We start from the raw sequence: 66342 nt of genomic DNA on the forward strand, positions 1-66342 counted from the left end.
CATGCGAAAACTCCTGAAGATGGCGAGCCGGCCTGATCGTGGCCACCTGCAGAGATCCTGCAGGTCTTTCGGGAGGACCTGGCCAGGGGACATTCAGAGGCCTCTCCGCCCCCCGGGAGCTCTGCCCCAGCCCGACACCACTGGGCTGTGACCCGTCCCTGGTCACTGCTCACCAGGACCGCAGATGGTATTCAGGGACGTGACTGCACGTAGGACACTGCTCCTCGGGACACAGGACGTTTACGGAACAAACACGGCATAGTCTATTAAAAATGTGTTATAGTATCAAATTGCGTCTGCCCGTATCAATTGTCAGTCTGCTGGGCTGCTATCCGCCCATAATCCTAGCACTCTGGGAAGCTGAGGCAGGAGGGTCACAAGTTCCAGCCCTGCTGGGACAACTTAGCAAAGTCAAAGGGCTCCGCACGCCCTGGGTTCAACCTCCAGGACTGCAAGAGAAACACTGATTATGTGAAGTGGGGGTGGTGTTCCCACCTTTCTCTTGGTGTTTCTGTGACGAGAAAGTAAGACCCTGGGTGAGAAGACTCAGGGCCCGGGCTGTTCCCAGACACCAAGACAAAAGGCTTCTGTGAAAAACATTTATTCTGAGAATCTAAAATCTGCACAAAGAATATTGAACTTCGGAAAAAGCCTACACAGAATTCGGTTCTTTTCTTCCCAAAACATTAACAATCATAAAAAAAAAAAAAAAAAAAAAAAAAAAACTTTAAAAATAGTATCGATCCAGTCTGTCTGCAGTTCTGTGATTTAAAACATCCCTGGGCCTGCTGAGGTACAAGCTGCAAACTTTGGTAAAGGTAGAAAACTGAACAAATCCTTTGAAAAAAAGTACCAAAAAGAAGAAAACACCCCAAAATAACACAACCAAATGCTAAGTTATACCTTTCCTGGTACATATACTACAAAAAAATTCATTTGAAAAAGCATTCCTTACCCCCATCCCAGAAACAAACAAAAAATCCTCTTGTGAGTTTCGACTGCTGAGCTGAAGGAAAAAAACAAACTTAAATGCTGGGAAAAAGCACTCCGCACTCTGCTCAGCACCAGGAAGAGACGGACGGCCCGGCTGGCGCGGCCCTAAGGTTCAGTGCTAGGGGCGGCCCCGTCCTGGGGCCAGGAAGGCACTTGGGCACTGGGACAGGCACCGGCCCGGCAGGGCTCCGCGCCCATCTCCCGCAGGCCCCACTGAGGCGAGGTAGATGCTGCCGCTCGGCGGGTCTCCCCGGACACCCCGGGGCCCCACCGGAAGGATGACTGGCTGTGCCACCGGGGAGTGGGGACCCCAGGCCGGCGGAGGCCCCGGCGGGCAGCTGGGTGCCTTCCTCACGATGGGCAGCGGGAGCTTCGGAGAACTCCTAGCCAGCAGCAGCAGCACCAAGGCCGAGGGCCCCGTGGCCCACTCCGTCTCAGCCAGAGAAATCGCAGCTTACACTTCAGAGCCGACCGAACCAAAGGCTCGCAGGCCACCTGCAGCCAGGACCCGGGACTCCTGCAAACGCACGTTACACAACGAAACCAAACACGGGAAGACAAGGCCGGGAGGGGGCGGAAGGAGCTGCGCGCTTCAGCGGGGCCCACAGGGCCCGTGGCCGGGACGCTCCATCACCGGCCGCTGCCGTAGCCGGGGAAGAGGTGGTTGAGGACGCGCTGCAGTGCCTTGTTCACCTGCATGGCGTAGCCTCGGCCCAGGTCGTAGCGGCAGGCCGGGCAGCTGAAGACCTGGGCACGGAAGGACCTGTCCAGGCAGTCCTGCGGGACAGGTGGACGGTCAGGCCGGTTCCCCCGCCCTGCCCCCTCCCCGCAGCCAGTGTGGCCCACCTCCAAGGCCCTTCCAGCCTGCTGCCTCTCCCCAGACACGGTGCCCACAGTGAGCAGGGGCTCAGTGAACACCCGTGGGACACGGGGCGGGACAAGGGGCCCAGAGCAGCCTGCAGCCGGCCCCGCTGGGTCCCCGCCCCGCCCCTTGCCCCGGAGCCCCAGCACCTGGAGGCAGCCATGCGCTCACCTTGCACACGTTGTGCTGGCACACGGTGGTGACGGGCTGGAACACCAGCTCCTGGCAGCAGATGCACTGGAAGGTCTCCTCCACCTTGCTCAGGAACGCCTGGAACTGCACCCCGCTCATCAGCTGTGCCACACGCCCCCACCCCGAGAGGGCCACTGGGTGCCCACCTCGTGAAGACGGGGTGAAACCCAGGTCCAAGCCAGCCGTGCTCAGGGGCCCCAATGAGCCCAACAGGGCCACAGAAAGGCCCCTTGCATATGGGCTCGAGACGGTGCCAAGGTGTGCAGGAAAGCCGGGTATGGTAGGACACGCCTGTCATCCCAGCACTCAGGAGGCTGAGGCAGGAGGAGCACTCAAGTTCAAGACCAGCCTGGGCTACAAAGTGAGCCCAAGACCAGCCTGAACTGCAAACCAAGACGTGTCTCAAAATGACAAAAAATGGCCAAGGATTTCAGTTCAGAGAAGAGTTCAATCCCCAGTACCAAAAAAAAAAATCTAATGAAAAAGTCCCCGTGGGGCCAAGGACAACAGGGAGCGGGAAGAGTTGCCTCCGGCAGTGTCCAGAGCCGAGTCCCTCCCTAGGAGCCCGGTGTCACATCAGCCAAGAAGAAGGCACAGGAGAAGCCACGGGGCCACACAGAGTGGCCTGCCATGGCTCCAGTCACCCCCGAAGGCTCCTTCCAGGGTTCGGCCATCCAAAACAGTGAGAGCAGAGCCTGGGTTGCTCTGAACCCCAGGCTGAGGGTCTCAGATGGCATCAACCCCATGGGAACCATGTGGCCAGGGAGGCTGGGCAGGGCACGGTGGCTGGAGGACTGAGGCCCCTCACCAGGGCCGCACCCCAAGTGCAGGAGACTCAGAGGTCCTTCAAAAAGCTAAACGCGAGAGCCCTCGCCCTGACCCAGCACCTCCCCTGCTAAGGTACACCTTGAAGTCGAAGATGGGAGCAGGACAGACAACTGTACCCTGGGTCCCACAGGCACACAGCTCACACGTGGGACCGTCCAGGGGAGCACGGCATGCAGTGGGGTCCAGCCACGTGCTGGAGTATTACTGAGCCATGTAAAGGAAGGGATCCGCAACACCACCCAGCAGGGCTGAGCCACGAGCCTGGCCACGGCCCAGCTGGCACCGCTCCCCAGAGGGCATCCGGGCTGAGCTCTCACCAGGCCTTCCCGCAGCGCCGTGAGGACCTCGGCCCACAGCTTGGCGTTGCTCTCGTCCGCCTCGATGAGGCTGCTCTGCTCGGCCGTGAGGCTGTAGGGCTCCAGCTTGGTCTTCTTGGTGGTCCGCACGCCGGAGCCATTCTGGCCTGGGGGAGAGAGCGGGTGAGGGCCGGCTCCTCCGCGGGGCGGGGCGGGGCAGGACGGCGGGAGACGCCCGCTCACCTGGCGGCTTCCGCTTCCACTTGCCCTTCTTGGAGGGCGACAGCTCCTCCACCGCCTCGGCCGCCCGCTTGTTCTCCTTGTCGCGGTTGGCCAGGGCTTCCAAGTAGCCCTCGGGGTACTGCGCCACAGGGGATGTGCAGTGAGCGGGCTGGCCCCGGCCCTCAGTCCCGAGCCTGGCCAGCAGGTGCCATCCCGCCCCACTGCCCCAGCGCCGGATCCCGGGCAGCCCCGGGGCACTCGGAGGACAGCTCCTGCCCGGGAGAGCCGCTTTCCGACTCCCAGCAGTTAAGACTCCTGAAACAGCCTCCCGCGCACACGGTTTGTGGCCAGGCTCCCTGCTGCTTTCCTGCAGTGGCCCGAGCAGGTGCAGGGAGGAAGGACCCGCTTCCCACGGACGGGCTCACAGCCCCGCTAACGCGGCCATGCCCAGCAGCCGCAGCGCTCCTCCACGCGAATGGCGGGGAGGGCGGGTCAGCCCCCAAAGCCGCCTCCACGCCAGAGGAGCTCGGAAGCAGCTCGGAGCCAGGGAGCGCGGCCAGGTGGCTGCTCACTCGCTGACCCCAAGGTGGCTCCGGCCCCCCAGCGCGGGCACCCCGAGAGACGGCAAAAAAAAAAAAAAAAGGACAGCACCTGCATGGTCAGTCCCAGCTTCTTGATGCGGTCCTTCCCTTCCTTCGTCCAGGGCCCAGGCTCGTCGTCGTCCCTCCGCAGGAGGTAGCGCCACACCAGAAAGCCGGACTTGCCCTTCTCGGGCCAGTACTTCACCACCTGCAGGAGACCGTGGGGCTCAGGGGCACCAGCGGGGGCGGGGCTCGGCTGACTCCGGGGGCGTGGCCAGCATGGGCGTGGCCATGGTGGGCGTGGCCAGGGCGAGCATGGCTGCGGGCAGCAAGGGCAGCTCACCTTGTAGATGCCATCATAGCGGTTGCCCTCCGCAGGCGCGTACTTGCTGTGCTTGCCTCCCTTCATGTTCCGCACGACCCGCACCGGCTTCCCCGAGCGCCAGTCCTTGGCCACTGCGCCCTTCTTGTCGTTGATGGGTGCGAAGCAGTTGAGCGCCAGCGCCCTGAGAGGGAACCCGGCGGCCTGAGCGCTCGCCCTCTGCGGTCACCACGGCCCAGGCTCTGGCCGGCTCACAGCAGGCAGAAACCAGCTCTGGAAGCGGCGGCGGCGGTCTGTGCTCCCGATGCCTAGACAGGCGCGGGTACCACGGCCCCTGCTGCCCGCACACCCTGGGAAGCACTGTCGCCTGCGATCCCGGGCTCCCGGGCTCCTTTGGGTTTCAGATTTTTTTTGTCCTTTTGAGACAGGGTGTCTCTGTGCAGTTCAGGCTGGCCTTGAGCTCACTGTGTAGCCCAGGCTGGTCTTGAACTCAACAATCCTCCTGCCTGAGCCTCCAGAGGGCTGGGATTAGAGACATGGGCCACACCATTTCCAGCTCAGATTTTTAAAACTTTAAAAGCCCAGCCCCAGTGGGGGAGGCAGGGGCTTGAAGGCAGCAAACTCCAGCCGTGGCCTGGTTTTGCAAATAAAGCATTACCAAACAGCCCCAGTTCCCCGATTACAGCTGGCACAGGGCGAGGATCTGCCGCAAGACCCAGAGGACTGCGATGAGAAAGACGAAGCCACCCTCTGGGCAGGTGTGGAGGACGTGGGGGGCTTCAGTGAGCACGGGGACAAACAGTGCCCGGCTCTTTCAGGGGTGCCCAGCGGCTCCCACGAACCTGTTGGTGTTGGTGAGTTTCTGGTCACTGGACTGCTCGGCAGTCCGCTTGTTGCCCGAAAGATCGCGGCCGCCACTGCCTGTGTAGGTGAAAGAATTCCCGTTGTCCTGCAACAGACAAGAGGGCCCTGGGAAACAGCCCGCACCCGAGGCATGGCCAGTCACAGCCGGGGGAGCATGGGGCGTGGGGGGGACGGGCCCGTGGTGGGGATGCAAGAGCACACGGCTGCAGAGGAGCGAAAAGGCGTTTCCTCAAGAAACTGCGCCGGCTACAGGACACTTGGAGGCTGAGGCAGGAGGATGGTGAGCTCCAGCCCAACCCAGACGACTTAAATGATTTAGCAGAGCCCTGACTCGAAATTTTGAGGAGATAAAAAATTTTTTAAAAGGGCTAAGAAAGTAGCCTAATGCACAGACTGTGGGGGCTCAATTTCCAGCAATGAAAGAAAAAAAAAACTGACCCAGCGATTGATTCCACTGCCAGGAGGCCTGAGAGCAGATCTCGAAGCCCTGTAGCACATACGACGTGCACATGGCAGTGGGGAAGCCCAGCTGTCCATCGAAGGACGGGCAGCCCCACAGCATGGGGGGCAGCCCCACAGTGGTCATCAGGCAGCTCTGAAAGGGGAGGCGCCCTGACCCCTGACCTTGAGCTGTGCTGCTCAGGGAGCCACGCTGGACACAGAGGCCACGCCAGGCAGGGGCCCACCCCCAGTGCCGGGCTGGGAGCGACAGAGGCTGGGTTCGGGGAGATGGAAAGCCTGGAGGTGGACGTGGTGAGGCCCACACAGCTGTGGGAACGCGCTCACAGTTAAGAGCTATACCGTGGCTCCCTCTTAACTGAGGGGGATCTGCTGCAGGACTCCTGTGAACACCCAAAGCCTCAGACTGTACTTTTTTGGTTTTGTTTTTTGTTTTTGTGGAGAAACCATGTAGCCAAGGCTGGCCTGGAATTCAGGGAGACCCTCCTGCCTCAGCCTCCTGAACAGAGATTACAGGCATGCACTACCATCCTGGCTCCACATTCCCTTACAACTCTTTTATCTTTTCACTTATGGGAACACTTGCTTTCGTAAGGCACACACGTTGCCACCATGACTCTTCTGTCATCTGCGGCCTATTAAATGAGTACGGAGGGCTGGGGATTCGGCTCAGCAGCCTAAGTGCTTGCCCTGCAAGCACCAGGTCATGAGTTCGATTCCAGTGGGGGGTGTGGAGCACAGGAGCAGTGCTGCTGCACACAGTGCTCATGCTGATAACCACAGTGGCTGCCGAGCGACTGACGAGAGGGTAGCACGTGCTGTGTGGAAACGCTCAACTAACGATGGAGGTGGACAGAAGAACCTGACAGCATCGTGCTCCTCAGAATGGCACGCAACTTTAAATTCTGAACGGTAAAGTCTAAAATTTTCCATCGACTACTTTTAGGCCCTTCCTGACTGAAGGTCAGCGTGCAAAGTGACCATGGGGAGGAGAGTGGGCAAACACACACTTACAAAGGAAGCTTAGGAAGCCAGGAATGGTGACACACACCTGTGAGCCCAACACTCGGAGGGGTAAGGCAGGGCTGCCAAGGGTGCAAGCCAGCCTAAGGTACACAGAAAATCCCGCCTCAAAAGCAAGACTAGACAGACAGACAGACAGACAGACAGGCAGGCAGGCAGGCAGACAAGTGAAACCACCCCGACTCACGCACTTCATCGTCCTCATAGCCCCCAGACAGCACCAGGGAGTAGGCCCCGTCGTTGCTCCGGCCGTGGATACCTGCCACGTGAGGCCGATGGACACCGGACTCACTGACCTGCAGACACCAGGGCAGACGGCACCTTCAGCCTCCCCCCACCCCTGCCGTGACAGGCTGGCAGAGGGGTGGGCTTCCCGCCCGGCCCATCCTGCACACCTAGGGCAGCACACTGGTTCACACAGGCCAGGCCAGCTCTGCTGCGGGCTAGAGGGGCGGGCGCCTGCGATCGCACACTCCAGAGTGAGTGTGATGGGTTCACCTGGCCAACCCTGCCTGGGGGACCTTGGGCCACTGTGGCTGTCACAGCAGGGTGCTCCTGGCACAGAGCAGATGGCGGCCAGGGGACTCTGCCTGCGTCAAAGACACCCTGAAAGACCCTTCGGGCCCTGTGTGGGCAGTGCCTGTGACTCATCCCCCCAGCAAACAGTCCAGGGGCTGCAGAGGGCTGGGGACAGAGCTCAGCAGCTCTGCACTGGCCCAGCATACAGAGGGCCGAGCTTCCACCCCCAGACCCTGAACATCAAAAATAAAACCAAGGCTAGCCCACGCAGGGACGCATGCCGGTCATCCAATGCTCTGGAGGGCGAGGCAGGAGAAAGGCAAATTCGAGCCCAGCCCGGGCAACTTAGCAAGGCCTGCCTCGGAGCAAAAATAAAGCCAGCTGCGATGGAGCGCAGAGTGTAGGCCCTGGGCTCAATTCTCAGCACCAAAAAAGAAAAAAAAGGAGAAGGAGCCCAAACAGCCCCCGAAGGTGCAGGCGGCCCTGGGTGCTGACGGTGCCCCGGAGGCAGAGCCGTCACACGTGGGGGCTGGGCAACAGGTTCGGTCCAGCCATGCCAGCCCTGCCCTGGCACAGCAGCCTCGGGGCACGGAGCACTCAGGAGCTTAACGTCAGCACAGACCAGGCTGTGTCCCTCAGCCAGCGGCCAGCGCAAGGGCCCTGTGGCCACAAGAGGAGCCCCGAAGCCCCAGAGCGGTGTCACTGGTACCTGCACGCGGAACCGCCACATGGTGCCCACGGGGATGCCCGGGATGGGTCCGTAGTGGTTGGACGGCACAATGGTACACTCCTTTGTGCGCCCCACGCACGCCATGCCCTGCACAGTGGACACAGAGGGGAGCCATGAGCACGCGCGGAGGGGCGGAGGGAGGGCGCGGGCGGGGAGGGACGGCCGCACCTTGCCCCAGTCCCGCTGCGAGGACGACGTGGCCGACGCCATCTTGGCCTTCTTCTTGCTCTCCCGCAGCTTCTCCCCGGCCAGCACCACCTCGCTGGCGTCGTTCCGGCAGTCGGGGCAGTACCTGGGAGCAGGGGGTCGTGTCTGTCACCCGCCCCGCGGCCGCGGGCCCCCGGCCGCCCCTCGCCAGCCTCACCACTCCTCCTCGGGGGGCACGCTGCTGAGCGGGGGGTCCAGGCAGTACAGGTGGTAGGCCATGTCGCACTCGTCACACATGAGCTGCTTGTCGGGCGCCTCGCGGCCCCCGCAGCGGTGGCAGGCGCACACGCGGCACAGCTTGCGGGGGTCGTCCTTGCAGTACTTGCAGGTCGGGCCGCTCTTGCCTGCGCGGACAGCGGCGGGTCAGCGGCCACCGGGCCGGCGGGGACCCGCGCGGGCACAGGGACGCTCCACTCACGTCTCATGGGGTTCTCCACCACGGGGGGACCTTCGCCCGGACGCTCGATCTTGAAGACCTCGTCCACAAAGACGATGCGACAGTCGTTCAGAGAATCGTCCCTGCAGGAGGACGCGGAGCCTCAGCGGGCGGCCCGCCCAGGACCGCTGTTGTCTGTGGGTCCCGGTCCACAGCCCGGGCCTGGGCTGCTGCTCCACCCTTCTATTCTGAGAGGCTCACTAAGTCACCCCGGCAGGAAGGGACGCGGGATCCTCCTGCCTCAGCCTTCTCTCGCTCGGGCCTACAGGCTTCCGCCCCAACCCCTGGCTCCAAGAGGCGTCTGCTCTCCCCTGCCTGGCTGTGCTTCAATGCCACCCGCTCCGCCGAGGTCAGGCAGGAGACCGCAGACCTCGGGCAGGACCTGAGCCCGCCCTCTTGCCAAGTCCACGTCCTGCTAACCCAGGCATAAGACAAAAACAAACAAACCAGAGCTTTACTGCGGGATGTGCCTGGGAGAAGTTTAAACCTTTGGGCACACAATGAGAAACTCACCAACAAAGAACATCAAAGAAGGCTGACCTGTCTGTCCTTAAAAACAAAGTAATACAAAATGTCCCACGAGCTGGGCGTGGTGGTGCACAGCTCTCTCTCAGCACCCAGGAGGCTGAGGCAGGAGGATCGCCACCAGTCTCAGGGCAGCCTGGGCTACACAGCAAGACCCTGTTCTCAAAATAACCAAACAAACAATCCCACGGCTGTGGACATAGCTCAGTGGCACAAGCGCCTGCCTGGCAAATGTGAGGTCGTTAACTCAACCCCTGGTACCAAGGCAAAAAAGAAAAACCTTCCTAACTTAAAAGCAACCTCTAGCAACCTCTAAGGGAAACAGCTCAAGCTGCAAATACACTGAATTTTCTGATGCATGTGTTCAAAAGGAAAGAGACGGAACGGGAATGTCGGAAATACTCAAAGTATTATTTTTCTTTTTCTTTTCTGTCTCATTATGCAGTTCAGGCTGCCTTGAGCTCACTTTGTAGCCCAGGCTGGTCTTGAACTTGCAAAGTTCAAAATCCTCCTGCCTCAGCCTCCCAAGATTACAGGCATGTACAACCACTCTGGCTGGAAGGGTCACTTCAACACGGGACAGGTAAAGGCGTCAGCGGGGCTGGGATGCAGCTTGGTGGCACAGTGTGCACCTCCCGTGTACTAGGTCCTAGATGACACATCCCTGGCGCCACACACACACACACACACACACACCCACGACCATACACGGGCATGGTGGTGCACACCTGGGATCCCAGCACTGCAGAGGCTGAAACAGGACAGCATGTCCCAGACCAGTCTGAACTGCCACAGTGAGACCCCATCTCAGAAAATAAAATAGTAATAAGGAAAAAAAGGCCATAAACCAACAGGGACATTACACAACGATGGGAAAGAGCACGCCAGCAGGGTGTCACATGCCCAGAACCTCAGCATTCTTCAAGGCTGAACCAAAAGGGTTGCAAACTTCAAGCTCAGCCTGGGGCAATATATTACTCTGTATTAGAATAAAAATAAATTAAAGCAGGGCTGGAGACTCCGCTCCGTGCATGGAGGCTCTGGGTTTAATCTCAAAACACGCCAGCGCACACAGAGCAGCCACTGACAAGGAGACTCAAGGACCGTAAACACACAGGCACCAACAACGCCTGCAAATACGTAAAGCCACGAGAAACAGAAACCCCACAGCCACAGCCAGGGACCCCAGTGAGCCACTGCCAGTGACAGTGCTGCGAGACCAGCCCAGCAAGAGCAGATCTGGACCACAGCCACCCAGCTGACAGCTTCACGTGGAGCGGCCCGTGGAACAGTCACAGGGAGGCCGCATCGAGGCCAAACTCACACTTCCCAGACCGTAAAGCCAAACTACAAACCCACTGCACACAATGGGAATCGCTAACCCCGGGGAGTAACCGTCCTCCCACACACCGCGAGGGTCCAGGCCCCGCGCGAGCCAGGTGTGCGCCAGCGGCCTCTCGGAAACAGCCAGCGGCAGCACCTCCAGTTGTGGGGGCAGCGGGCGCCGCGTCTGGAAGCAGAGGCCGCAGCGGCGGAGGACCTGCTCCAGAGCCACAGAGCCGGCCGAGGCACGGACGCAATGTCTGGCTTTGGAATTTTTTTTTTTGGGGGGGGGGGGTCTTCTGTTTTTCTGAAGGCAGCAAATTAAAAAGGGAAAAGTCAAACTCAATGAAATGGAAAACAAAGGGGAAAAACGGAAAAACACCAACAAAAAAAGCTAATTCCCCAAAAAAGAACTTTGAAAAGAACCCTAACCACCGTCCAGCCAGACAAAGAAAGATACAAACTCCCAAGAGCAGCGCTGTGCACAGCCAGCTCGACGCCCTGAGCTCCAGCCCTGGCGGAACAGGGGTCACAGGGGCGGCGGCACGCAGGGACACTGCTGCAGTCCTGGGGCTGCCGCTGGCAGCACACCCCTCAGCCCGGGTCCCTCGCCCTCCCAGGACCACCGGCCGGGCACCTGTCACCCACCACTCCCGGAGGCTGAGGCAGGAGGCTCTCGAGCCCAGGCTCAGCCTGGACAATCTAAGGACGTAACAAGACCGTCTCAAAAATCAAACCCACACACAGGCCTGTGATGCCAGCACGCGGGAGGCTGAGGGACAGGGTCACCGCAGGACCCTGTCTCCATGCCACCCCCAGCGCCGCCTGCGGCCCCTGGGCTGCCCCCGGGAGCCCGCTGGGAGCCTCACCCGAGCCGGACGTTGGCGTAGAGCTCCCGGCCCGCGCGCGTCTCCCGCTTGCGGCAGATCTCCGCGTCGTACCAGAAGCCGCGCTCGCGGGGCTGGTCACTGTTGTAGTTGAGCATCACCACCTGGCCCACCTCCAGCTCCTGCCACGGGAGGATGGTGCGGGCGCGGGCACGCACATCCTGGGGCTTCATGGTGACCACGCCGTTCTCGGGGTAGCTGGGGAGGGAAGCCAGGCTCAGGCACAGCCGGCCTGCAAGCCCAGGGACCCTGACCTGGGCGTCCGGCCACAGCGGGGGCCCGGCTGGGCACGGTTCTCCCAAGGAGCCGGATTCACAGAGCTGACGGCTGGAAACAGGGTCTCTGCGTTTCAGACGAGGTCACGCTGAGCTCAGCACGGCCCTGCCACGTCAGCCCAGCTGAGGCCAGCTGAGGCCAGCCCTGCTCCCGTGCGATCCACTCGGTCCGGCCCTCGGTAACTTTCGGTCCCCAGGGCCAAGCGTGCAGGGTGCCAGGCTCTGGGCTCAGCAGCCCTCTCCCCAGGGCTCTAGCGCCAGGTCCTGAGCCTTGAGCATCCTGGGCTGCTCTGCGCAGCTAACCACCCTGGTGCAGGGTCAGGAGGGAGGGGCTTTTATACAGAGGCCAACAGTGACCTCCCGCCCACCCTCAGCCTTCTGGCCTCCAGAGCCTCGAGAGGCCAGCTGGGTGCTTTAAGTCTGTGACGGCAGCCTGAGGACCACGGCACCACCCTTTATCACTGTGCCCACACAGGGCCTGGGGCACAGATGGAGCCAAACTTCCCGGGAAAGGAAGGGACAGAAGCCTGCTTCATCCGGGGGTGAGCAGTACAGAGGAACAAAATGGGAAAATAAGGCTGGGCTGTAGCACTACAGTGAGTGCTGGCCTGGCATGTGCAAAGGTCCTGGGTTCCACTGAAAAGAACCCCAGGATCCCCATCTGGGTGGCCTCGGGAGGGCAGGGGCCCCGCAAAGTCCCCTGCCGTCACCCAGACGGCCCCACGCTCAGTCCGAGGACACCCGGCGGGCACTCACTCATCGTATTTCACACAGTAGATGATGTCCTCCTCGGATGGCGGGCTGACGGTCGAGCTGCAGGGCTCGTCCTCGGCCGCCTGCACCTTCCGCAGCACCCTGACCACCTGCGCCTCGAACCACGCGCCCATGTTGGTGTCCCGTGCATCCACGTACTCGTTCACCTGCCAGGAGGGGCCCAGGGTCTCAGCCGGCCGGCGGGGCACCGGCAGGACCTGGGGGTCTGAGAGCAGAGACGTGGGGTCAGCCCGCCCACCCTGGCCCACCTTGTAGAGCCCTTGATCCGTCTCCACCCATGTGTCCTCATCGTCGGGCAGGCCGGCCTTGCTGTCCGTGTCAGTGGCCGCCTCGCCATGTGTGGACGACTTGTCCGACTCGCTCTGGCCCAGGCAGCAGCCCGAGTCTGTGTCTGAGAGCTCCGAGTCCCTCTCTTTCTGGCTGGATGGCAGCGCCAAGCTCTGGCGCACCAGCAGCTGGATGGTGTCATTGAGGCGCACATCATAGTCGAAGAGTGTGTGGCCATCCTCCATCTGTGGGGACACAGAGAGAGGCCGTGAGTCCCCCCAGCCCCGGGCAGGCGCAGGCCAGCTGTCACCCGGCTGGTGGAGGACAGGATCGCTAAATCACATTCAGGGAGCCAGGCATGGTGGCTCATGCTGTCATCCCAGCACTCGGGAGACTGAGGCAAGATCACCGTGAGTTCGGCACCAGCCTGGGGTACACAGTGAGCCCTCGGCCAGCCTGAACTGCAGCGTGAGACCTGTCTCAGGGGGGAACCTCCTTATTGCAGAAGACTAAATCAAGTCAAGGGTGCACACTTGACCCCCTGTGTTTTGGAGGCTGAGGCAGGAGGCTACACATCCCACCACCCTGGGCAACTCAGTGAGACTGGCTCACAAACAGAGGGCCGGGGATTTGGCTCAGTGCCGTTAGCGCCTGCTTGGCAAGTGTGAGGTCGTGAGTTCAATCCCGGGTACCAAAAAAATAAAGGATGGTGTAGGAGGTCAGCAGTGTCACAGGGAGGGCAGTCACTTTTGTCTTTTTCTGTCATTTTTTGTCTTTTTGAAACAGAGTCTCACTATGCAGTTCAGGCTGACCTTGAGCTCACAGTGATCCTCCTGTCTCAGCCTCCTGAGTGCTGGGATGACAGGCAGGCGCCACCACGCCCGGCTAGGACCATCACTCCGCCAGGGAACCCACTAAGGGCCGCTGTGTGGAACTCACCGTCCACACCCAGAGGCCACGGCAGTGGGTGGGAAGCCAGGGGTGTTGCCAAGATGCCCACCCCAAGGACGCTCCCCTGTCCCTAGCGTCCCCGGGGGACGCTGCCCTGACCAGATGGGTGGACACACGACTAAGACTGCAGCTGGCGCCTGGCGCAGGGCAGCCTCTCACACCCCAGCCCTGCCCGCTGTCCCGTTCTACTCACCCCGGCGCCGGGGAACCCACAACCCAGGTGCCCCGTGGGACCAGGTCCTTCCCTGAGGCTCCTTCTCTGTGGAGCCCCCCACCAGGCCCAGGGGCTGCCCTGCTGTGACAACACGGGAAGGGAGCGGGCAGAGGGAGCCGTGGACAGGTCAGCTGCCCCCCACGTGGCTTCCCCAGGACCCCAGGGCCTTCCTAGGGCTCATACTGCCCAGGCTGAGCCAGACACCTTCTCCCAGAGTCACCCCAGGGCTCCATGTCCTCCGACGGCAGGACACGAAGCCACACGGACCCCCACACTGCATGTCCAGGGCCACCAACGCCACAGTGTGGAGGGACCTTGAGGAAGCTGTGCTCTGTGAGACGCCAGACACACAGGACACACAGCGTGGGCTCCGTGGACAGAAACACCAGGACTGGTGACGCCAGAGAGAGGAGGTGGACTCATGAGTGCCCAGGTGAGGGGAGAGGGGCTGGGCACAGCTGGGGGTGCAGGGAGGCCAACTCAGTGACCGGGTCAGAGCTGGGGGCAGAGAGGGCAGCCAGCTGTTCCTGAACCCAGGGGATGGAGTGCTGTGAACCCCGAGGAGAGAAAGGAGGTGGTGGGTGCGGCACTGCACACCCATGCCCTGTGCCCGGGAGGCTGATGCAAGAGGGTTCCAAGTGTGAGCCAAAAATAACAGAGGGGGGGGAGCTCAGTGTGAAGACCCTGGGCTCCATCCCTGGTACCACAAAAAAAAAAAACCCAACCAGCGGGACATGGTGGCACAGACCCTAGCTGTGCTGGGCAAGGGCTCACCACCAGCCACGCCCCAGCACGGATTCTTTGGAGAAGTCATTGCTCCCCGGGGAGCCAGGGGGTGGCCGATCACAGGGCTCCCAGAGGATACGCAGGACGCACGGCGCACGCGTCCTGGCCTGCATCTGTTCCATGCAGGGAGCTCCCCCAACCCCTGTCACAACTACAGGTGTCCCCAGGGTACCCGGAGTCCCCTGGAGGGCAGATGGCCCCCAAGAAAAGCACCTAACAAGAGGACTTGGCTGGAGCTTGGCCGCCTGGCCTGTGATCACTGCAAAGCCCGCGAGCCTAACGCCACAGTACTGAGTACCAGCACCGCGGCCCGGGGTACCCCAGGAACCCACGTGGGGGGCACCTGGCCCGTCCGTGGCTCTGTCTTTCTGCTCCCTTCCTGTGTTGCCTCCCAGGACGCTGGGCCATGTCTTGGGACGGGTGTGGTTGTCACAGCAGGGCAGGACGAGGGCGCACACCGGTCAGCCCAGCATTCGGGAGGCTGAGGCAGGACAGCCTGGGCTACACAAGCAAGTTTAAAGCCAGCCTGCACGACCTAGTGCAGCGGGACACAAGGAGGCCAGCACGTGGCAGGGGCAGATGGACGAGCTTGAGCCAGGCGGTCCCCCTCCGGAGGTGGATCCCAGAACTTTCAGGAAGGTCTAAAAGAGGGTAGGGAGAAGCCCACAGCTCCTTGGCAGGGCTAGAGATGGCCCAGGCGCTCCCAGATGCTCCATTTCCATGAGGGTGACAAGGTCGAGCCAGGTCACCACAGTCCCTAAATGTCACCCAAGGCTAACGGTGTTAATAAAAGATATAAAACATAGAGTACAGGAAGGTCACACCTCGGTCAGACCGGAATTTCCAACGTTAAAAATTAAACCCAGGCCAGAGCGCGCAGCTCCACAGCAGCAGGCAGGCCGCTCTGCCACCAGCACCGTGAGCAGGAAAAAACCCAAAAAAAACAGGGTAGCAGGCGTGAGACAGCAAGCCAGTCACTCCAGCACTGAGAGGCTGAGGCAGGAGGGTCTCAAGTTCCAGCCTAGCCCGGGGCAACTTAGCTACCCGGGGAGACCCTCCTGTCTGAAAATTCACAAAAGGGCCAAGGGTATTTCAAGCCCTAGTTATTACCAAAAATAAACAAAAATGGGCGACTGTAACAACATATAGTAACAGATAATACACGCGTGATCTGTGGACTCCGGTATTTGTCGCAGCCGAGAGGTGGGCGCCTCTCCAGGTACAGGAACCACGAAGTCACCTGCTTAAACTCCAAGCGCGCAGCCCTAACCCTAAATACCACAACCAAGACGTGCATGTGTGTGGCCTGCTCCTGGCTGGGAAATAAAACCACCGTGCCCAGCCCACTGCAGTGGGGCACGGTCCTTGTTTACGTTTGGTCTTTCTGAGACAGGGTCTCACTGGGCAGTCCAGGCCGGCCTTGAGCTCACTGTGTAGCCCAGGCTGGCAAGGCACTCACAACGATCCTCCTGCCTCGGCCTCCGAGCGGGGACGATGGGTGTGAGCCACCACATCCTGCTTGGTGTGCAGTTCTAACCCCGGCACTCGGGAGGGTCAAGGCAGGAGGATCACTGCAGGTTTGGGGCCACCCTGGGCTACGGAGTGAGTTCCAGGCCAGCCTGAACCGCACAGCCAGCATCCTGTCTCAAAAAAACCAAAACAATAAAAACAAACAGGCCGGGTGGAACCCAGTGGCGAGGCCTGGCCGGCCGTGTGCACCTGCTTTCTACCCCTGTGCCATGTTGGGGGGAACGCGAATTTCCGTGTCCCCAGTGCTGCCTAGAGGCCTCCAGGGCTCAGGAAACAGAAGCCACAGGCCGCGCCTTGCCCCAGACGGCTTAGCGGGAAGCAGCCTGCGAGGCGGGGCCGCCTGGTCTCAGACCAGCGCCTGGACACTGCTCCGCCCCGCTGTCCATCTCAGAGCCACAGGCAAGAGCTGCAGGTGGGACACGGGGAAAGGAGACACTGTACGGCGGGCAGGGCACCAGGGCAGGACACACGCAGGGCACCCTGGGGACAGGAAGGCCTAGAGGGCCAGCCAGGGACATCTGAGCCACCGCCACCCGCCCAGGCCCCAGCAGAGGACGCCTCCTCGGGCAGCCTAGTGGGCGGTGGCCAGGGCACAGGGCTCCCTGTGCCAGGCCTTTCTCTCATGGGGGAGGGGGACTGCGGGGCGACATGGCGCAGGGGGACCTGCACGTGTGCAGCCCCGGACTATGGCTGCTCACCCCAGTTCCTCTTTCCGCGTTCCGGGAAGTAAGCCCCCGGGCCTGGTTCAAGCACAGCGTGGCACGCACTCGCCTTGGGGCCGTGCCCAGCCCTTTGTGCTTTGCTCTGTTTTTTCAAGACAGGGTCTCACTGTAGTCCAAGCTGGACTTGAACTCACCATGTTGCCCTGGCTGGCCTCGAACTTGTGGCGATCCTCCTGCCTCAGCCTCTTGAGTGCTGAGATTACAGGTGAGCACCACCAGGCCCAGGACATTTTGTTGTATTTTGCATAAGAGTCTGGCCTAGGTGCCCACGCTGGGGTGACCTGCCTTCATCTATCAAAAAAGCACTAACAGTGAGAATTTGTACCACCAGGGCTCCCGGGCATGCTTAGCATGTGGAAGCCCTGAGACCACAGTCTGAGAATCACAACCTGGAGAGACAGCAGGAAAACCTGCACACCAGTCAGCTGGTCCAAATAAACTCCAACTAGCATGGCAATTCTGTGTCCATTTAGTCTCCAACTTGCAACCATCCTCCTGCCTCAGCCTCCCAAGTGCTGGGATCACAGGCACGCACCGTCATGTCTGGCTCTAGTTTCATTTTTTTTGAAGCGAGATCCTGTTACGCTGCCTATACTGACCTCAAATTCACAGGTTCAAGCGATCCTCCCGACTCAGCCTAGCAGCTGATGCCCCAGGTAACTGCCATCAGCCCTGACTACAAATAAAGCTTTATGGAGGTCATGGATGCTTACTCGCCATATACGGCAGCTTCTGTGTTATACTGACAAGGATTATGTCTCAATGGAAATGGAGGCAGCACACGGGAACAAGTCACCCACCCGAAGTCCCTCTGCGCCTCCAAAGCTAGGCTAACACATCCCTGGCCAATGGAGCCGCGATCTTTCAGTCACTCACCTAACCCTTAGCAGTTTTCACCTGGGCGATGTCTGGGGAGGCAGGCGCCCGTCACCCGTTCCGGACGCAGAGGCTGGGGTTCGAGCTCCGCTCTGCGCCTGCAGTGCACGGGATGCCCCACAGAGGACGCCCCGGTTCCGGGGTGCGGAGCCATCTATGCCGTGAGCCGGGCTTCTCCCCACACGGCCTCTTGGCGACAGCCGCTGGCCACCGCCGGCACGGTGGGGATGCAGAGGCTTCCAGAAAGCCCCACTGCACCCGAAGGAGGACTAGTCTCCATTTTTACGCGCAGCTAAAAAAACAAGCAGCCCCCACTGCCTTCCTCCTTCAGCCCGGAAGCCAAACAAAGGCTGTGCGCACGCGGTCACGCGCACGCAGCTGCGTACGCACGCACAGAGCACGCGCGCACGCGTGCGGTTCACATTTCCACCAATCAGGGGCCATAATGGCCACTGCCTGCAGACGGCCTCTTTCTCCCTGCAGGCTTCAGGTTGCTACGCCACACCGAAGACGACGGTACACCCCTGCACGGTACACCCCCGCGTGCACTCTTGTCCAGAGTGAGCCAGGCCGTGGGCTGCGCACGCCGTCCCCTAAAACACAGCTAAACAGCCGCTCTACAGCACGAGGTGAGAGCAGTCCAGCTGCGCGCTGCAGGCCGCGGCTGGTGTCCTCCAGGGCTGGCCCAGCAGCGCACGGGTGCAGACTGCACTAGGCTCCTCTAGGCTCCCGGCCACTTGCCCGCCCCAGGACCTGAGGAAGTAAGAGCGTGGACCCGAGGCTGAGCTCCCTCACCAGGAAGATGGAATCACGGCACCTTCACTGCAAAGCCGAGGCTTTCAGAAGGGGTCAGGCGGCAGAACTTAGGAAACCTCCCGTGTTCCTCTGCTAACTACTAATAGGATTTGAACCCCAGCACCCCCAGGCTAGGGTAGGGTCAGCACTGTGGGTACCCAGCATCCTGCAATTAGACACACACACTGTGCATGTGTGCTGTCCCAGTGCTCTGGGAGGCTGAGACAGGAGAATCACAAAGTTGGAGACCAGGCTGCTCAACTTAGCAAGCTCTAAAAATAACAACTAATTTGCATGGTGGTATAGGCCTGTATCTCAGCACTCAGGAGGCTGAGGCAGGAGGATCACGGGGAGTTTAAAGCCAGCCTGGGCTACATATCGAGACCCTATCTTTAAAAAAAAAGCTGGGGTTCAATCTCTAGTACTGGGGGGAAATAAAAAGCCAAACCAGGAATACTGAATTCCAGTGAATCATGAGCATGCCAAGTGTTTAGATACGACACAGACAAGTGTCAGGAACTGCAAAGTAAGATGGAGTGAATAGAGACCGCATAAGGAGCGCTACACCACAAACCAAATGAGATCTGAGTGCACACATGTAATGCTAGCATTCGAGAGGCTGAGGCAGGAAGATCACCTCAAACTGCAGGCCAGCTTGGGCTAGTGAATTCAAAACCAGCCCAAACCACCTATTTAGTGAGATCCTGTCTCAAACAACACATACGGCAAAATGCCAAGGTATGAACGTGGTAGGTGTAGTGTAGGTGTCCACGGCTCCTCCCAACTTCCTGCCTGCTTGAAGCATCAAAGGTAAACCTGGCCCAGTGCCTGGCAGGGAGCAGACCCCAGCTAATATTTATTCACTCCTTAAAGTTGAGAAGACAGTGCCGGCCACACAAGCCCAGCTGGTAACCTAACTCTCCTAGGCCTTTCTGAGACGAAAGCTCCTGTGCGGACCCACACCAGGGGCCAATTGGAACGGTAATCAAGGCTCCAGAAGCTGAGGCAGGAGGGTCACCAAGGCCCAGGTGAACCTGGGCTACACAATGAGTTCAAGGCCAGCCTGAGCTACACAGCAGGATGGTAGCAGTCACATTCCTCTGGATGCAAAAAAAGCGGCCACTGTGGAGGAGGGAGAGCGTGCCCAGCAGGGCTCCCCTGGGATGCCAGCCTGAGTGCTGCTGCACGGGCCACAGCTGTACTGGCACCTCCCACCACGGTGCAGTCCTCAAGCTGAGCTCCATCAGTCCTGTTTTCATTTGAGAAAGGGTCTCACTAATTCCTAACTAATTTCACTAATTTCAAACTTTTTTTTTTTTTTTGGTCCTGGGGATCAAACTCCCGACCTCACGCTTGCCAGGCAGGCACTTTGCCAGTGAGCTAAACTCTCAGCCCCTTGGGCTCCAACGTTTTTGATCCTGCTGTCTCCACTTCCCAGAGTGCTGGGATGACAGGTGTGCCCCACCACACCTAGCTAGAGTGGATTCTTCTGATCTTAATGAGTACTCAGTCTCCTCTAGCAAGGAGGTGAAGGAAGGTTGCCCAGGGCACCGCTTTCCCAAGAAATTAAATCACCACCAGGTCTCCTCTGCAGTGAAGCAGGCAGGATCCTCCCAGGCCCCAAACCCTGGGCCACAAGGTCTGTTACCAGCAGATGGCAGCAGCACCCGCCTCAAAATTCAGCGACAACAAAGTCGGACACACAAAACCGACTGAGACTTTCAGTGGGACTGAGACTTATAGTTCCATCACCAACAATTACAACCACCAATGCCAAGCCAGGCCCAGCAGCCGGGTCCTGAGCCTGGTAAGGCACGTCTTGGCCCACCCAGGAAACCCCACCTGCTACACAGACCCACATCCCCTAAGGAAGGCGCGAAACCCCCAGGTGCCAACGATAAAAGGTCCCACGTGCAGGCAGCTGTTAGCACAATGGCCCTGTTAACAGTGCAGGGGGCAGGGGAGAGCGTATAGAAACGTGGTAAGCGGGGACCCCACAGAGACCATCCCCTCCTCCTCCAGGTCTGCCCAGGGTGGGGAGAACTCCGAGACCCACACACTCCATCCTGACTCTGAATAAACTAATCTAGCTCTCTAACCTCACGCCCTACACGAAGTCTGATGCTAAACGGGCACAGGCTGTGGGTAATCAGCGTGTGCCGTCCTTGGCGTTCATTCTGTGTTTCGGCTCGTTTTTGGCTTTTGATGAAAATTCCTCAGCCCTGTTGGCCACCTCCAGCTTCTACCTTTAGAAATGCTCTCTCAAGACAAGCTTTTTTAAAAAAACAAATCAAAAAATAAAGTTTAAAAGCCCAGGCGCTTAGAGACAGGCGGCCCAGGCGGCCCAGCTGCCTGCCTGGCGTGTCAATGCGCGACTTCGGCCTTTGTTCCTTCCCTCGCAGGCGTTTGAGGTTTCTGCTGTAGGACTTCTTCCGAGAGACGTGAAGCGGACCGGACGAGGGGGGGAGCCTGTCTGCGCTGCTGGCTGCTGGCTGCAGGGGCCCGGGTGCCCGGACCAGTCAGGAACAAAGGTGCTAGTGGGCGGGCAGCGTGGCAGACGGGCTTACCTGCTTGCCCCTGTAAAAGAGCCTCTGCAAACCGGGCTCCACGTGAAACAGTTCCTGAATCTTCCTCCTCAATTCTTCAACCTTGGTCAACCTGGACAGCGAGTCCACGGTGTGAGTCTCCTTGCCGTCCATGGTCCTCACCTGGACCCACATGGTGTCGGTGCTAGGTGGGGGAAACAAGAGCGGAACCCGAGGTCAGCTTCCTCACCACTAGCTTATAGGGGCACCAGGGATTCAGACACTTAAAGAGAATTGGTGGTCTCTATATTCTGCCAGCTCTGATCCAGGGCCAGGCAAAGGAAATTACTGACTTAACTGCCTTAATGACTAGCAACTGGTGAGGATTAAGCGGGGAGGGGGTGTCAAACGCCATCTCAGACTCCCGAGCGTCACCCACTACCCCTATGCACAGGAAAACAGCGGCCGGGGACGTCCAGCCCCGCCACGAGTGGCCGCGCTGGATCGTTCATTCATTCATTCCCAGGATTTGTAAACTGCAAAAGTCCAGAACAGGCCGGAACTTCAGAAGTCCCGGGAGAGGAAGGAGGAAGGTGGGGGTAACTTAACCAAGTGAGAATGAGAGGACGGGACTCCCCCCAGCCCTGCGACCCCAAAGCCCCGGGAGCCCGCACCGTGCCCCCGCGCGCGTGCGCGACGCGGCCTGCCCCGCTGTGGCCATGGCAACCGGCCGCCCTGTCCCAGCCGCCCCCGCCCGCGTGCCGGGAGACGCACCTCAGCCCCGCAATGGGCTACGCTCCCCGGACACCTAACTCAAGCCCCGGCGTCCTCTCCCGCACTCTCACCGGGCCGCGCGGGTCGCCCCTGCAAACCCACGCCCACCGCCACAGGGACCGGCCGAGGGGCCCAGCACGCCAAGTCCCACCTCCCTTCACTTGAGCCTGCCCTCTTATTGGCTGGGCTGTTCGGGACGCTCCGCCCCTCTCGCTTCTTATTGGTCTAGAAGCGCCCGGGGAGCTCAGGGCGCGCGAAATCAGGCTCGGGCGCGACAATTGAATCGCCCGGCGCCCTGCGCGCAGGCGCGGAGGCTGACATCCTCCCCCGCGGCTCGCCGGGCCCTCCCCCACCCGGCCCGCGCGACCCCTGCCCAGCTGGCGCGGCGTGGCGCTCGTCCTCGCCCACGCCGGGTGTGCCAAGGCACAGGCCTGGGGTCTCGAGATCGAGTGCAAAGCGGTCCCCCGCACCAGGGCACGCGTGCGGACACACTGATCGCGCGTCCCCGGCCACGCGGTAAAGTTGTGCCAAGTCCCCGCGCCCGTGGCCGGCACCGCGATCCGCCCCGCCGCTCACCTTTCGTGCCGCGATGATCCAACGCTCTGGCCTGCGCGCCCGGGGACGGCGGTGGTGCCGAGTTCCGTAGCCCGGACTCCCACGCGGATCTGCGTGTAACCCGGAGCGCGCGTTCGGCCAGCGCCGTCCACCGCGCTCCCAGCTGCTCTGATTTTTTTCCCGCGAAAACTCGGAGTTGGGGAGTTGCGGGGCCGCGGGAGGCTGTGCCGCGGGCCGGCGCCCGCTCCCTGATTGGCCGCCCCAGTGGCGGGAAACGGGGAAAGGGGGTGGGGGGCGCCCCCTCCTTCTCTGTCCACCCCCCCAACTCCGCCCAGCTGGCCCGGCCCCGCCCTGCTGTGCTGGGCGCGCCCAGTTTGCCAGGGCACTGGGTGGCTGGCGGGACCTGGACTCCCCACCACGCACACCTCATAGGGCCCCTAGGAGGACCCCAGCACAGGGACCCCCCCAGGTGGAGACCCCTGATCTTATCCTAAGTCCGTCCCCTCAGCCCCCTCCCCTGGGCACCCACTGACCTGGCCACAGTCAATGTCTATGACTGGAGATGGGAGAGGTCACCCACCATGAGACACTGTGCACCCCATAGCTGGCCCGGTGGCCCCATCCCCGTGGCCTGTCGTCAGGGCCTGCCAGCGCTCCCCACCCGCGGGCAGGGCCTGTTGGCAGAGTTTTCCCGCCTCATTTTCCCGCCTTGTTTTCCTCTGTGCTGTCCAGGCGGGCAGGGCTGCCCTGCCCCCTCCGCCCGGCCTACTCCCCCGGGCCAGTCTGGGCGGGCACACGAGTGACCTGTGGAGGACACCTTAGCTGGACAGGGTGGTCAGAACTGTGGGAGTCCAACAGCTACCATGACATAACCCTGGTTGGTGGTCTAAAGCAGGGTGGAGTCTTGTCTGGAGATATAGACAAGACGCCAATAAATAAAACATAATTTCTGATAGCGCTATTGGCCATGAAGACAAGAAAGTCCGTGGGAGATGGGGAAAGATGATGTTCCGGCCAGCAGCCCTCCTCGGGGACAAAATGACGTTTGAGCTGAGACCTGAGATGACAATCCCAGCCTAGACGGGATTGTCCTGGGGGGAGAGGCCTTGGGGGTGTTGGACAAGCCCGAAGGAGGCCCCAGGAGCTGGGCAGGCTGAGCCAGGGGAGGGGAGGGACAGGGTCAGAGAGTGACTCGGAAGACCTCAAAGGCCACCGGAAGGACTTTGGTCTTTCTCTAGCCGGCAGGGAGCGGCCTTGGAGGACTGTAAGCATAAGTAGTTGCGTTTCATCTTTTGTTTCTGCAGTTTGAGGGCAGCGCTGAGCTCTGGTCAGGCAAGAGTCTCTACTCGCCCACGTGGTACGAAGGAACATGGCCCCCAAAGATGTCCCCGCCCTCACGCCCAGACCGGTGCTGGTGCCGGTGCCTTCCACAGTAAAGGGAGTCGCCAGCTGTGATGCATTTAGGAATTTTAGATTGAGAGATTATCCCAGAAACTGGGAGGTTCACTCAGGCCTGATGGCGTTGGGAGGCTGAGCCCAGAGGGGGACTGAGGGAAGCAGGAGGGTCAGTCAGAGAAGGCAGCTTGACCACCGCAGAAGTCAGGAGACCGTGCTGGACGTGGTGGCGCACACCTGTCATCCCAGCACTCAGGAGGCTGAGGCAGGCGGATCACCACGAGTTCAAGGCCGGCCTTGAAAGGGACTTCAAAATCAGCCTGAATCATATAGTGAAACCCTGCCTCAAAAATAAAAAAAGAGAAAAGAGGATGGGGGCCAGCTAACCTAACGGGCTCTGGCTTCAGGACCAGAACTCACTTGTGGACCCGCAGCCGGCAGCCTCCGAGCTTTGGGAGGCCAGTGGGATTTCCCAAGGGCCCAGGCTCTCCACAGCTGGAAACAGTTGGAGTAGGTGGACGATGAACCGGGTCCTCAAGTACAGCTGGTGCAGCCTGGGGCCCTGAGGGCTTGGGACACCGCAGGTTAAACAGGAGTGCGGTGCACATGCCTCTCATCCCAGTACTCTGGGAGGCTGAGGCAGGAGGAGCGAGAGTTTGAGCCCAGCCTGGGCCACTCACTGACTCTTACAGCTTGCATCTAAATGTCCCCCCAAAGCCTCATGTAGTCAGAGGATCCTTGCGAGTTCATGATCAGCCTGGGCTACACGGTGAGCTCAGGGCCAGCCTGCACTGCATAATGAGGTCCTATCTCACAAAATCACCTCAAACTAACTATGGAATTGCTTAGTAACTCCTCATCCCTGACAGTGGCCGCCTCCCTTGGGGCCGTGATGTCACAGAGAGTGACATCACTGTCACTGGCCCCAGGAACCAGGAAGCTCTCTGGCATGGGGCCGGGGGGAGGATGGTTCCTCACGCCCCCGACCCCCCATGTCTGTGGTGAAGTCGATCGAATTAGTGCTGCCCAAGGATGCAGTCTACCTGGCCGGCTCCACCGTGGAGGGCCAGGTGGTTCTAACCCTGTACAGCACCCTGGTGGACCCCGTAGTGAAGGTGGAGCTTGTAGGACGGGGTTACGTCGAGTGGAATGAAGAGACCGGGGAGACCCTGGATTATAGCAGAGATGTTATTTGTAACAACAAGGCAGACTACGTGCATAAAACTAAGACATTCCCGGTGGCGGGTAAGGAAGGCCATAGCCATCGTAGGAGCTCGGTCTAGCAGGGACACACAGCTGAGAGTCAGTCAACAAACCTCCGGAAATGTGAGCAGCAGAGCTGCTTCCCCTGCCTAGGTGGGAAGACTGTAGCACCCCAAACGTGTCACCTGAAAATAACAGACACAAAAGCTGACTGGAACTCAGACATTCAGAATAGTCCCTGACACAATGCAGTGGTGGATCCCTGTAATCCCAGTACTTGGGAGGCTGAGGCAGGAGGATCTCACCTTTGCGTCCAGCCTGAGCAATTTAGCAAATTAGGAAAACTTAGAAAAAGGACTGGGAATGTGGCTCAGTGCAAAGGCCCCATGCTGGATTCCAGTATCTCGCACACGCACCACACACCACACGCACACGCGCGCGCGCGCGCACACACACACACACACACACACGCACGCGCACACACACGGGGTGGGGTGGGGATTCTAGGACCTTCTGATGGCTTCCTCCTGTTTTCTTCCCTCCGCTTGCAGGTAACTGGTTAGGCGCGGGCAGCCACACCTTTGACTTCCATTTCAACTTACCTCCCAGGCTGCCGTCCTCCTTCGCCAGCAAGACCGGCCACATCTCCTATTTCATCCAGGCCTCCTGCATGGGCCGCGAGCACATCCTGGGCCGGAAGAAGGTCTACCTGCTGGTGCAGGGCACCTCAGATGGCGTCCAGGAGAACTGCCCCCAGGTACTGCGCCAGCGGGCAGGCGGGCACGCTGACCCGGGCTGTGCAGGAAGGGCACTGCCTGCCCGGGCACTGGGCAGTGGCCCCGGCCACCCCCCGAGGGACCCGTGGTCAGGGGCGCAGAGGAGCCGGGTCGCTGGGGACTCTGAAGGACAAGAGAGGAGGGGCAAGGTGGCCTCTGCAGGGCGTGGGGTCTTTTTGGTTCGTTTAAAGAGAAAAATAAAAACAATGATACGGAATTTCAAAACATGCCCCGTGTGGGGACATGTGAGGCAGGCAGAGGGCGCACGCTGCCCACCCCTGCCCGCAGGGCCCGGCACGCCTGAGCTCACCTGCCCTCTGTCCCTCTGTCCCTCTGTCCGGCAGACAGGACCCTCGGTGGCCTCTGTTCCAGGACAGCCAAGGCCAGGAGCCACTTTTGCCCCTCTGAAGTGTGTCCCTGTCTGAAGCCACACCCAGCGGGGCACCCAGGGAGTGACACTGGCGAAGGCCACGGGGCCCAGGGTGGCATCTGTCCTCAGAGCATTAGGGTGACACAAGTGCAGGGTTGATGGTTTGGCTCTCAAAATCCAGATTAAAAACCGGGTGTGGTGGGGCACTCCTGTCATCACAGCTCAGGAGGCTGAGGCAGGAGCATCCTTCCAAATTTGAGAACAGCCTGGGCTACAAAGCGAGCTCAAGGCCAGCCAGAACTGCACAGTGAGACCTTGTCTCAGAAAGACAGGAGGAGGAGGAGGAGGAGGAGGAAGAGGGGAGTCCAAAATCCTGCTGCTCTGTGACCTGCTGCAAGGTCATTTGGCCCAGCGTGCTGAGAGGCTGAGGCAGGAGGATCTGCAGTTCTAGCCCGGCCCAGGCAACTTACTGATTTACCCAGAGAGCCCCCCCAAAAATAAAAGATACAGAGGGCTGGAGAAGCGGCCCAGGGTGACAGCCCTGGGTTCCACCCCGGTACGAATCCCCTAACCAGGGTACTGGCTGGGCCTGGGGGGGTGGCATCACCATGTCACCATGAATTCTCAGGCCCGCGGATCCTCCTGCCTCAGCCTCCCGAGTGCTGCGATGACAGCTGTGTGCCACATGCCAGGCTCTGGGGACCTGCTTTTGGACTGGGTAGAAGCCAGGCTGTGGCTGTCTTAGGGCACTGGAAGCGCCTGCCTGCAGGGCTAGGCTTCCAGGGGAGAGGGTGGGACGGCCAGAGGCAGAGGGTGAAAGGTGAGATGGAAGGTCAGGGGTCAGGGGTCAGCCAAGGCCCGGAGGAAAAGCCACATTTGCTCTGGAGAGCTTTTCAATCTGTAGGTCTCCTTTGTGGAAATCCGTGCCTCGGGCTGTGAGCGTGGCTGGGGTGTTTATTCTTTCATGTGTGCCCTAACCGTTTTCATTTTGAGATGCTGTCTTGCTGAGTCACTAAGTTGCCCAGGCTCAAATTTTTGATCCTCCTGCCTCAGCCTCCCAGAGTGCTGTGATGACAGGCATGTGTCACCACCCCCAGCTGCTGACTTCTAGACCCATCATTCCAGTTACTTAGGAGGCTGAGGCAGGAAGATCTTGATCTAGGCCAGCCTGGGCAACCTGACCACAAAATACCATTTAAAAGGCCTGGGGCTATAGCTCAGAGTCCTTGTCTAGCAGGAGACGCCCTGGGATTGATGTCTGACCTCTAAGAATAAAAATGAGCTCATATACCGATGTTTTATGGTTCTGTCTGTGCAGTTAAACCTATCATAAATTAAAACTATCATTAAGGTCGAAACACATTTAATATCCCTAGGCTGCTGAGAATTCTAGCAGTGACCACATACACCATTTGCCTGCCAGGAAGCCATCCAAATTCAGGGCTGGGTGTGGTGGTGCACAGCCGGAACGCCGGCACTCAGGAGGCTGAGGCAGGACGATCTTCCGTGCTTTGAGGCCAGCCTGGGCTACATGGTGAGTTCAAAGCCGGTCTGAGTTACACAGCTGGGCCCCGTTTTTCCCTCCAGAGGCCCCTCATGGTGCAGGTCGAGAAGAAAGTCTCCTACAACTGCTGCAGCCGGGGCACCGTGGGCCTGTGGGTGCACATGGATAAGAACGTCTTTACGCCGGGGGAGAAGGTGGCCTTCACCACGGAGATCCACAACCAGACCGGCAAGTGCCTCCGCTCGGTGGTGGCGGCTCTGCACGCGCACGTGCAGTATCAAGGCTTCACGCCCAGCGCGGAGCGCCGCTGCCGCACGGACAGCACCCAGCTGCTGCGCCAGGAGGCCAGCGCGCACATCGGAGCCTTCACCACCACCAAGATGGTCAGCACCTTCAGCCTCCCGCTGCTGCTGGCCGTGAGTGGCAGCGGGCGGCAGCACGAGCTCATGCACACGCGCTACGAGCTGGTGGTCACCGTGCCGCTGCCCTGGTCCCTGAGCAGCGTCAAGGCCCGGCTGCCCATCGTGGTCACCCGCAGCCCCGCAGACTCCAGCAGCCAGCTGCTGGTCCTCGGGGGTGTGAGCCCCGAGCTGGGCGCTCCAGGAGGACGCGAGCAAACTCCTGGGGAGTAAAGGCTTTATCTCACTCCTGTGTCTCACAGGTGACACTCCGGGGTCGGGGCCCAGCCGCACGGCGTGGGCCTTTTATCGCTGCTGTTATTTTTGCAGCAGTGGGGACAGAACCCAGGGCCTCACGCTCAGCCCAGTTTACCTTTTATTTGAGACAGGGTCTTGCGAAGTCACTGAGTTCCCCAGGCCCGGATGGAACTTGGGACCCTCCTACCTCAGCCTCCCAGAGTGCTGCCCTGACAGGCTTTCATTTCTGCATCCGTCCGGCTGGCTCTTGCCCTCCCTCCCTTTCCCTGAGGGGTGCTGGGGATCAGCGCCAGGGTCCCACGCGTGCAAGTGAAGTGCTCCCCACTAAGCACCCCTCCACTCCCAGGTTGTCTCCGATTCACCCACAATCTGTATTTTCAGGGTCACATTCTGGCTGAAGCTAGGCAGGGTCTGAAAGCTCTGTCATGCCAGCACCCGGAAGGCTGGGGCAGGAGAATGCTGTGAGCCCAGGGCCAGCCAGGCCTGAAATCCTGTCTCAAAAACAAACAAAAAGAACCTCCGGCCTTGTGGGCGTGCCCCGTGCTCCCCCGGTGTGAACTCTCTGATCCTCAGAATTAATGGAGGTCACCAGATGGCCCCCAAAGCTGTTGCTTATCTTTTAGCTGTTTGTTTGGTGACCCACAAGTAACCTACAGAAGGGGATCCCAGATCATGTGATTGCTGCCCTCCTGCTCACTATGTATTCCAGATTGGCCTTGAATTTACAGAGATCCTCCTGCCTCGGCCTGCCTAGTGCTGGGATTAGGGGCGTGTGCTGCCACGCCCCGCTTGCCTATTCTTTTTTAATCCCTTTCTCAATTGCACTGTAGGTTTTTCATTTGTCTCATGATCTCTTCAAAGCCCAGCTCAGCACCTCTTCCTCCAGGAAAGCTTCTGGCACACCAGGCGGGACCCCGCACTCTCCTCTCCACCCCTCTGCCGGGCCCTGACACGTGGGTGACCCTCCAGTTTCATTCCCACAGACACGCGTGCACGCTGGTGGCTCAGGGTCCCCAAGGCAGGAAAGCTAAGCCTCAGACAGTCACCGCACCTAATGCACCAGGGAAACCATGAGACTGAGGGTCTCAGAGAATATGTTTAAAAATCAGTCCTTTGAGTCTCTGGAGAGAAAGAGGAGGGTCAGCAGGAAGCGGCCTGCCCAGCGCGGGCAACTTAGCAAGACTCTGTCTTGAAATAAAAAATAAAAGAGGGGTCAGGTTTGGGGGCACTTGCCTGTCACCCAACACTCTGGGAGGCTGAGGCAGGAGAGTGCTGAGTCTGAGCCCAACCTGGGAAAACTGTCGAGATTCTGTCTCAACATAAAAAGGAAAACCAGAGCTAAGATGTAGGTTAGTGCAAAGGCCCTGGGGTCAGTCCATAGTACCTGCCAGAGAGGGAGAGAGACAGAAAGAGATAGAGACAGAAGCAGAGAGACACAGGAAGGGGGAGGGGGAGATACAGAGGGAGAGGGAGAGAAAGTTATAAAGCTATTAGGTCTCAACAATAATAAAAATGTCAGATAATAACACATACATAGACTGTAACCCTAACCCCTAGGAGGTTGAGGCTGGAGAATCACCCCAAATTCAAGGCTAGCCTGGGCTACACAGTGAGACCCTGTCTTAAAAAAAAAAAAAGAAAGAAAAATGAAAAAACAAGAAAAAATAACATGAATATAGACTGCCTATTTTTTAAATTGGCTCTGGAAAACAGGAATGGACTACAACTCCCAGCATGCACTGCAGAAGCTGAGGCCACGTGACCGAGTTCCAACCAATGGGATAGAAGAGAAACCAAGCTTCTCATGTCCAGTGGGGTTGCTTAAATCTTCCCAGGGTTGGGAGGACTCAGACAAGTCAGGAGGGACTTTGCATCCTGATTTACTTTTTGTAGGGTGGTAACCCAGAAAGGCTGGGCTTGAGCTTCACGTCACAGAAGACACAATTTTTCCCCCTGTACTGGAGGTTGACCCCTTTTTTTCTTTTCTTTTCTTTGTCTTTCTGAGACTGGGTCTCGCTGTGCAGGTCAGGCCGGCCTCAGGCTCACTTTGTGGCCCAGGCTGGTCTTGAACTCCTGGTGATCCTCCTGCCTCAGCCTCCGGAGTGCTGGGAGGACAGGCGTGCGCCACCGCACGCACCCAGCCTCATTTGGAGCTGACCGTGGGGAAAGGACAGTCCTGTGATTATATGGTGCTGACCAGGGTGCCTGGCTTCATCTCTTGGACCCAGTCGGGTTCCTCCTGGCTGGCACCAGCAGAAGGGTCCCCAGACCCAGCCAAGGGGCGGGGTGGGGGAGAATCAGCCCTTGGAGAGGCACTGACCCACCCCGATCACAGGAGAGGCCACATTCCTGCAGGCTGCAGCTACCCTGGGGACATAAATTCAAAGTGGCCACAGCCAGACCTGCCCCTGCTTCCTAAGCCTCTGTGAGGGACACTGGTGGCCTGCCCTTTACCCAGGTCCTGTGTGTCTTATTTCATTTTCTAAATTTTGTTTTGTTTTAAACAGCACCTCACTATGGATTTCAGGCTGCCCTCAAGCGCATGGCGATTGTCCTGCCCCAGCCTCCCCAGTGCTGGCATCCCAGTGTGTACCACCAGGCCTGGCATCGCTTCCCTGTAGCCGTTGAGGAAACGAAGGCTGCCCACAAGTCAGGACTGCCAGGTCCTGTCCGGGTCAGGACTAGACCCCTGGCTTTGCACCAAGCCCTCTCTGTGAACTCCAGGAGTTTACTTTTATACATAGATTTTGTTAGTAACAAGGTATGGTGTGGAGTCTAAGGCCCGGTAACGCGCCAGGCCCCGTAGCACTGAGCCACCTCCCAGCCCCATTTTTAAAATTTCTTTCTGAGACAGGGTCTCGTTATGTAATCCAGACTGGCCCGGGATGTGTGGGGACCCTCCTGCCTCAGCCTCCTGAGTGCTGGAATTACAGGCGTGTGCCACCACCCACCTGGCTTAAATTTCACTTTGAGACAAGGTCTCCTTAAATTCCCCCAGGCTGCCCTCAAAGTAGTGACACTCTTGGAGATGCAAACCTGCTGTGCACCCCAGATGGCCTCCCCACCCCAGGTGCTGAGACTCAGTGGCCCAGGCAGGCAGGCAGGCGGGCTCGAGGGGCGTTGGGAACACTTCCTGTGCGGTGGCCCTGGGCGCCCGCTGTGCCAGGTGGGCCAACGGAGGAGGCAGCTGGCTTGTCCCCACTTCCTGTCCCCACGGAGGGAGGGAGGGCCCTCTTGGCCTCCCAGGTCCCCAACCCCTAAATAACCTCACTCCCCGCGGACCCAAGCCACCCACACCAGCTGCAGCCTGCTCTTGGGGACAAACAGCTGCAGTCCCAGCCATGGCGGTGGTGCCGTCTCCCTGGGAATGTCCACCCCCCACTGCTGCCACCTCCGGCATTCCAATCCTGAGGGGGAGAGGGGTGACCTGGCCTCTCTGTCACCCTGGAACTCAGGAGGAGGAGGAGGAGGAGGAGGAGGAGGAGGAGCAGCGGTGCGGCCAGGCTGGGAGGAGCCAGGCCTGGGTGACCAAGGCTCCCTGCCTGATAAGGACCCCAGGTCCGGCTCCAAGGTGCCCACACTTCCCCCCTTAACTGTGTCTGGGGGGGCTGGTTGCCAGGCAACAGCCCCCCACCTCCACTGGGAACGGCCTGTTCCTGCTGCCAGCCTGAGTGACCGGCACATTTTGGCGGCCGTGTCCCCGCGCCAGCGGGCCGCCCCAAGGCTCCTCAGCGTGGGGCGGTGCAGGTGGCTGGATGGCAGGGTCCCCCTGGGCGGCCTGCTGGTCAGCTGCACCCGGGGCTCTGGTTTTTCTCCCATTTTCTTTTGCTTAGTGCTGGGCTGGGGCTGGGGCTGGGGCTGGGGCCCAGGGCTCCCACCGAGCAACGTCCCTGCCCTGTTTAGGTTTATTTTGAGACCAGTACTTGCCAAACGGGTCCAGCTGATCTGAAATGTTTGGTCCTCCCGCCTCAGCCTCCCAAGGGCACTGGGATGACAGGCGTGCGCCACCACGTCTGCCCGGGCCTTTCCAGGGCTGCCTGCCTGGAGGCCATCGAGGAGGCTCAGGGGAGCTGCGGGGCTGGGGGGAGGGACACAGGACAGACGGATGCTGGTGGCCTGGCGTCAGCCCGTCACCTGCATGGAGGCGCCCGCCGGGACCCGAGTCGGGCCACACTGGCTGGCCGGGAGAGCTCTGGAGCCGCTCCCCTCCCCCAAGGCTGCCACCGCCGCCAGGAACTCCGGGGCAGCGGGCAGTTGGCGCCACGCAGGCCCGGAGGGCGGGGACAGGCCAGGGTCTGCATGTTAAAGGCCCGGCTTCCTGGCGCGGCCAGCTCACCAGCTCAGACCGGCTTCCGCAGCCACAATCCCCTGCTTTGTGTCCCTGAGGCCATGGCGGCTGAGGGGAGGCGTCTGTCCACCACGTGGCCGTGGGGACGTGGACGGGGACTGGCCGGGTTGCCTGGTGAAGTCAGGACACCCCAAGAAGCGAGTGGGGTTTGGGGGTACATGTGTCCCCCGCAAGAGCTGAGACACAATGATGTAAAAATTTGTTCACGGTGGCCGGGTGCGCTGGCCCACGCCTGTCGTCCTACAGATGAAAAATAAAGAGCAGGGGGGGTACCAGGCCTGGTGGCACACGCCCGGCCCGTCATCCCCTGGGAGGCTGAGGCAGGACGATGACTCTTAGGTTCAAGGCAGCCCAGGCTGCAGTGAGACCCTACCGGGGCAGGGGAGCACTTTCTCCCTCCTGGGCCCCACCTTCACCCTCCATCCTCTGAACCTCTCTGCGCCGGGACCTCTCCCCTGGTCCAGCTGCTGCTCCGGCTCCAGAACCCGCTGTGGCTCCCTAGTGCTCTCTGACGCTGGCAGCCTGGTGTTTGCCAGCCCGTCCAGCTCCGCCTGTGTTCCCTCACCACTGCCTGTGTCTCACCCTTCACCTGCACTCTTTTCCCACCTGACCCCCCCCCCCCGCTCCTTTCTGGGGAGCATTTTGTTGTCCTACTTTATTATGAGTATCTTGCCCAGGGCTGCCTACCCAGAGACTGGCACACAGCAACGTTTAATGATTATTTGTTGAGCCAGATGTGGTGGTGGTGCTTACCTGTAATCCCAGGGCTTCGGAGACTGAGGCAGGAGGATCACTGCAAGTTCAAGGCCTGCCTGGGCTACCTACTTCAAGACAAAGTTGACCCTGTCTCAAGAAAACAGAGAGTTTGTTGAATGACTGAAAGACCGGTAAATCACCAAGCTGGCTGATGGAGAATAGGAAATGTGTGAGGAGGAGGTGGACAGACAGATCAAAGGGTCAGAGGGCAAGCACTCAAAACACCTGGGCCAGAGGTGGGGGCCAATCTGGGACCAGTGCGCCCCCATGTGGCGGGAAGCCGTCCTATCTCTGCTTTCCTACTCCCAAGGAAAGCAAAATTCAATTATAGGAGCCCTCTTACTGGCAATGGGGTGGGTTGAGCGGAAAGAAGAGGAAGAAGAGAAATAGAAACCTCAAAGACACCGGCATGGTTGTGCATGCCTATAATCCCAGCATATTGGAGGCTGAGGCAGGAGGGTCCCTTTGATTTCGAGTATCGCCTGGGTAGCGTAGTGAGTTCAAGGCTGGTCTGCACTACATGGCAGGCCCTGTCCAAAAACAAAACAAAACCAAAAGCCCTCAGAGACAGACAACCGAGGGTTCAAAGCCAGTGCCCGGTATTCTCTGGCTGTGTGACCTGGGCAGGCTGCTCCGCCTCTCTGATCCTAATAGAACGGCCCAGAAAAGGACAGCTACTTGGCGTGTGGCGTCCCTGTGCTCCGGGAAGCCAAGAGGCAAATCTGGGACAGGGGTCGCCCGCCCTCCAGGGGTCTCCCAAGCCTGGAGGTGACAGCATCCCTCCCCCAGGGCCAGGGTGGTACCAACAGAGGGCCTGGGGCTGAGCCGGGCTCTTAGGGTCAGCACAAAGGGAAACAAAACCAAATCCACCTCACAGACATCCGCGTTTGAATTCTGAATCAGAAACTAATCCCAGACCTCCCCGCTGAACTACACAGCCAGCCCCTTTAAAATAATTTTGGAACAAGGTTGCACTAATCACCACGTGGCCCAGGCAGGGCTTGAACCTGAGACCCTCCTGCCTCAGCCTCCCGCAGTGCTGGGGTGACGGGTGTGCACCCTCACACAGGGCGGGAGGAAGGAATGTACCCCAAAGATGCCGTGGGCTGTCCTTGGAGCAAAGGAAAAGCCCAGCGGTACTTGTTACTGATCTGAAATTAAAATGTCACCTGGCTTCCTGGGGTTCATTGATCAACCCCAATATTCCAAGGAAGCCTGGAGTTTAACCAGGAAGGCTTCTGGGGGGAGGGCACAGTGGCACAGGAGGGTCCCAGGCAGAGAAAGTTTCCGGGCGTCCTCGAGCTGCTGCTAGGGACCCTCCCCTCCCCCTCCCCCCTTCCTCTCCCCCTCCCCTCCCCCACTCCCCTCCCCCTCCTTCCGAGCATGCGCAGTGCCAGGTGCGGCCGTGTTCTTTTGCTCAGCGCCCTGGCCACCTCCAGTCTCCCAGCATCCTCTGCTCGTGGCCATCTCTCTGGTTTCCCACTACCCAGGGGCCAGCTGTTCCCTTTTTGCTCTAAAGATGGGGGACAGAATCACTAGGAATTTATCTTATCACCACTGGGTTCTGCCCCGTCAGACATATCTGAGGACACAGATTACCAACCTTTGACCTGTGGTACCTTGGATAGATCACCTGGTCTCTCTCAGCCAGCCCGCCTCCCCTCCCCTCCTCCCTCTGCTCCGGCCACAGGGGCTCCTCCTCGCCGCTGCTGCACCACACTGGGCTCCGTCCTGCCCCAGGGCCTTTGCACAGCTGTGCCCTCTCCCAGGAAAACTTTTTTTCTGTTTCTCTCTATGGTTCCCTCAGTATCTCCTTCACTTCTGTATCCAAATATCACTCTCTAAAGCCTCCCCTGAGCACCCTGGTAGGACTGCACCCCCGCATCTGTGCCCTTGTGCCTTCTTTGGCTCCTTCTGCTGGGTTCATGGCCCCTGACTCCGAATAGAGTTCTCACGTAGCTGGTTTTGCCACTGGGCGCCCAACAGCCCGCACAGGAGTGGAATACACACAGTTGATTGACTGAAAAGAGGCCTCACCGCCTTAGTCACTCACTCGGGAATCAGCCTGCCTGCTTGCAGCTTTTAAACTTAGACATTCAACCAGGCGCCGCGGTGCACACCTGTCATCCCAGCACCCTGGAGGCTGAGGCAGGAAGATCTCAAGCCGGAGGTCAATCTGGGCAATCTTAGCAAAACCCTATCTAAAAACAAGTAAAAAGGGCTGGGGATTTAGCTAGGCACCACAGGTGTCTGCCTGGCAAGCACAAGGTTGTGAATTCAATCACCGGTACCCCCCCAAAAAAGTAAAAATTTTAAAATTGGACACTGTGGCCAGGTGTGGTAGTGCACCCCTGGAATCCCAGCCCTCAGGAGGCTGAGGCAGGAGGATGCCGTGTGTTCCAAGCCAGCCTGGATGATGGCGAGACTTGTCTCAAAAACAAAACAAGAAGAATCTCGAGAATTGGACATTTGTCTCAGGCTGCAGATGAGGCTCAGAGGTGAGTGCGGGGTGCCCAGGGCTCTGCTCCAACCCCAGCCCTGCACTGAAAGCCTCTGGAACCTGCTCTTGAAGGGACTATGGGATGGTGGAGAGTTCTAGAACATTCTCATTGCCAAGGTCATGGGAATTCTGTTGCACAATGCTGTATCGACCTGGTCAGAGAAAATGTAGTCTCTCCATCTCATTTTCCCCATGTTTTTTCCAAAAGGCCGGGAAGCCCTACCCATCCACATGACTTAGCACAGGTGACAGCTGGGTGGTAACCCCAGCCAGATTTCATTTGGCCTGGGAGTGTTCTGAGAGGCAGGACATTTCTGATTTGACTTCCTGTAGGACTGCTGGTACCCAGGTAAGTCTTCCCTAGGGTAAGGTGCTGCTATTCCAGGGCTGAGCACGGTACCATTCCCTCCTTCCCAGCTTCTAGAGCCATCTGAGTCTCAGATCTTCGATTCGAGACCAAAAGAAAAAAAAAAAAAAGGGTATGGCAGCTTCAGGAAGGGGTTGATCCAGGTGTCCGCGAGCCCGAGGCCTGGAGCCTGCTACATCCCCTGACTGTCTCTGGGCTCAGCGTCCATAAAATGGGGCTGACTGAGGGACCACACAGAGTTGGGAGGAGTAAGAGGCTGCATTTGGGGGCGTGCTGGCAGAAAGCCTGGAGTCTGTGCTGACCAATGGGATTCAGGTTGTTTCCACTCCTGGGTGGGCCGTGGAGCCTTCGCGCCTGCGCCCTCCTGCACCCATCGCGGGGACCTGGAGGCTTCCTTTGGGTCTTTGTAAAAATGGGGACCTGGTGACCCCCGCCCCCGTCCCTACGCAGTGCGCCCCAGATTGGACCCACCCACCACCCAGGGATGAGTTCACAGAGTCCCCAGGTGGGGAGGGGGCGCCCCTTTTCTGGGTCCGGCGCCTCCCAAGGTCCCCAATCCTCTCCAGAGCCAGGGCGCGGAGTCCTAACTTGCTCCCTTACAGGGACAGTCACGTCCCGGGCCGGGCAGGGGGCGGGGCCTCTGAGGGCGGGGCCTCCCGGGAAGCCCCTGCATATGATTGGCGGTGTGGCCCGTCACTCCCGAGACCCGCCCTCCTATGGGGTAAAAGTCCCGCCCCGCCCCGTCCGGGCCACTTGCTGCCCGGCCTTGGAGTTCGGGGAGTGGCGTGGTGAGAAGCGGGGGGCTCCGGGGCGACCCGGGGTGGGTCCTTGGGGTGCCGCTGAGCATCAAGGGGGCGGGGCGCACCCGGTCCCCCGCCCAATCCCCTCCGAGCCTGGGCCCCTTTTAGCAATGCAGTTCCAGACCCAAGTTTGGTGGCCCCGGACCCCGCTTTCTCCAGGCTCCCCCCTCCCTCCCCGCCCGTCTGCAGATGACTTTACCCGCCCCCCAGGGGTCGTCCTCCCCAGCTCTGGCTGGCTTCTTGGGGGGCTCTTCTGGGCTAATCCTGCCGTTCTGCGCGTGGGTGTGGCCGGGGTGTTGCGAAAGCTCCCCGGGCTCTGGGGCGCTTCCCCCCTCTGTCGGGCCGGGCCTGGGACCTTGATCTGCTGGGATTTCTTGGGTCTTCCTTCTTTGCTTTCTGTCCTGCGGACTGAATCCGAGCCTTCGCCGAGCTGCACCCACAGCCTGCCTTTATTTATCTATTTATTTATTTTATCAGTACCGGGGATCGAACTCACGACCGCCTGCTTGTAAGGCAGGTGCTTATTATGCCGCTGAGCTGAATCCCAGCCCCTATTTATTTTATAGTGTGAGAGGAGGTCTCCGTCGTGGCCCAGGCCCCCCTGCCTCAGCCTCCCAGGGTGCTGGGATGAAGGCTGTGTGAGGGGAAAGTGGACTCGGGTGGGGGTTGTTTTGGGGGAGTTGGGTCAGCCTGAGCCCTGCGTGGGACCTGGCTAACCTCAGAGGCAGGGGCTGGGGTGCTGATCTGGCCTGTACCCCGATCTGATCTGCCCCTTACAAATCTGGGAGTCATAGGAAGAGACCAGCTGGCTGAGGCCTGGGGCCTTCGTAGCCAGCAGCCAGCCCATTGCTGGGGCCTCTGGTCCCCGCTCCTTTTCCTCGTGTGCTCCCGGGAAGGAAACCAGGACCTTCAGAGCTACACCTCGAGGCGCCTATACTTTGTGCTTTGAGACACTGTCCCATTAAATTGCCCGGGCTGACTTAAAAACTTGGAATCCTCCTGCCTCAGCCTCACGAGTGCTGGGATTACAGACATGTCCCACCACACTCGGCTTTATTTTTTACTTTTGGGCTAGCTTAATTTATAGGGTCTCAATATGCAGTTCAAGCTGACCCTGAACTCTCTCTGTAGCCCAGGCTGGCCTCAAATTCACAGCGATCCTCCTGCCTCAGCCTCCCGAGTGCTGGGATTACAGGAAAGAGCCATCACACCTGGCCTGGTTGATGTGTTTAAAAGTTTCATTTATTTCTTTTCATGCTGGGGATCAAACCTAGGGCCTTGACCGAGGTAGGCAGGCACCCCCCCCCCAAGCTGCACCCCAAGTCCTTAACTGTTTTTGAACAAATGATATTACTGACCTGGCCTTAAACCTCGAATGCTCGCCTGTCCCCACCTTGAGTTACTGGATCCTCCTTCCTGAAAGGCAGCCGCTGTTCAGTGTCCCGTGTCTCATTAAACACTGTCTGCGGAAGCCACCAAAAGCTTTGGTCCAATTTGGCACCTTTTGGCCCTTAGCCGTCTTGACGTGGGTTACGCGTCAGTGTCTAGCCTTTCTGGGGTTTGAGGGGTGCCTGTTATTGTATGTATTTCTTCATTTCTTTGAGACAAGCTGTCTCTTTGTAGTCCAGGCCGGCGTTGAACTGACTCCATAGCCCAGGCTGGCTTGTAGATTTCTGCAACCCTCCTGCCTCAGCCTCCTGAGTGCTGGAATCACAGGTGTGGGCCACCACGCCCTGCTGTGCTATTTTAATTAATCCTCTTCTGCTGCGCTTCTGGGTAGCTCCCAAGGTCTCCAGGTGGCTGCTGGCGTGCGCATGGCTGCCCATGTTGGCAGGATGCCCTCTGAAAGGTTCTGGCCCAGATCTGTGTCTCTGGACTGGAGGTGACCAAGATGAGCCCTTGGAGGAGGAGCCTGGGGGGCTGCTGAGGCCTGACATCCCATCTACCCTAGAGGCTGAGGCAGGAGGATCCCAAGTTCCAGTCCAGCCTGGGCTGCTCAGTGACTTGGCGAGACCCTGTCTCAATTCAAAAATAAAAAAGCCTGCCACAGCTCAGTGCCAAGGCCCTGGGTTCCATCCCGGTGCTAGAAGAAGCAACCGGCTCGGTCAGGTTTTTCCTAGCTGACTTTCTGAGTCACAGCTGCTGACTGGCAGCGTGCACAGGTGACCCTGGTGTCCTCAGGGACAGAGGCCCAGCTGCAAGGAATGAGGGGTCCCTGGCAATTGTGAGCCCTCTGGGCCCCGGCGTGGGCCCGGACTTTTGCCCCCTGACAGTTCCTCTGCCCACAGCGTCCACTGCCAAGACCATGGCTGAGCAGGGGACAGAGGCCCAGGCGGACAACCCCGTGACCCCAGCGGAACCGGTACAGCAGGTGAGGACAGCCTGGGGCTGAGACTTCTGCAACCCTCTGCCTTGTGTGCAGGAGGGCAGGGGGCTCTCTTGTTTCTTTCTTTTTTTTTTTTATTGCTTGAATTCAGGGTCTCACTGTGTAGATCAGGTTGGCCTGAGCTTGTGGTGACCCTCCTGCCTCAGCCTCCTGCGGGCTAGGCTCATAGGCGTACACCACCATGCCCAGCACAAAACATCATTTTTAGCTGTCTTTTAACCTTTTTCTCTGCCAGAGGGTGGTCCCAGCTGTCAGGACTCAGGCGTGGTCGTGGGTGGTCCCATCTCTGGGCCCTTAAGGGTAAACTTGTGATTCCCTGGATTTTGTTTTTGTGGTGCTGGGGACTGACGCAGGCCTCTGAAGACTCCGCAGCGGGGCAGGGAGCTCTGGGGCCCTGCCGCAGCTAGGTTTGTGACTGGGGGTGGTTCCCGAAGCCTCTTTGGGCCTCAGTTTCCCTAGCTGTGAAACCAGGACCATGCTGTGTACCTCTGAGGACTGATGTCCATTCAGCCAGGTGACCCAGGACACAGGAGCATCCAGGCGAACTCAGGGCCTCGTGTGGCTCAAAATTAAAAAGCCTAAAGGGCAGGGACAGTGCTCAGAGCTCCCTGGGCCCCAGCCCCAAACATCCAGGTCAGGGGTGCAGGGGCCCGGTCCCACCTCCCTCAGCCGCCTCTGCCCGTCCACAGCCCAGCGTGGCCGAGCGCGTGACCAACCTGCCACTCATCAGCTCCACCTGCGACATGGTGTCGGCCGCCTACACGTCCACCAAGGACAGTCACCCCCTGCTAGGGACTGTGTGCGACGCGGCAGAGAGGGGCATGAGGACCCTGAGGGCAGCGGCGGTCAGCGGGGCACAGCCCATCCTGTCCCGGCTGGAGCCTCAGCGTGAGTGACCAGGGGGCCTGTCCCCCGCCCCGACCCACCTGGGCTCTGACCCCTCAGCGCAGCCCGGCTGTAGTTGTTTGTTGTGGGAGCCGACGTCTCAGTGTGCAGTTCGGGCCGGCCTCGGGCGCACCTTCCTGCCTCAGCCTCCCTCCCGGGTGCTGGCACGACCTTGTGCCACCACCAGCCCAGCGGCTCCCCGGTTGGACTTTCCTTGTCCCCTCCCCCTCCCGCAGTGGCATCAGCCAGCGAATACGCCCACAGGGGGCTGGACAAGCTGGAGGAGAACCTGCCCATCCTGCAGCAGCCCCCGGAAAAGGTGAGGACCCAGCTCCATCGGAAGCCCCTGGGGAACCAGGCAGGGCTCTGTGGGAGGCTGAGGCAGGAGGATCCCAAGTTGGAACCCAGCAGGAGTGATTTAGTGACTTAGCAAGACCCTGTCTCAAAATAAAAAAATAAAAAAGGCCTGGGAACATGGCCCTGTGCAAAGGCCCTGGGTTCCATCCGAGCTACCAAAATGAACAGGGAAACCGGGGTCATCTGTGTGCTCTGGGAGCAGGCGGGGGTGGGAGTGCCGGCTGGGGTGCACCCTGCCTGCCGCAGCAGTGGGGGCTCCCCGCTGGGGAGAGAGGTGGGTCAGAGCTTTCCCAGCCCATGTGGGCAGCAGATGCCCGGGAGCCCGCCCAGGGCTCAGCTGTGCTGTCTCCTTCCCTGGCCCTGGAGCGCCCGCCAGGCCTGCATTCCTCCCCCAAATAGAAGCCAGGAGCCCAAGGTCAGGCTCTGTGCGGCATCGCAGTGCCCAGCCCTGCGGCCAAGCTCTGGGCTCTGGGGGTGGCTTTGCTCCCGGAACGGAAGCTCTGCAGGGTCTGAGGGTCAGGGTGTCGCCAGAGGGGTTTTGTTTTGGTTTGGTTTTCAGCACTGGTGTTGGAAGCCGGGCTGTTGCACGGAGCTCTGTCCCCAGCCTTTTCAAATGCTTGTTTTACTTTGGGACGAGGCCCCCCTGAACTGCTCAGTTGCCCAGGTTTTACTTATCTTGGGATCCTCCTACCTCAGCTTCCTGGATCCCCGCCACCAAGCCCCAGCCCGTTTCGTCTTTCTGAGGGAGGGTCTCTGTGCACTTCAGCCTGGCCTTGGGCTCACTCTGTAGCCCACGCTGGTCTCGAACTCGCAGGGATCCTCCTGCATCAGCCTCCCAAGTGCTGGGATTTCAGGTGTGCACCACCGTGCCCAGCTTCAGTGCTGGGTTTAACCCCAGTGCTGTGCTGTGCTGGTTTGCACACCAGCCTTGGTTCAAATCCTAGAAAACGAGGCTAAGTGTGGGCGTTTGTTCTTGTCAATAAAGTTTTATTGGCATGTGGCCCCGCCCACTCATTTACATTTCTATGGCTGCCATCTTCCTGGGGGCGGGGTTAAGTAGTTGTGAGATCAACCTGACTTGGCAAATCTTCTTCCTGTCTCCTCCTCCTCATCTTTTCTTTCTTTTTGCTATATCAGAGATGGAACCTTTGCACTGAGCTCCATCCCTAACCCACTAGTTTTTATTCCATAGAGAGTCTGGCTGAGTCACAAAGTTGGAGTCAAATTTGAGATCCTCCTTCTTCAGCCTCCCAAAGCCCTGGGATTTTACGGTGTGCACAACCACTTTGATCTTAATGAGTGCTTTAAAAACGCTCTTTGAGGGCCAGGCATTTAGCTCAGTAGCATAAACATCTGCCCTATCAAGCGCAAGGTTGTGAGTTCGATCCCTGGTACCGGAAAAAAAAAAAAGAAAAAGACTGACTCCGAATACAGCTACATTATAACACACTGGAACTGGCTGGGGATTTAGCTTAGCGGCATAAGCACCTGCCTTGCAACTGTGTGGTTGTGAGTTCGATCCCCGGTACTGATAAAAAAGACAAAAAAAAGTAACACACTGAAACTGAGGCCTTCAAGTTACAGCTTCCTTAGGAGGACACAGTGCCCCACTCCCGAGAGGAGGGGGGGCCAGAGAGGTAGCGGGACCTGCCTGAGGGCACATGGCCAGGGAGCAGCAAGCGGAGATGTGGCCCTGGGCAATGTGACTTCAGGGGCCATGGGGATTTTGCAGCCCAGAGCATGGGACCCCGGGCCTTTGCTCCAGGAGGAGTCCCCAGTTCTTATGGCTCCTGGCCACAGCTGCCCCCGGAGGGAGAATGTCCACTCTGGGGTGCAGTAGGGGCCCCCCAGGGACACAGTGCGGTGTCCTGTCTTGTAGGTGCTGGCAGACACCAAGGAGCTCGTGTCTGCGAAGGTGTCAGAGGCCCGGGACGCCGTGTCCCATACGGTGTCGAGCGCCAAGGACTCCGTGGCCACCCGCGTGGCGGGTGCGGTGGACATGACCCGCGGGGCCGTGCAGAGTGGCATGGACATGACCAAGTCGGCCGTGACCAGCGGTGTCCAGTCCGTCATGGGGTCTCGCGTGGGGCAGATGGTGCTGAGCGGGGCGGAGACGGTGCTGGGGAGGTCGGAGGCCTGGGCCGACAACCACCTGCCCATGACGAACGCTGAGCTGGGTGAGTGCTGCAGAAGTGGGGTCACCTGCTGCCACTGGTGGTCCTTAATCCCTGCAGTCCCTTCCGGGCACCTCTCATGTATCCCTGCAACCTGTCTTCCCCACAGCAGCCACCAGAGGGCGATGTGAGCACCAGGTCAGGTCCTCTCTCCGCTGCGTTCCGCCCTCCGTGGCTCCCACAGCCTGGCAGGCCCCGTTCAGCCACCTGTGCCCTCTTGGCCTCTCCTCCTCACCACGTGCCCCTCATTCCTTCTGCTATTGCACCGCATCAGCTCTGTCCTGCCCCAGGGCCTTTGCACAGGCTGTGTCCTGTGTCCATTTGGCTCCATTGCAATGTCTGCCATTATTTTTGCTGTAGCTCGATTTTCATTTCTGAGATGCTGAATTCTGTGAGGGGCAAATTTTGACCTTGAACAGGCTAGCTCCAGGCGCTAGTGTACAATAGGTGCTCAATAAACCTTTTTTATTGGTACCAGGGCTCAAACTCATGACCCCACACTTACAAAGCAGGCACTTGCGCTGCTAAGTCCCCAGCCCCAATAAACCCTTTTTCTATTGGTGGAACTGGGCGTTGAACCCAGGCTCTTCACACCGAGGTACATCCCCAAGCCTTTTTAATTTTTTCTTTCAAAATAGGGTCTGTTTAAAGCCACAAAGTTGCCTGTTCTGGGCTTGAACTGCTACTATATTAGGCTTGTGCCACCACATGCACTTGAATCTTTTTCTTTTTTGTACCTAGAATCAAACTCATGACCACCTGCTTGCCACGCAAGTGCTTATGCCGCTGAGCTAAATTCCCAGCCTTCTGTATGATTTCTACATAAGGGTTTGAGCGCCTGCTTGAATGCCAGACCCCATTCTAGACTCAGGACTCAGTGAGAAAAAATGTTCCTACCAAAGGGAATCGCCAGTGCAAAGGTCCTGGGGTAGGAGCATGTTCAAAGATAAGCAAGAAAGCTGGTGTGGCTAGGGCCAAGGTGTGATGATTGGACCGTACAGGGTGGTGGCAAGAATGGAGACAAGCGACAAATGGGGGAGTCCCCTCCTCTTATCCCCAGGCTGCCTACCTCCTCTCTAAGACAGCCTGTGCACACTGGGACCAGGGCACAGAGGGGAGCAGTGCACCTCGGCCTCACCGAGCCCCCTTGCCCGCCCCAGCACGCCTCGCCACGTCCCTGGAGGGCTTTGACATGGCCTCAGTGCAGCAGCAGCGACAGGAACAGAGCTACTTCGTGCGCCTGGGCTCACTGTCAGAGCGCCTGCGCCAGCACGCGTACGAGCACTCTCTGGCAAAGCTGCGCAGCACTAAGGAGCATGCGCAGGAGGCGCTGCAGCAGCTGGCGCATGCGCTCAGTCTGGTGAGTGGGGGCGGGGCGGGGCGATCCTTCCAGTGCTGGGCCGGGTGGCTCTCACCTGGGCAGGGGCACTGAACAGGACCTGCTGGGACTGTGGTTGTGCATTAAGTGTCCTGTGGTATAACAGAGTATGGCCCTGCCGGGTGTGGTGGTGCAAGCCTGCCATCCTGGCACTGGGGAGGCTGAGGCAGGAGGATCGCTGCAAATTCAAGACCAGCCTGGGCTACAAAGTGAGTTCAGAGCCAGCCTGAAATGCACAGCGAGTCTCATAAAATAAAAATAAACGTAATACGTAGGAAAGGGCTGCAAATGTACTTTAGGGTGAAGGCCCTGAGTTCCATGCCCCACAGTTTAAAAATCCGAAGTGGGGAGGGAGAGGAGCGCCCCCAGCTCCCCGGGGAGGCCTGTCCCCTACTGCTCTCTCTGCCGCAGGTGGAGACTGTGAGAGGGGGAGTCGACCAGAAGGTGCTGGAGGGGCAGGAGAGGCTGCAACAGATGTGGCTGAGTTGGAACCAGAGAGCGTCACAGGGCACTGAGGACCCGGCCAAGCCAGAGGTACCCCCGGGGCGGCGGTGTTGGGATCCCGCGTCACCTCGTGCAGCCCTGCTCCATGGCCCTCCCAGCCGGACGCCTTCCCAGCTCTCTTGGTCCTAACTGTGCTCAGGCACCGCGGTGCCTCCCCCGGGAAGCCCAGCGGGATTGCTCCCTGTGGGTGTGGCTGCAGCTTGTAAAACTAGGGTGCTCCGCATTGGCTCAGCCTGCTGAGTGCTAACTCAGGTGACAGCTACCCCCAGTCCCTGCCCATCCTAGGCAACTTACCCACTTAGCAGCCCTCCTGCCTCAGCCTCCTAAGCGCTGGCCTATGCCACCACATCTGATATTTCCATTTTGTGCTTTTGGACAGGGTCTTGTTAACTTGCTAGGCTCAGGAGGCTGCCCTGTCCCAGCTTCCTGAGGGCTGAGATGACAGGCGTGGTAGTCCAGGCCTGTTATCCAGGATTCGGGAGGCCAGGGCAGGACGGGAAGCCATGGGACGCCAGTCTGGGCTACCTAGTGAGACCCTGTCTCAAAATACAAAATAAAAAGGGCTGGGGTGTCGCTCAGTGCCAAGGGCCAGGGCTCGGTCTCTGCCCTGGAAGGCACCCCCTGCCGGCTCAGCGCCCGCGTGCTGCTGTCCCCCAGGTGGAGTCTCGGGCGCTGGCCATGTGCCGCGAGATGGCGCAGCAACTACACAGCGCCTGCGCGTCCCTGGGCGCCAGCATCCAGGGGCTGCCCGCGCAGGTGAAGGACCAGGCCCAGCAGGCACGCCGCCACGCCGAGGACCTGCAGGCCACCTTCGTGGGCGCCCGCTCCTTCCAGGACCTGCCCGCCAGTGTCCTGGCACAGAGCCGCCAGCGCGTGGCCCAGGCACGTGAGGCCCTGGAGCACGTGGTGGAGTCGGTGGCCCAGAACGTGCCGGTCACGTGGCTGGTGGGGCCCTTCGCCCCGGGAATCACCGAGAGAGCCCCAAGCGAGGAGAAGTAGACGGAGGGGGCCTAACGGGGCAGAGCCCTTGGGGGGCGACTCTCGTCCCAGTAACTGGTGCTAGTGTTGCTCAATAAACTTTCTCCGCAGCTTAGCTGAGCTGTCTGTGTTTTCCTCTGTTCTCGCTGCTAAAACAGAACTAGCTTACAACAGGTGCAGTGACACATGCCTGTCATTCAGCTGCTCAGGAGGCTGAGGCAGGAGGATCGAGAGTTTGAGCCCAGCCTGGACATCCAGGCAATTTAGAAAGACTTGGTGTCAAAATAAAAACTTAAAAGGGGCTGGGATGTGTGAAAGCCCTGGATACATCTCAGGAAGGAAAAAAAACCCAGGAGGACAAATACATCTACCCTCCACCTTCACTGGATAGTCATCCAGTGTGGAGTACTACGCAGCACCAAAAAAGAACAGGCCCAGGGCAGTGTTTGTGCCCACAGTTGAAACTTCTTGGGAGGCTGGGACAGGACTGCTTGCCTCCGGGAGAAAGGAGAAAGCTGTTATTTTCGCCAATGTGGAGGCAGCTCACAGGCAGAACAGTGGGTAAACGAAGCCAGACATGAAGTTGGGTGTGCTGGCACATGCCTGTCATCCCAGCACTCAGGAGGCTGAGGCAGGAGGATCGCTGGGAGGTCAAGACCAGCTTAAACAGTCTTCAGACCCTGTCTCAAAAAGACAAAAAAAAGGGGCTGGGGATTTAGTTCAGTGGCATAAGCACCTGCCTTGCAAGCAGGCAGTTGTGAGTTCGATCCCTGGTACCGATAAAAACGAAAAAGACAAAAAAAAAAAACAACAAAAGAAAAGCCAGACATGAAAGCTTTTACCAGGCTGAAACTTAGTGATCACACTAAGCTAGAAAGCCAGAACTCAGAACAGTTGTTTGTGGGGCCGTGAGCAGGAGGCTGAGGGGCTTCTGGGGGTGTCTTGTTCGATTTGGAGCTGGAGCTGCACCCCAGCTGTTTATATTTATTTCAGTACAAGGTCTTGCCAAGTTGCCCCGGCTGGCTTCCAACTTGAGATCCTCCTGCTCAGCCTCCCAAGCAGCTGGGCTGACAGGTGTTCGCCGCCATGCCCTGCTGAGGACCATTTCTGTCCTCCCCATGCCTCCCTAGGGCCAGGCCCGCTCAGCACACAGTAGGTCTGGGCCACCCTCGAGACAGCGGCTGGGACCTTACGTCTCTGTCCCGCCCACACGCGGCCTCTCCTCAGGACACTGAGACGTGGAGCCTGTGGCCCAGGACGCTGGGGATCTTGGCTAAGAGTCCAGGGTGCCCGCAGCTCTGAGGGAAGCGCCCGGTCTCTTCCCTCTTCCCACCCACGCTGCCTGCCATTTCTGCTTCCTCAATTACCAGATGCAGCAACCCCGCCTGGGCCCGGTCCCGTCCCTGCCCCCAGCCGACACTGAGGACTTTCTTGGCCGTTGCCATGCTGTGAACCTCAAACAGGGATGCCACCTGGTCACCAGGCAAAGTCACCATTGCTCAGTGTGACACACGTGGTGCACACCTGTCATCCCAGTACCAGGGAGGCTGAGGCAGGAGGAGCACCGTGGGGCTACATAGTGAGGCCCTGCCTCAAAAAAACTGATATTTGTTTTATCGGTACCAGGGATTGAACTCACCACCTTGCGCTTACGAGGCAAGTGCTTGACCACTGAGGTAAATCCCTGGCCCCCAAAACTTTTTTAAAAAAAACTTGTCTCCCTCTGCAGTTCAGGCAGGCCTTGAGCTCACTTTGTATCCCAGGATAGTCTCAAACTCAACGATCCTCCTGCCTCAGCCTCCCGAGTGCTGGGACCACAGGCGTGGGCCACCAAGCCTGGCCTGAACCTTTGGTTTTTTTTTGCTTTAATTTTTTGAGACAAGGTCTCACTATGTGGTTCAGGCTGGGCTTGACCTCGCAGTGATCCTCCTGCCTCAGCCTCTTGAGTGCTGGGATTACAGGTATGAACCACAGCTGGTGACCACTTCTGTGTGTCCGGCTCCGTGGTACTGAGTGATCCCCACAGCTGTGTGCCGTCTGCACCGTCCACCACCGCCAGGCCTTTCCATCTCCCCCAGCTGAGCCTCTGTCCCCAGGAAATGCTAACTCCATCTTCTCCCTAGCCAGGGACCATCCTCCTCGTCTCTGTGGATCTGACCATGCTGGGGCCTCCTGGGAGTGGGATCTTGCCATGTGTCCTTCTGTGGCTCAGCTCCCTGAGAAGCACAGCCTCAAGGTCCATCCATGCTGTAGCAGTGCTGGGATTCCCTTTTCATGGCCAAATAATATTCCAGTATGTACGTAGACCACACTGTATCTCTTCACTGGGCATCATAACACTAGCTTGCTTTTTTGGTTTTGAGCCAACATCTCGCTATGTAATCCAGACTGGCAATCATCCTGACTCAAGACTGCCAGGTGCTAGGCTTACAGGCATGAGCCACCAAACTGGGCATTCATCTTTTTAAAAAATTTATACTTGAGACAGGATCTTGCTATGCAGTCAGGCTGGTTGGAAACTCACTCTGAAGTTGAAACTGGCCTTAAACTCTACTGCCTCAGCCTTCCTGGGATTACAGGGATTACAGACAGTGCTGGAGGTCAGGTGTGCAAAGTCACCCAGCTACAGGGTTGTTATGTCGGTCTTCTAGGTTCTTTCAAATCATCTGTTCAAGCTAGGAAGCTGTTTCCCACGAGGGGGAGAAGGCGTGGAGGACCACAGTGCTTTTTGTATCCTACCTACGCTTACCATCTCCCATGGGTGATGAGCTGTGGACATTCTGTAAGGTTATCATGGGCCACCTGGCCGGCAAGGCACATTACTCTGAGTGACAGAGAGACAGGTCACGTAGGTGGCAGGTCTGGTCTTGAGGTCTCCTCAAGTTTTCTCAGGGAGTCGTCACTCGGGGCGTAAGAGCTGGAAGGCCATCACTCAAGTGTCCCACCGGGGTGACTCTGTTGTCTTCTTTGAACCCCTGAGAAGTATTCACTCCGGATTTCACCTCAGGTTGTCATCCCTGGTCTCCCAGGGCCGCAGCCCGGTTCTCCCACGACAGGACCCAGGGGACGGAGAAGCCCCTGTGCTGTGACTCTCCCTGGTTTTCTTCTTTCAAATTCGCACTGGCTATCGGCTGCTGCTCTGGTCAGCTTCTCCGCTGATTCCTGACAGCATGACCCACTCACTGCCTCTCAGAGCTGCTGCTGCTCCATCCATCTCAAACACATCCTTCTTTGTCTTCCTATTGTTCTCTGTGGAATTATTATTTTTGGAGACAGGGTGTCGCTATGCAGCCCAGGCTGGCCCCAAACTCCCGGCGATCCTCCTGCCTCAGCCTGCGGAGTGCTGGGATGCCTGGCGTGCGCCTTGCTGACCTAAGGCTCGCTGCAGGCGCGGAGCTGTGAGGGGCTGCGGGGTAGCGCGGTCCTGGGCCCGCGACCCTGAGGTCCGTTTCCCCTCACCCCCAGCTCGCCGTTTTCTCCCGCGTGCTCCCCCGGCACTTGCTTCTCTTTTCCTGTTTGTCGTGATCATTTTGAGCCCTGTCCCCAGCTCGGGGTCCTCTTTGCCTCCTACTTTCAGGAAAAACTTCAAAAGCTTCCGCTCTCGGTCCTCTCGCCGGCATCTGCCTGGCGCGGTGCCCGCCCTGCACCAGGCCCCAGCTGCTTCCGCTTCCGCTTCCGCTTCCGCTTCCCAAGATGCCAGGCGCGGAGACCGGAAGTGCGAGACCCTCGCCAGAGCTAGGCTGCGGCGGCGACGGCAAGCCTAGTAGGCCATTTTAAAAATAGTCGCTTTTGTTTGTTTTTTAAGACAGTCTGGCTAAATGGACCAGTTCAAATAGATTGACAGGGCTTTCTCACTGAGCATCGCTCCCAATCCTTTTATTTTTGAGACAGGGGGCTCACTAAGTGGCTTAACTGTCTAGGCTGAGCTCGAAATTTCTTCTTATTCCTCCTCCCCCTGCCCCTCCTCTTCCGTTTTTTGTTTTTTGAGCTAGGTCTTGCTCTGTAATTCAGGCTGGCCTTGGTCTCACTATGTAGCCCAGGGTGTCCTAGAACCCCCAGCAATCCTCCTGTCTCAGCCTCCCAGAGCCCCAAAATGACAAGTGTGTGTCACTATGCCCTGGCCAGCAAATAATCTCTGAGCTTCTCCCATCTGATGGAGTGCTATCAAAGGTCCTGATGTGGCCTTTCCAGGAACAGAAATTGAAAATCATATTTTATAATTCCCACTGTACAAATATGGGATCCAAGCTTGGTCTATTCATGTTTTCCCTTTTATTTATTTATTTTTGTCTTTTTGAGACACAAGAGTCTCGCTATGCAGTTCAGGCTGGCCTTGGGCTCACTTTGTAGCCCAGGCTTACATCAAACCCACAGCAATTCTGCTTCAGCCTTCTGAGTACAGGGATCACAGGCATGTGCCACTATGTCTGGCCCTGTGACTTTGTCTTTTTGTTTTGTTTTTGGTGCTGGGAATTGAACTCTGAACTCTGCACTTGCCAGGCAGGGCACTGTGCCACTGAGCCGCGACCCTGGCTCCATCTTTTTCGAGACAGGTTTCACTCTGCAGTGCAGGCTGACCTTGAACTCATTTTGTAACCGGGCTGGTTCTGAGCTGGCAGCGATCCTCCTGGCTCAGCCTCCCTACTGAGATTACAGGCCTGTGCCCCGATGCTCTGCTCTCCCTGTGATGACCTTTTTGTTGGCTTCTTTGTACCCCGGTGGAACTCAGGACCTGGAGCTTGCCAAGCAGGTGCTTAGGCCACTGAGCTACATTCCTGGCCCTCCCTTTGATTTTTAAAAGCCTTGGAAATGCAGCAGTGCTGGTGGTGCACCCCCTTCATCCAAGCAGTCCGTGAGGCTGAGGCAGGAGGACCCCAAGTTCAAGTCCAGTCTGGGCTACTTACTGAGACCCTGGCTGGAAATCAAAAGGGGCTCTGTGCCCGGCCCTGAGTTCAAATTCAGTACCTGAAAAAATAAATTCCAGGGGCCCTGAAGGTATGTGGCCCTGGGTGTCTAACGGTCTGCCTAATCTGGCCCCGGCCTCCCCAAAGTGTGACAAAGTGTGTTAAATGCACCATTGGGGTCCCCAAGTTCCCCAACACCGCTGAGTCTGTAGCCTCCCCACCACCACGGGTCCCCCAGGCCCAGCGTGGCTGGGGGGGCCCCCGGGACTTTCCCCGCCCCGTCCCGCGGTGACCTCAGCGGCTCCTCCCCGCGACGTGGGAGGGCGGCGCCTGCTCCAGGCCACCTCGGCCCGGCAGCGCGATCGGAACCAGAGGAGGGGACTGCGGACCCGGGAGGGGACTGCGCGGGCTGGGGACCGACCAGGGCAGGGCGGGCGCTCCCCACTCTGAACCCCAACACTCTGAGTCGTCTCCAGCACCCCGATTTCCCCCGCACCCCATTCCCCCCGAGAACCCGTCCCGGGCTCGGCGCCCCCCTTTCCCAGGACCCGCCCACCCTGGGAACCCCAGCTCTCCCGGGGTCCTGGTGGTCCGCTCGGCCCTGTCGCCTCTGCCCCGGGACCCCTTCCTTTCTCCTTGCGGACCAGGTAGGTGTTGGGGTGCAGCCCGCGTGGGCTGGGGACCGGGGTCACCGCCCCGCCCGGGTGGGGGTGGGGCCCCAGCCTCCGGAAGAGGCGCAGCTACGCGGGCCCGGGGCGCCTGCGGGGGACCCTGCGGGGGGACACCAGCACGGGGCCGGGGTCAGGCCCAGATCCGGGGGCAGCCGTGGCGTTGCCCCATCTGCCTGCCCGGCCGGAGTTTGCACATAGTATGTGCTCAGGGAACCCGCACAGCAGCCCGGAGCCCGGTTTTCCAGCTTGAGCTCCTCTGAGCCTCCTGTGCCACCTGTCAGAGTGCAGATGGCGCCTGCGAGGCTGAGGCAGGAGGGTCACAAGTTTGAGCCCAGCCTGGGCAGTCCATCAACTTGGTGAGACCCTGAGTCAGAATAACAAATTAAAAAGGGTTGGGGATGGAGCTCAGTGTGAAGGCTCTGGTTTCAACCCCCGTACAAGAAAAAAAAAATCATACAAAATAAAATTCGTCCTGAGCCATAGGGGTGTGGCTGGCTTGGTGTATAGTAGATCAGTAATAAGTTTGTATTGAAACAATGCCCTTCCTGCCTAGTTTGTAGTTTCCTTTTTGAGACAGGGTCTGGCTGTGCAGCTCAGGCCGGCCTTGAGCTCACTCTGTAGTACAGGCTGGTCTCGAACTCAAAACCATCCTCCTGCCTCAGCCTCCCGAGTGCAGGGGTTACGGGGTGCACCCCCACCCCTGGCCCCTTTTGTCTCTTCACAATTTTTTCTATTTTAGTTTGAGGCTGACCTTTGGACTCACTATGCTGACCAGGATGGCTTTGAGCTGGCTGTGATCCTCCTGCCTCCCTCTCCAGTGCCTGATTACAGGTGTCACCGTGCCCTGATTTTAAGCATCATGGGGACTGAGGACTTTGTGCTGTGTCTCCTTGGCACATTTCTTACTAGCCAGAGGGGGTGAGCCGCACATCTACTATGTGCTCATGCTGGTGGGTGCAGGTAAAAATCACAGCCTCGTGAGGGAGGGAGGATTCAGGGGCGGGAAGTGGCCGAGTGCTTACTGTGCACCGGGTACTGCTCTGTCCCGTCGGTTGGCTCAGTTAATATCCAGTGTTTACTAAACACCTCCTATGTGGTGGGCACTGCCCTGAGTGTTGGATTTAGCCGGTCAGCATGTATGAGGCACCCACTGTGTGTCTGGCGCTCTGGACACCAGCCCGGGCTGTTTCCCTGTCCTATCCCTAGAGAGGCGCTCACCACAGGGTGCTGTAGGAGGACCCAGAGCAGGCACTCTGCCCCCAGAGGGAGAGAGGGGGCAGAGCGGGTGGGGCTGCTGGGTGTGTGTCAGCTTGATCCAGCTTCAGAGGTGGTGGGCCAGCGGAGGAGTTCTGGGAAAGGATGTGTCAGGCTGGGGCATGGGAGGTGCAAAGGTCCTGGGGTGGGGTGGGGGTGGGGTGGGCGGTGCTCCGATGTTTTAAGTAGTACAGAGGGGGGAGGAGGAGGGGAGGGTCTCCTTCCTTGACCCGGCCCAGTGCGTCGCAGGGCCCCATCTCGGGCCCAGAGTTTCCTCTCCGCATTATCTCTGGTCAGCTCCTCACCGTCCTTGGGACCCTGTGTGTCACTGCCCACCCGAGGCAGCGCAGTTCCCTCAGCCTGGTCCCTGCTCTGGATCTTGACCTGTCTCCTCCCTCAGCAGCCACCAGGGGCGTCCTGAGCAGGGAGCCCACTCCTGCCTCCTCGCACTCAGCCCTCTATGGCTCCCCGTTTCCTGAGCCAAAGCCCAAGGCCCCTGCAGCTGCCCACGCCCTCCCGCGGGCTCGCCTGGAGCTCTGTGCCCCACATCTTGCCTGACCTCCTCCCTCCTTCTCTTCCTGCGGCGGTGGCCCGGCTGTCGCCTGCTTGGCTTCTTCCCCAAACCCCGCGTGCACGGTTCCTGCGCGTGGTTTTCACTCCCGGGATGACCTGGCACCTCTCTCGTTTCCTCCTGCCCTGCGGGCCTGGGCTCCTGGCTGTGGGAGGCTCCCAGGTCATGGGCGCTCCGCTCTGCTGGGGTGTCCGGGCCCATGGGGCAGCGCAGGGGGCCACAGACGGATGGGAACACCCTCCACCTGCCCCCTCCGGGTTACAAAAGGAGGCGCTGGCGGGGGATTTCGGCACCCTGGAGGCTGAGGCAGGAGGATCCCAAGCTGAAGCCCAGCCTGGGCGATTCGGGAGACCCCACGCGGCCCCACCTGGAGTGATCTAAGGACCCGCCCTGTCCGGGCACCTTGGCCCTCCCTCGGGCCTCCCCACTCCCCATTCCTATCCCCTGAACGTGCTGTGGGCGTCAGGATGCCACACAGCGACCCAAAGCTCCGCTGTTCTGTGTTGGCGTCGAGGAGCCCACGGACCCACTCTGCACCGCTGCAGGGGGCGGGGTGCAGGAATCTGAATTTTTTTCCCCCAATACTGGGCACTGAACCCAGAGCCTCTGCACTGAGCTACATCTTGAGATAGACTCTTGCTAAATTGCCCAGGCTGTGCTTGAATTTGAGATCCTCCTGCCTCAGCCTCCTGCAGTGATGGGTTGAGACTTGTACGTGATCACACTCAGCTGAACTTTTCTTTTTTTTCTTTTTGGTACTAAGAGTCAAATTCACAAGTGCGTGCTTGCAAGGCAGGCGCTTACACCGCTGAGCTAAATCCCCAGCCCCCAACTTTTTTTTAAAGCTGACAAGATTTCTTAAAAATATGCGAATTGAAGCCAGTGCGGTCTGCCCCTTCCAGGCCTCCCCGTCCATCCCATTTAAAGCTGCAGGCACCCGGGCTCTTGCTGCTCTGCACAGCGGTCCAGTTCCCTCTGCCCCCTTCCCCCCCGCAGCCACAGGCCAGGCCGTCCCGGGGTGATTTTTCTGATCACCTGGACAGCTGTCCAGCTCCCACGGCTGGCCCTGCCAGCTCACTTTGTAGCCCAGGCTGGTCTCGAACTCATAGCTAGCGATCCTCCTGCCTCAGCCTCCAGTGCTAAGGTGACAGGCCCGGGCTGCCGCTCCTGGCCTCTGCAGCCTTGGTGCTAAGCTGCTGCTCCTCCTGTCTCCTGCAGGTCCCCCTGGGCCACCCCCCGCGGACCTCGGCACCGTGAATAAGCAGGAGTCACGGGGCGGGCAGGAGACGGCCGTCCGGAACATGTCGCCGCCAGCCCCAGCCTCTGCTGCTCACAGCCGCGCCCTCCCGTGCCCATGGCCCGCCCGGGCCCATCGCTGCCTGGTGCCTTCGACCTCCTAGCTGGCGCCGGGCCGCAGAAGCTGGTCGACCTGCGACACAGGCTGCAGACGGTGCACGAGGGGCAGCCCGGTGCCCCCCTGCTGCACGCGATGGTGCTGCTTCGGCTGGGCCGGGAGGCCGAGGCCCGGATCTCGCTGGACGCCCTGAGAGCCGACGCCGTGGCCCAGCTCGTGGCCCGCCGCTGGGCCGGCATGGACAGCGCGGAGGCCCCCGAGGAGCCCTCGGACGTGTCCTGGGGCCTCGCCCGCCTGTACCACCTGCTGGCCGAGGAGAGCCTGTGCCCAGCCCCCCTGAGGGACGCGGCCTACCAGGCGGCCCTGCAGGCCCTGGGCTCCTGCGGGGACCCGAGGCTGGGCGAGCTGCAGGAGGAGGCCTGGGCCTGCTGCGGGAGGGACGTGCTGGGGGACTCGGGGGGCTGCCAGCCTCTCTGCCCGGGGCAGGGACCCCTGCCACCGTCATTGCCACCACCACCGGGGACGCGGAGCCTCCCGCGCCCCATCGAGGACTGGAGCCGGGGGTGCTCGCTGCGATCCACGGGCAGCCTGGCCTCCCTGGCCAGCGCCCTGGAAATCAGCCAGTCACCCACCGCCGCCTTCCTCAGCCACGTCCGCGCCCCTCAGGGGCCCAGCAAGCTCTGTGAGGCGCCCCCGGGGTCCACCGAGCCCATTCCCGAGGGTGGCCAGGAGTCACAGGAGATGAGCTGGCCCACTTCAGCCGAGATCACGGAGCCCCCGGAGCTGCCGAGCATTCTCACCCCCTCTGGGGACCCCGACTGCCCCGCTGCTCCGGTGGAGTGCACGGACACCTCCACGGCCCCCAAAGCTCTCTCCTTGCCCAATCTGGAACCCAGAGAAAGCCTCCACCCTGTCCAAGACCAGACTGCACCCCCAGCTTCTGCAGAAGACACCACATCCCCAGAGAGCAACCCCAGCCCGCCGGCATCCTCGGCCCCGGAGACCTCCCTGCCTCGGCCTCCTGCTCCTTCCCGGCCCTCCAGCACCTCGGCACCGCCAGCTTCCTCCTGCCCGCCCTGCCCTGTCTCCTTCGAGTCGGAGGCCCCAGAGCACAAGTTCTATAACTTCGTCGTCCTCCACGCCATGGCGGACGAAGACGTGGCCCTGAGGGTCCAGAAGAAGCTGGAGGACCTGGGGGTCCGTGACGGGGCCACGTTCTGCGGGGACTTCCAGGTGCCCGGGCGCGGTGAGCTCCACTGCCTGCAGGACGCCATCGACCACTCGGGCTTCATCATCCTGCTGATGACCCCCAACTTCAGCGGCGCCCTGAGCCTGCACCAGGTCAACCAGGCCCTGACCAGCAGCTTCACGCACCACGGCCGCCAGGACAGCGTCATCCCCTTCCGGCCGCTGGAGAGCCCCTCGGGGTGCCGGTGCCCAGAGGCCTCGGACACCTCGCGCCTGCTCTCGGGCCTCGTGTGGCTGGATGAGGGCTCCCCGATCTTTGCCAAGAAGGTGGCCAACACCTTCAAGGTCCAGAGGCTGTCGGACCGCAGGGCGCACTGGCAGCGGGAGCAGGACGTGCGGGCCCGGCTGCGGGCCAGCCAGCGCCTGGACGCCGAGACACAGCAGGCCGAGGCCTTGCGGGTGGCCCAGGCCGCCTACCAGCACAGCCTGCAGGCCTGGTGGCTGCAGATGGAGCGGCTCCGGGGGGACTTCGGCAGCCACTTGTCGCTCGGGTCTCAGGTGCCCTGTCCGCCTCCGGGGCCCTTGGGGGTGCAGGGGCCGTGGGGAGCCGCGCCGTCCTTCCCAGGCTGGCCCCCAAGTCCTCAGTCACCAGCACCAGCCCCGGGGTACATGGGGACCCCCTCGCCGGGCTTCCCGCAGCCCCCCGCCTTCCCACCCGTCTCCTCCGCATCCCCTCAAGCGCCCCTCATTATCCACCACGCCCAGATGGTGCAGCTGGGGATGAGCAACCACATGTGGAACCAGCGAGGGGCCCCGGCCCCCCAGGAGAGCGCGCGGGAAGGGGAGAGGCCGAGTGACCCGTCCTGACCTCTGGGGACCACGCGGCCATCCCCTCACCGCAGAGCGGGACATTCCCGCTGGGCAGTGGCAGGCGGGGACGCTGACCTCGGAACGCCGTCACTTCTCAGGACAGAGAGGAACCGGGGGCTGGGGAGCCACACCTGTCATCTCAGCCGTCTGGGAGGCCGAGGCAGGAGGGTGGCAGGTTTGAACCCGGAGTGGGTAACTGAGACCGTGTCTCAAAAATAAAAATAAGAAGAGGGCCGGGGATGCAGCTCAGGGTGAGTGTCCCGGGCTCCAGCCCAGCCCCTGCGGGACCAAAAGGGCTGCCAAACCTGGACGGGTGTTCACACAGTCACTCTAATCCCGGGGAGCTGGAGATGGGGGCTACTGGAGGGAACTTGTCTCGTAAATAAATATTTATTGAATGGTGCTTCAAAGCCACAGACCTCTGTTCTGCCTCACCCTAAGGAACACATAGCTCCCTTCGGCCTAAAAACAAAACCAGAAGCCAGCGGCTGCCTCTAGAAGGGGCAGAAGGCGGAAGTTAGTTGCACGTCCTGCTCTAATTTCATTGGTCAGAATGAAGCCATATGACCCGGTTCCTGTTGCAAGGCATGCTGGTAGACGTAGTCTTTTGGAAGGTCAAGCATCTTAACAGGAAGTCTTTTTTTGTTTGAGACAGGATCTCTGGAGTTCAGGCTGGCCTTGAGCTCGCTTTGTAGCCCAGGCTGGTCTTGAACTTGCAGCCGATCCCCTTGCGTCAGCCTCTCTAATGCTGGGGTTACAGGCATGTGTCTCCATGCTTGGCTTGTTTTTGTTGTTGTTGTTGTTGTGGGGTTTTTTGGAGGCAGGCTCTGGCTATGTAGTTCAGGATGGCCCTGAACTCACAGGGATCCTCCTGCCTCAGCCTCTCGAATGGTGAGATTGTAGGCATCCATTACTAGGTCAGCAGGAATCTTTTTTTTTTTTTTTTTTAAATCAGGTCTTGAATTCATGACCTTTCACTTGCCAGGCAGGTGCTGTGCCGCTGAGCCATCTCCCTGCCCCCAGGAGGAATCTTATTTTTGGTCTTTTTTTTTTTTTTTTTTTTAAATCGGTACTGGGGATCGAACTCACAACCGCCTGCTTGCAAGGCAGGTGCTTATGCCGCTGAGCTAAATCCCCAGCCCCAGAAATGTTATTTTTGAGGCTTCAATAATAAACACAATCCCATGCTCCAAATGATCGCCCCAGGGAAGTGGTATGAAATCTGAGCCCATTTTTCAGATGGGTAAAACAGAGGCCCTAAGAAATGAATTGCAGCACTGTCTGTCCTCCAGATTAGAAGTGGGGTGCTCACGATGGAAACATTTCCAGGAAGGAAGGGAAGAGGTTCCTGGAGGGCAGAATCAGACTTTGCCTTGAGCCGAGATCAAATGCCCTTTGCCCCGTTGCCTGCTGTACCCAAGGGCGGGCTTGGCATGAGTCACCTGGCAGCCATGTACTGCTTCCTGCTTCCATCTGTGACTGAGACTGAGTCAGCCCCGGCTCTCACAGTGGCCCTGAAGTGAAACCTGGGGACACAGCCTCTAACTTTTGATTCCGGAGTGTGATGGCGTGACCAGCATTTATTGAGCAGCTACTGTGTGCCCAGGCACTGGGTGGGGACAAAAAGCGTTTTGATTCACCCTCTGCGGTCAGGCTGGAGGGGAAGTGGCAATGGGAAAGAAGTCACCAAAACGGGGCTGGGGATTTAGCTCAGCAGCATAAGCCCCTGCCTTGCAAGCAGGCAGTCGTGAGTTCAATCCCTGGTACCAATAAAAAGGAAAAAGACAAAAAAAAAAAAAAGTCACCAAAACAAGGATGTTATGGGAGCTCACAAGTCTGCAGGATGTTGGAAGGAACAGGCGGGGACAGGTGACAGGCAGAGGGACCTTAGTGTGGTGTGGGTGGGTGGTGGAATTGGAGCCAAGATCCGGTGGAAGAGGAAGAGTTGGCTATGGAAGAGACAAGCAAAGGCCCTGGGGCAGCATGGAGCAGGAGCCCGAGTGGCTGGAGCAGAAGGAGGAGGGGCAGAGAGTGAGCAGGGATGATAAGGGGCCGAGTGGGCTGTGCAGGGCCCTGTGGGCTGCAGGGAGGACTTGGGCTTTGTCCTGGGGAGGCAGGAGCTGTGGAGGGCTGAGCACAGACCTGTGATCCTCCTGCTTCAGCCTCCCCAGTGATGGGGTCACTGGACTCTGTGAACTGAAGATTTCCCATCACACTGCACGCCCTGAGCATAGAGGGCAGACATCTTCAGCTAACTGAATGTCTCAGAACCCAGCACGAACCAGGGCACAAGGTCACTGCTCAGGAAGTGACCATTCTTCGGGCCGGCCATTATTGAGCACCTGCTGTGTGAAGGAGACAGCCATGGTCTGCAGGTATGGGGCGATCGGGGCTGTGACCCTTGATCATCGGGATGGGATGAGAGAAAGGTTCTGCTCTGCGAGGAGGGAAGAGTTGAGAGTCGAGGCTTCCTGCGGGGATGCGCGCCTGCAATCCCAGCAGCCAGGAGGCTGAGGCAGGAGGATCTTGTAAAGTTCCAGGCCAGCCCGGTTGGTGTTCTAGCATCAGCGACCGGGCCTGTGCCTGGCGCCCCCTGGCGGCCGCCCGCCCACCCCGCAGATCCGCGCGGCCCGGGCAGGGGAGGGCTGAGCCGAGCGCTGCAGCCAGGGAGGCCTAGAGAAAGCGGGCAGGGAGAGGCTGAGAACCCCCTTCTTCATGGACTAGCGCAAGCCGATTCTCTCGGGAGGGAGGCGGCGGCCGGCAGCCAGGGGCTCTGGGGTACCCCGGCCGGGAGGGGCCCTTGGGGTTTTCTCGGGGATTTTACCCACCTCGTCCCACCTTCCAGCCCAGGACGTGGGGCTTTGTGTAAGCCACAAGCACGCTCGGAGGCTGAGGCAGGAGGATGGAGAGAGACTGAAAAGCGCCGGCCACGGAGCTCAGTGCTCGGCAGCCCGGCACCCTGGTGGCACTGCCCAGTCGCCCCAGCCGAACTCGGAGGTCAGCGTGACCTGTGGTGGACCTTGGCAGGGAAGCGAAAGCCCGGCTGGGGCAGGAGGAAGTCGCAGCCGCTGCCCGCGCCCCCTGGCTGTGTCCACGCAAAGGCGGGTTGTCAGGGGTTTCCTTCCTGCAGGTTCTGCTCCGGAGTGGAACCCAGTGCAGCCTCCGAGACAAACAAACGCTGCAGGGATGGCGGGCTCAGGGGCACTGGTGGCCGTGTGTCCTCAGGATGGGTGGTGACTGCTGCACCCTCCAGGCCTCGCCCCTGTCCAGCCACACGGCCTCCTCAGTGTGCCTCTGTCCCGCCCCAGGACCTTTACACAGGCTGCAGCCTCCACCCGCAGCACTGTTCCCTCAGAAGGCTCCACGGCTCCCTCCTTTTTTCCTGTAATGGGGGTTCTCTGGGCACCCGACTTAAGAGTCACTTAAAATCACACCCAGTGGAGTCTCTTACAGCCTCCCAATTCCTGCCTGCAGCCGAATGCCTCTGCTCTAACCAAGCTGTCCGCCCTCACGCAGCCCACCTGTGCCGCTCTGCTCTGCAGCGTCAGCGTCTCGGCCCAGAGCCATGTGAGAGTAGCTGTGCTCCTGCTCGGGGATTTTGGAAGAATGAGGCTGGCCTCATACTGGACAGCAGCCCCTCAGCCAGCCACCTGGCCTGTTACGACACCCCTCACACCCCTGGGGTGGCCATGGGTCTGAGCCACATGCAGAGCGGGCCACCGTGAAAGGCTGCTGGGCTGCCTGACAGGTTGCGGTGGTCGGGGGGGGGGGCACCTGTAGTCCTGGTACTCGGGAGGCTGAGGCAGGAGGATCCTTTGAGTTCAAGACCATCCTGGGCAACACAGTGAGCTCAAGGTCAGCCTGAACTGCAGAGCGAGACCCTGCCTCAAAAAGACCACCACCAGGGGCTGGGGATTTAGCTCAGCGGCATAAGTGCCTGTCTGGCAAGCGCAAAGCTGTGAGTTTGATCCCCGGCACCAAATCAATCAATCAATCAATCAATCAATCAATCAATCCACCCATCGGGTTGCCCGGGGCTGCCCTGTGTTCCGTGGCGGTTAGCAATTTGGAATAAACATTATCCATCCATCCGTCACTAACGCCGCCCCATCAGCCTTTTAATTTATTTATGCATTTTTGTCCTCTTGAGACAGGCTCTCCCTGCGCAGCTCAGGCTGGTCTCGAACTCGCAGTGATCCTCCTGCCTCAGCCTCCCGAGTGCTGGGACTACGGGCTTGCGCCATCTCGCTAGGCTGTTTTTTCCTTTCAAACAGCCCCCGACCCTGTCCCCTTCTGCAGCTGGCTGATCCCCCGTCACCCACCCGCTCCATCTTGTTGGGGTGCACAGCGAGCCCCACTTATGCCAGCGTGGCTCCCTCGGGTTTCGGGGGCATAACAGGTGGGTAGAGCGTGAGGTCCTGGGTGGGAGATGTGGGTGCTGGGAGTCCCGTGGGGCAAACCTCCGGCGGCGGTGGGAGGGCGTGGGGGGCCTCTCAGGGGTCAGCGGGGTCAGCGGGGCGCAGGACTCCAGGTCCCAAGCCCGAGGCTGCAGTGCGCAGACATCACCAGCAGGGGGCGCCGCGGACGGCGGTTCCAGCCCTCCGAGTCCTGGCAGGGTAAGCGGCTCGCTCTCCGGATCCCGCACGTCAGGGACCAGGAAAAGGGTCCCACTCGTTCCACGCCAAAGCCGCCTCCCTGCTGCAACCTCGGCCTGCCGATCCCAGCCACCCATTTTTGCTGTTTTTATTTTGAAATTTTTAAATATTAATTTTTTAGAGCTAACGTCTCGCTATGCATTTCGGGCTGGCCTTCAGCTCACTACGTAGCCCTGGCTGACCTGAGGTCCTCCTGCTTCAGCCTCCCCAGTGCTGCGAGAACAGATGTGCGCTGCCATGCTCGGATGATCCCAACCATTTAGACCCCACGCATAAGCCACCATGGTGCTCTCTCACTGTTAGAAAAGGGGAAACCAAGTCAGGCGTGGTCTGCTTGTTAGTGTCTCCCAAGGTCACAGCCGGGCTGGAGGTGCCGCGGGTCTGTGTGGTGGTCATTGGAACCTTGTGGGCCCCCATCCCAGTGGGGCCTGGAACCCAGAGAGGGCAAAGACCCGGCCTGAGGTCACACAGCCAGTCTCCTTTCCTGGGACACACAGCGCCTCCTGCGGCCTGGGGCTCGCCTGGCTCACAGAGGCCACCCCTGGGTGTCCTGGGCAGGGATCTTTTATTTTTAACCTGTGCCACAGCCGCGGCCTTATTATAGCCGCGGTGTCGAGTTTCGGAGGGAGGCGAAGGGTGTTTTCCTCTCCCGAGGAGGTGCCCGGCGGTGCCCTTGGGGAGCCCCGCCAGAGCCCGTGTCCCTGTCCTCTCAGCTCGCCCTGCCCCTCTCCTGGGCCACACAGACCCTGGCCGGAGATCCGATTCCAAACCCTGGTCCCCCTTAGGGTCTTTATTTCCCATTGCGTGTCACTTAATACCTTTCTTTAAAGAGGCTGCCAGCCAGTGTCCTGGTGCCCGTCTAAAATCCCATCCCTGGGGGAGGCTGAGGCAGGAGGGTCACAGTGGGATTCTGGCCTGGGCTGCACAGCGCCTTAGTGAAGCCCTGTCTGCAAATCTATAAAGAGCTGGGGATGGAGGAGCGGAGGGGGACTGACAGACCGGAGAGAACCTCAGGACAGAGCGCCCCGGGGGTCCGGGAGGGGACCCCGAAGGCCTCCGCGCGGGGGTGACTCCAGTTACGTTTGGCCAGACGCGGTTGCAGCCCGGGCCCAGGCGGCTCTGAGCCAAAGGCCAGCGCGTCTCCGGCAGCCCTGGCGAGGTGTGGCCGTGGAGTGGGTGCTCCCCGCTGCCCCCGGGGTCCCGCGACCTGTCGTGGTCACCGCTGCTCGGGTGCCTCGATTTCCCCACTCAGGCTCCTGCGGGCCTCTGCTCCCACCAGCTCTGCCGGGAGGGCATGGATACCATGCGCCAGCTGTCCTGGGGGTCACCTCCCCGTCCATGTCCCTGTCCCCATCCAGGGCCGGGTGACTCAGCGGGGCTATCACTATCCGCGGCCTGGAACGCGCCCTCCGCGATCGCCTGGCAGCGGAGACACCCCGGCCCCTCCCTGGCCTCGGCCGGACCTAGAGCGAGCCGCACCCCAGCCTGCTCCTTGGTTCTTCTCCTCCTTCGGCTTTTGTTCTTGTGAGACAGCGTCACCGTGCAGCTCAGCTGGCCTCCAACTAGCGGCGACCCTCCTGCCTCAGCCTCCCGCGGGCTCAGGTGCCAGGCTGAGCCACCCGGGCCGCCCGTCTTTTCTGGGCCTGGGTCCGACTTACCGAGGAGTCGGCATCCTGCTGCGCAGTCGCGCGACCTCTGGGAGGCGAGTTTCTCCCCTGGTGACCCGCAGGTGCCAACTTCAATGTAAATTCCTTTCTACACGAGCCATGTGCCTTATTTTACTTCCGGACATGGTCCCGTTAAGTTGCCCAGGCCGGGCCCAAGTCTGTGATCCTCCTGCCTCAGCCTCCTGCCTAGCTGGGATAGCAGGTGCGCCACAGTTTATTCCCTCATTTAACAGCTTACTTCCGGGCCCCCGACTGCTACCCCTACGCCCCCAGACTGGCAGACTAAGCCAATCGGCACTGCCCACTCTTTGCCTATAATGGGCTCAAAGCAGACACGTGACCCAGGTCTGACCAATCAGAGCCCTCAGAAGTTCTCGTGCGGAAGTAGGAGCCGGAAGTGGAAGCCACCTACTCCCCGATTGAGACGCTAGGCGGCCTCTAGGCATCGGGCGAGGTGACCCTCACCTGGCGCGGGCCGGAAAAGGCAGCAGACTCACTGCCCTTCAGTCTGAGCTCTTGGATGCGTTAATGCAGGCAGCTCCGGCCTGATTCTGCTTTGGATCGGGGTCAGCGATCCGCAGACCCATAAGGCAAAGACCGGCTGGGGCGGCCAAGGCAGGACAAACTCAAAGCAGCCCGGGCGATGCAGGGCCCGTCTCGAAAAGTAAAAGCTGGGCATCCGCACCGGTAATCCCAACGCTGGGGAGGCTGAGGCAGGAGGATCGCTGTTTGAGGCCAGCCTCAGCTACACAGCAAGACCCTGTCTCAGTCAACCCACAGGGCCAGGGCGGTGGTCAGTGGGCAGCGCCCACTGTGAGCTGGAAATTAGTGAGGCCGGGGAGAAGGTTAACTCCGTCAACACCTGATGACGATGGTCACACCGTGGCTGACCGGTGTCACCTGACAGCTGCCCCCAAAGGAACTGGGAGATGGGGAAGACACTTAACCCCAAAGACTGCTGGAAGCGCGGTCCTGGGCGTGGCCTTCCCCCCACTGTGCCTCTGGGTGGCTTCAGCAAGCTGTCGTCTCTGGGGAGGAGGCCCTGCCCTGGCTTCCCCAGCTCCAGGCTGTGAGAGCCCAGCACCCCTTCTACACGTGGCAGTCCCAGCCTGAAGTGCGCCAGGAACTGGTTAGGTGACCTGCTTCCTTTACTTATGGTGCTTGGAGACGGGGTCTCACTGTGTAGCCCAGGCTGGCCTGGAACTCATGGCTTCCTCCTGCCTCAGCCTCCTGAGTGCTGGGACAGGCAGATACCACCAGGCTGGCTGGTTCTGGGATCTGAGGGCGGAGCCTAGGGCCCGCACAGCTGGGGAGGATTCACCAGGTCCCTCCCAGGGCTTTGGAACCCGCAGGCAACCCTAGCCCAGCCCCAAGGAAGCACCAGGCTGGTCTCTTCCAATACTTTCTTTTAATGCCACAAACATAGCGCTCTCGGCTCCCCCGCTGTGCTCGGAGGGGCCAGGAGAGGTGGCAAAGCCTGGCTCGGCAGAAATCACTTCCTAGCGAACACTGCAAATCCACACCTACTTTCCACCCCAGGCCAGTGCGTCGGGGACCCTCGGCAGCTCCCGAGGCCCTGGTGGCTATTTGGGGAGCAGGCGCCGCTGGCTTGTGGGAGAGATGGCACAGGGCCAGAGGCTCCGGCACCCGCTTACCCAGAGGGACAGCACAGGCGGCCCCGCAGCATGGCCTCCGCTCGTGCCTGCCCCTGCCCTGGGCTCTGTGGGCCTGGATCGGCGAGGGACCAGCAAGGCCGCCTGTCCGGGCGCCGAGGTGACTTGTCTGGGCGCCCCTGGCGGGGGGCCTGTCGTTGTCACTCGGAGACTGTGACCTCATCCTCGGTGAGAAAAACAGCTGTCTTGTGAGTGCAAAGCTGGAGCAGGGACAGATGCAGGCATCTGAGTCCTTGTCACCCAAGCTGGGACTGCGACCTTTGACTTTGCTCACCAAGTCCCTGCTCCCACGGGCGACCTGGGCCGCCACCAAAGCCTCAGAGCTTGAATGAACTTGGAGCCTGACCACAGATTGCTAAGAAACATAAATAAATATGGCTCAGGCCGCCGCCTCTCGGGGCTGTGTGCGCAGCCAGCAAGCAGCCTGCTGGCCAAGTAAACATGAAACCGGGGACAGCGGTCCGGTGGGCCGTGTTGGAGGCTCTGGCGTGGCGTGTTCCTGACTTCCCATCGCCCCGAGCCCTGGCGCTGGGAGCACGCTGGGTGCCGGGCACAGGACTCAGGCGGCTCTCTAGCCCCTCCCAGGACCCCAGGTGACAGCGTGGGGGGCTCCTGCATCTTCTCCAGGTGCAGGATGGGTGGCTGGGCGGGCTCCCTGAGTGACACCTCTCAACGCAGGACCTTGAAGCGCTCGGGCGGCAGTGATGGCTCTGTCACTCTGCACATCTGGAGGAGCCGGGGGACCCGGGAGCTGCTCTCCCACCTCCAGCTCACTTTGAGAAGGCGAGGACGGGCGTCCACGGCCCGCCAGCCCCGTGCCCGCGCTGGGCAGGGCGAGGAGGTCAGTGCAACTCGATGAAAGCCTCCAGCTCCTCTGGGATGAAGCCTTTGTAGGGGATCTTGTTCCGGTCCAGGGCTCGGGCGGCCAGGCACTGCAGGGTGACGTAGTTGAAAGGCTGCACGGCGCTCCTGGCCAGCAACTTCTCGTCCAGCAGCTCGCACGCCGTCTTCTTGAAGGCGTTGGTGGCGTCCATGTGGGCGCCGGCCTCGATGAGGGCGCTCATGATGGCCGGGCAGTTGTTCTGGGCCGCGATGTGCAGCGGCGTGTTGTTGTCGAAGTCCCTGCTGTCCGGGTCGGCGCCGCAGTCCAGCAGCACCTTGACCACGTGCAGCGAGGGGAAGGTGCCCACGCGGTAGCGGCCCACGTTGGTGGTCTCCTTGTCCACCGCCATGTGCAGGGGCGTGAAGCCGTTGCGGCCGCGTGGCGCGCACTTGAGCAGGCGGTAGACGGTCTGGTGTTTGAGGTGCTCCTGGCTGGGGGTGCAGGCCACCTTCCCCAGCAGGTAGAGCAGGTGCAGGATGATGGCCAGCGCCTTGGTGAACTGGGCCGAGTCCCCGGGCTCCCTGGGCGTCTGCAGGGCCCGCTCGACCTCCCGCACCCCTTTGGTGAGCACCCCCATGAGATCTGTGAAGCCGATCTGGGTGCCCTGGCTGCCCTTGGCGGCCCGGTCCTGCAGCACGTAGGAGAAGAGTTCGGCAAAGGACAGGAAGCTGCTGGCGGTCATGGGGCTGAGCGGCTCCAGGTTGGTCTGCTGCATGTCCAGCGCGTATTTCCACAGGCGGATGCAGCGCTCGAAGTTGCCGGAGTCGGCGTAGACGGCGCCCCGGTATCGGATGTAATAGGACGTGTCGGGGTGCGAGGGGCCCAGGATGCGCTCCCGGATGAGCAGAGCCTGCATGCGCATCTCATCGGGGTCTGTGATCAGCGCCTCCAGCTCCTGCGCCGTGTTCACCTCCCGGGAGTAGTCGTAGGCCAGGACCAGCTGCGGGGGCTCGGGCTTGGGCAGGTACTCGCCGCCCTGGTGCCGCAGCTCCATGGCCCGGC

General features: G+C 59.9%; 5 protein-coding genes and 2 long non-coding RNA genes across 15 annotated transcripts in view; 4 read left to right on the top strand and 3 right to left on the bottom strand.

Annotated features, from left to right (window-relative positions):
• Window positions 1-576: 576 nt before the first annotated feature.
• Window positions 577-22522, bottom strand: Uhrf1 (ubiquitin like with PHD and ring finger domains 1). Of its 4 annotated transcripts, none has more exons than XM_023562527.2 (17): window positions 21759-21918; window positions 21027-21189; window positions 12567-12830; window positions 12301-12464; window positions 11252-11467; window positions 8517-8617; window positions 8256-8442; window positions 8060-8183; window positions 7871-7978; window positions 6834-6938; window positions 5139-5245; window positions 4318-4480; window positions 4045-4182; window positions 3415-3532; window positions 3193-3338; window positions 2027-2125; window positions 577-1770 (listed from the first exon to the last, which is right to left on the bottom strand). In XM_023562527.2, exons 2-17 carry the CDS (start codon window positions 21177-21179, stop codon window positions 1624-1626), a joined length of 2340 nt encoding a protein of 779 aa, XP_023418295.1. In that variant the 5' UTR covers window positions 21180-21189; window positions 21759-21918; the 3' UTR covers window positions 577-1623. The 4 variants fall into 4 exon arrangements, with proteins under 4 accessions (XP_023418295.1, XP_013001783.1, XP_063085252.1 ...); XM_013146329.3 differs by lacking the exon at window positions 21759-21918 and adding an exon at window positions 22335-22522 and having other exon boundaries at window positions 578-1770; window positions 2027-2131; XM_063229182.1 differs by having other exon boundaries at window positions 578-1770; window positions 2027-2131; window positions 21830-21937.
• LOC134471163 (uncharacterized) lies at window positions 16347-17245 on the top strand. The gene is made up of 3 exons (XR_010040468.1): window positions 16347-16478; window positions 16888-16993; window positions 17120-17245. It is a non-coding gene; the product is annotated as an uncharacterized LOC134471163 (long non-coding RNA).
• Window positions 22523-24619: 2097 nt separating the features above from the next.
• Arrdc5 (arrestin domain containing 5) lies at window positions 24620-29249 on the top strand. Its single transcript, XM_013146257.3, has 3 exons — window positions 24620-24953; window positions 25463-25668; window positions 27645-29249. Exons 1-3 carry the CDS (start codon window positions 24701-24703, stop codon window positions 28191-28193), a joined length of 1008 nt encoding a protein of 335 aa, XP_013001711.1. The 5' UTR covers window positions 24620-24700; the 3' UTR covers window positions 28194-29249.
• LOC134471164 (uncharacterized) lies at window positions 24752-33464 on the bottom strand. Of its 2 annotated transcripts, XR_010040471.1 has the most exons (4): window positions 33319-33464; window positions 27465-27710; window positions 25514-25620; window positions 24756-25096 (listed from the first exon to the last, which is right to left on the bottom strand). It is a non-coding gene; the product is annotated as an uncharacterized LOC134471164 (long non-coding RNA). The 2 variants fall into 2 exon arrangements; XR_010040470.1 differs by having other exon boundaries at window positions 24752-25096; window positions 25514-27710.
• Window positions 33465-36905: 3441 nt separating this feature from the next.
• Window positions 36906-45765, top strand: Plin3 (perilipin 3). The gene is made up of 8 exons (XM_003460928.5): window positions 36906-36976; window positions 39277-39359; window positions 40064-40262; window positions 40496-40578; window positions 42496-42793; window positions 43951-44150; window positions 44580-44702; window positions 45330-45765. The coding sequence occupies exons 2-8, from the start codon at window positions 39294-39296 to the stop codon at window positions 45669-45671; spliced, it is 1311 nt and encodes a 436-aa protein (XP_003460976.2). The 5' UTR covers window positions 36906-36976; window positions 39277-39293; the 3' UTR covers window positions 45672-45765.
• A 5126-nt stretch (window positions 45766-50891) lies between these two features.
• Window positions 50892-56872, top strand: Ticam1 (TIR domain containing adaptor molecule 1). Of its 5 annotated transcripts, none has more exons than XM_003460929.4 (3): window positions 50892-51201; window positions 51965-52185; window positions 54269-56872. In XM_003460929.4, the coding sequence occupies exon 3, from the start codon at window positions 54405-54407 to the stop codon at window positions 56457-56459; it is 2055 nt and encodes a 684-aa protein (XP_003460977.1). In that variant the 5' UTR covers window positions 50892-51201; window positions 51965-52185; window positions 54269-54404; the 3' UTR covers window positions 56460-56872. The 5 variants fall into 5 exon arrangements, with proteins under 5 accessions (XP_003460977.1, XP_013001810.1, XP_013001818.1 ...); XM_013146356.2 differs by having other exon boundaries at window positions 51965-52175; XM_013146364.2 differs by having other exon boundaries at window positions 51965-52143.
• A 7305-nt stretch (window positions 56873-64177) lies between these two features.
• Window positions 64178-66342, bottom strand: part of Fem1a (fem-1 homolog A) — a 3210-nt gene continuing 1045 nt past the window's right edge. Inside the window, exon 1 of the mRNA XM_003460938.5 lies at window positions 64178-66342. This exon is cut by the window's right edge and continues 1045 nt beyond it. Coding sequence (XP_003460986.1) covers window positions 65300-66342 — 1043 coding nt within the window. The 3' untranslated portion in view covers window positions 64178-65299.

The sequence above is a fragment of the Cavia porcellus genome, unplaced genomic scaffold (genome assembly GCF_034190915.1).
Source record: "Cavia porcellus strain 051 isolate PalLab524CR breed Dunkin Hartley unplaced genomic scaffold, mCavPor4.1 scaffold_17, whole genome shotgun sequence".
NCBI classification, from domain to species: Eukaryota; Metazoa; Chordata; class Mammalia; order Rodentia; family Caviidae; genus Cavia; species Cavia porcellus.

What these genes read in the sequence shown, in the direction of transcription:
- Uhrf1 (XM_013146329.3), bottom strand. Translation starts at nt 21,179, where the DNA reads ATGTGGGTCCAGGTGAGGACCATGGACGGCAAGGAGACTCACACCGTG. An exon ending in GTGCCCCCCGAGGAGGAGTG is followed by an intron (nt 8,184 to 8,255) that starts GTGAGGCTGGCG and finishes CCCTGCTCCCAG; the next exon opens with GTACTGCCCCGACTGCCGGA. An exon ending in GCCAGCACAACGTGTGCAAG is followed by an intron (nt 1,771 to 2,026) that starts GTGAGCGCATGG and finishes CCTGTCCCGCAG; the next exon opens with GACTGCCTGGACAGGTCCTT.
- Arrdc5 (XM_013146257.3), top strand. Translation starts at nt 24,701, where the DNA reads ATGTCTGTGGTGAAGTCGATCGAATTAGTGCTGCCCAAGGATGCAGTC. An exon ending in TAAGACATTCCCGGTGGCGG is followed by an intron (nt 24,954 to 25,462) that starts GTAAGGAAGGCC and finishes CTCCGCTTGCAG; the next exon opens with GTAACTGGTTAGGCGCGGGC. An exon ending in TCCAGGAGAACTGCCCCCAG is followed by an intron (nt 25,669 to 27,644) that starts GTACTGCGCCAG and finishes TTTTCCCTCCAG; the next exon opens with AGGCCCCTCATGGTGCAGGT.
- Plin3 (XM_003460928.5), top strand. Translation starts at nt 39,294, where the DNA reads ATGGCTGAGCAGGGGACAGAGGCCCAGGCGGACAACCCCGTGACCCCA. An exon ending in GTCCCGGCTGGAGCCTCAGC is followed by an intron (nt 40,263 to 40,495) that starts GTGAGTGACCAG and finishes CCCCTCCCGCAG; the next exon opens with TGGCATCAGCCAGCGAATAC. An exon ending in TGGCGCATGCGCTCAGTCTG is followed by an intron (nt 44,151 to 44,579) that starts GTGAGTGGGGGC and finishes TCTCTGCCGCAG; the next exon opens with GTGGAGACTGTGAGAGGGGG.
- Ticam1 (XM_003460929.4), top strand. Translation starts at nt 54,405, where the DNA reads ATGGCCCGCCCGGGCCCATCGCTGCCTGGTGCCTTCGACCTCCTAGCT.